At 30.7% G+C, this 72,089-nt stretch overlaps 7 protein-coding genes across 9 annotated transcripts in view; 4 read left to right on the top strand and 3 right to left on the bottom strand.

The window, feature by feature from the left end:
* Window positions 1-2,592: 2,592 nt before the first annotated feature.
* LOC124940413 (protein tesmin/TSO1-like CXC 2) lies at window positions 2,593-6,886 on the bottom strand. 2 transcript variants are annotated; one of them, XM_047480931.1, is made up of 11 exons: window positions 6,620-6,886; window positions 5,996-6,156; window positions 5,411-5,927; window positions 4,523-5,010; window positions 4,382-4,453; window positions 4,126-4,294; window positions 3,965-4,060; window positions 3,813-3,879; window positions 3,557-3,716; window positions 3,092-3,473; window positions 2,593-2,894 (listed from the first exon to the last, which is right to left on the bottom strand). In XM_047480931.1, the coding sequence occupies exons 1-10, from the start codon at window positions 6,734-6,736 to the stop codon at window positions 3,098-3,100; spliced, it is 2,223 nt and encodes a 740-aa protein (XP_047336887.1). In that variant the 5' UTR covers window positions 6,737-6,886; the 3' UTR covers window positions 2,593-2,894; window positions 3,092-3,097. The 2 variants fall into 2 exon arrangements, with proteins under 2 accessions (XP_047336887.1, XP_047336886.1); XM_047480930.1 differs by lacking the exon at window positions 2,593-2,894 and having other exon boundaries at window positions 2,961-3,473.
* A 16,815-nt stretch (window positions 6,887-23,701) lies between these two features.
* Window positions 23,702-26,228, top strand: LOC124940440 (pentatricopeptide repeat-containing protein At3g22690). The gene has a single exon (XM_047480959.1). The coding sequence runs from the start codon at window positions 23,785-23,787 to the stop codon at window positions 26,191-26,193; it is 2,409 nt and encodes an 802-aa protein (XP_047336915.1). The 5' UTR covers window positions 23,702-23,784; the 3' UTR covers window positions 26,194-26,228.
* A 283-nt stretch (window positions 26,229-26,511) lies between these two features.
* LOC124940268 (putative lipid-transfer protein DIR1) lies at window positions 26,512-27,279 on the top strand. The gene is made up of 2 exons (XM_047480769.1): window positions 26,512-26,894; window positions 26,992-27,279. The coding sequence occupies exons 1-2, from the start codon at window positions 26,546-26,548 to the stop codon at window positions 27,006-27,008; spliced, it is 366 nt and encodes a 121-aa protein (XP_047336725.1). The 5' UTR covers window positions 26,512-26,545; the 3' UTR covers window positions 27,009-27,279.
* A 1,602-nt stretch (window positions 27,280-28,881) lies between these two features.
* Window positions 28,882-30,961, bottom strand: LOC124939333. Its single transcript, XM_047479815.1, has 3 exons — window positions 30,925-30,961; window positions 29,526-29,909; window positions 28,882-29,471 (listed from the first exon to the last, which is right to left on the bottom strand). The coding sequence occupies exons 1-3, from the start codon at window positions 30,959-30,961 to the stop codon at window positions 28,882-28,884; spliced, it is 1,011 nt and encodes a 336-aa protein (XP_047335771.1).
* A 7,204-nt stretch (window positions 30,962-38,165) lies between these two features.
* Window positions 38,166-40,435, top strand: LOC124940682 (pentatricopeptide repeat-containing protein At4g14050, mitochondrial). 2 transcript variants are annotated; one of them, XM_047481215.1, is made up of 2 exons: window positions 38,444-38,642; window positions 38,722-40,435. In XM_047481215.1, the coding sequence occupies exons 1-2, from the start codon at window positions 38,577-38,579 to the stop codon at window positions 40,258-40,260; spliced, it is 1,605 nt and encodes a 534-aa protein (XP_047337171.1). In that variant the 5' UTR covers window positions 38,444-38,576; the 3' UTR covers window positions 40,261-40,435. The 2 variants fall into 2 exon arrangements, with proteins under 2 accessions (XP_047337170.1, XP_047337171.1); XM_047481214.1 differs by having other exon boundaries at window positions 38,166-40,435.
* Window positions 40,436-44,422: 3,987 nt separating this feature from the next.
* On the top strand, window positions 44,423-52,886 carry LOC124937897 (probable cytosolic oligopeptidase A). The gene is made up of 17 exons (XM_047478227.1): window positions 44,423-44,848; window positions 44,929-45,096; window positions 45,168-45,291; window positions 45,363-45,439; window positions 46,153-46,296; window positions 46,388-46,618; window positions 47,071-47,161; window positions 47,974-48,095; window positions 49,153-49,260; window positions 49,344-49,589; window positions 50,475-50,620; window positions 51,265-51,382; window positions 51,629-51,788; window positions 51,894-51,925; window positions 52,012-52,077; window positions 52,267-52,338; window positions 52,564-52,886. Exons 1-17 carry the CDS (start codon window positions 44,423-44,425, stop codon window positions 52,648-52,650), a joined length of 2,418 nt encoding a protein of 805 aa, XP_047334183.1. The 3' UTR covers window positions 52,651-52,886.
* Window positions 52,887-70,144: 17,258 nt separating this feature from the next.
* The window catches only part of LOC124940616 (putative F-box protein At3g16210), a 3,175-nt gene continuing 1,230 nt past the window's right edge, over window positions 70,145-72,089 (bottom strand). The window contains exon 2 of the mRNA XM_047481138.1: window positions 70,145-70,359. Coding sequence (XP_047337094.1) covers window positions 70,302-70,359 — 58 coding nt within the window. The 3' untranslated portion in view covers window positions 70,145-70,301. The remainder of the gene's footprint in view (window positions 70,360-72,089) is intronic.

Genomic DNA, 72,089 nt, shown 5'->3' with positions numbered 1-72,089 from the left:
CGTGTACCCTAGGAGACAGTCATCTGTGATAAGCTTCAGCATAAAGGGAGACGATAAACTGTTTTAAGGGAAATGTGTTAAGCACACGCCTCGAATCAACATTTATATTCTGGTGATTTCGTTCTCTGTATGTTCTAGTTTATTTAATTTATTTGTAACATCATTTATATTTATATTTATATATATATATATATATATATATATTTCTGTTATTTAAAGACAATATATCTAACACTAATTCCTCCTCTCTTTTTTTAATTCAGGACATGTTTGGGTCAAAATTTTAGTTCTTGTGTGACTTATAGAACCTATACGAGAATTAAAAATTTAAATTATACTAGAGTGTCAAACATTGTTTATATGACGAATGAGGCTCATTGGTAGGATTTTTTGGGGTTGATGATGCGCAAAACCTAAGCATGATAAGCTAGTCTGAAGATGAAAAAAAAAGTGAATTTGTGTTTCGCACAAGTGTCACCACAACAACACTGACGATAATGTGTTATTTGTCTATATTCAAAAGTGTTCAAAATTTTATGTTTTGTTGAATCTCTTAACGTATCTTTAAAATAGTGTCACTTAGCATGAAGTTTAGTGTCGGTAGGAACGAAAATTTTGTGGTGGATGATCCCAAGTTTTAATAATAATATCTCCTAATAAGAAGGAGACCGTTAATTGGAGCCAAAAAGAAAATAAAATGATTTGGTGAGTATGAACATAAAAAATTAATGTTGTTCAATAAAGAAAATGAATGATTATAGCTGTTATGTTACCGACACATATCTTTCTCTTTCTCTAACTCAATTATTGATGGCCAGCAAAAGAAAGAAAAAATAAAAATAAAATAAAGGTAGAAAGAAGAAGAAGAAAAACATAAAACAAATAAGGTTAGACTAAACTAAACTAACACCCCATTGATCATTAATGAAAGTGCCCCCATTTTCTCACCAACCATACAATCTTGTCTACATAAACAATATCATCATCTTATAGAGACTACAAAGAAAGAGAAAAAAGAAAGAACCTTTTTTTTTTCTAAGGGTGATTAGTGTGTGTTTGTGGAACAATGAACAATGATCAATAATCAATGGGCGGTCCCTCCAAGTCCCAACTCAAAAGGAAGATAGATCGATGGGGCATCCCAAAAAGTCCAATGATGTTTTTGTTCTGTTCTGGACTTACCACTAAGCTCTTTATATATATATATATATATATATATATATATATATATATATATATATATATATATATATATATATATATATATATATATATATATATATATATATCAGAAAAGACATATTTATTGAGCTAACAAGAGAGAAAGTATATATCTAAGGATCATATATCATATTGTGTTTTTCCTTGATTTCTTATGTTTATTCTTATAAAATTGTTTGGTTTGTTATAATAAATGTGAAGGGTGTCTTCATGTGTCATTTTTATATACATTAACTTTGAAAAGATATTAAAAAATCGACTGTTTAAGTAGTTATTTAGTTTTCTTACTTTTTTGTTAACAAATCGATAAATAGGTGAAAATTTCGACATAATTAGTTGTTCACATTCTTTTTGCAATACAATTGATATTTTAGACAAAATGCTAAAAATAACTTATATATTAATACTATGAAAATACTTTGAGTCAAAAGATATTGCAAATTTATAGTAAAGTTGTAACCTAAAAATGATTTGGTTTTTTATAGTCTCTCATGGATAATATGGAGGGAAGAATAAAATAACTGTTTTACATTGAAGTTGTAGAAAAATCGAAAAAAGTTGATAGAGGATTTACTTGATCTAATGTAAAATATAGATTTTTATATTTATTTTGCTTATTTTAAATACTGAGTTTGTTTTTAGTAACAATAGGTTCCGTTTCTCTTTTAGAGTGCAATTAATTCCCACAGGTTAAGCACATAACCCGCCAATACACTTAATCATTTAACTAGGCGCATAACTTGTCGTCTAACGGGCTCAAACCCAAGACCTCAAAGAGACTGGAGATATCCGCGTTATGTTACCGCTAAGAAATTAGAAAGTAGTACGATCCCATGTCCTGACTTAATAGAAATTAAACTCTGATATTTGGTTTTTTATGAATAACTTTTATCCCTTAAATTATATTATCTTATTATTATTATTTGTTGATGATAATATACTTTTAAAAAATGTTATTTACTTTGCCAAAAAGATAGATACCATAAAGGGTAAAAAAATATAGGTGAAAAAAGGCCTATGGGGCTAGCTGGGTTCAATCATTCATGGGTAGATAGTGACCCTACATGGCTTACATGGCCCATGAGTCTCCCATGTGCAACTCCTATGCCATTTTCTGTCTTTATCTGCCTTATTAGATGCTCAAGTCTTCACTCTCTTTTTACATTTTATTTATTTATTTGTTTAAATCATGAACATGGGACATATATATATATATATACAAAATCCAAAGACACCAATTAGTTCTAAGCATTTTGAACTAGATCTTGCTTTCTTTTTTTCTAATAAATAAATTGCAATTTTCTCTTGTCTTCTTCTCAACTTTTCTTTTTCTTTCCTTAGCCCATTATACAATGTCCATATTAAAAGCCCAATGATTCTTTTCATGCTTCATCTTAACCATCATATAGTTTGTATTTCAATTGTAACCATTTTGAAATAGACTCTCACAAGAATTTCAAAATGATAACAATCATAACAAAGTAAATAAATAAATTAAACAAACAAACACAACATCTAAATGAGAAGATGAGCATAAATCTAGACTCGAGTTGGATCTTAGTGTCTCATTTCTTCGACGAACTCCTTATTCTTGATCCCGACATCTCATTTTATCGTACAATCTCATTCTTGATTGAACTCCACCACCTTTTATGTACTGTCCTTCGATTCCACTATTGGACAAAATAAAATAAAGTGTTTTGAAGAAACTATTGAAGTAATCATCACCATATTTTAACAAAGGAATTCATTAATTTATCACAACCTCAAACTCTTTATGATACAACATAACATCCTCAAATACATAAAAAGATCTTATAGATAATTGATAATACAGAAGCTTATATATTACAAAGAAGGAAGATGGTACCTTTGATTAATGCTTGGGAGTTAGAGAAGGAAATGAAGGAATGGATTGCAGAATCAGTTTCCTGCTGCCATTGTTATTGCTTCTCATCATCCCACAGTGAGGAGTAGAGATTCTCTTACTATTGGGTGAAGAACCGCTAACTGGAGACCTACTATTGTTGTTGTTCCCTTGCAGAATTTCAGGGATCTCGTCGCTTTCTTCCTCAACCGTCTGTAACATTTTAGCCTGATGAGGTGCTGCTGCTGCTGCTGGTGGTGGTGGCAAGAAATTCGGCTTTCCAAACCTTGCATGTCCATATAAACCCGAAGATGTTGAACCAATCGATAGTGCTGATGACCGAGGAGGTCTATTTTTCGACGAAAATGGAAGTTGCATGGATGCTCTGACCATTAATTGACAAAATTAGACCAATGTAGTTCATTCAAATTGGTTACCAGCATGAAAAAGTTATGACAGTTATTATACCTTAAACACCTTAATGGGGTAGCAGGAAAGGCATCTGCAGAATTATTCTCGACATTGTCAAGTATTGGAGTTTTTTCCAAGCTTCTGTCGCTAATCTTGACGCATGTTTCAGTTTCATCTTCCTCCATTTCAACAGATTCTGGTCCTATTATGGTTGACCCTGAATTACAAAAACAGAGAAATGCAGAGCATTAAAATGTATACATAAAGATTGAATCTTGGATAAAAGAATTGAAGTATTGGAAGCTTATCTCACCATCTTTTCTGCCAAATGCATTCTTACATCCTTCGCATCTGCAATTAATTGAGCAGCCAACCCCTCCCTTCAAAATGAAAGAAAACATAATAACAAGGTCAGACAAAATAATATGTTATTAAAAAACACCACTTATGAGCACGAGGAAGAACCTGATAGCATTCACAGTATTTCTTTAAGCAACCAGATTTCTTGCAATTACACCCTCTTTTATGCCTGGCTGATCCTGGGGTTGTGCTGGATTCATCCTGTTTGTTGCAAACAATGGTTAAAATGTATGGATTGGAATTGAATGTCTCTAATATTTGCTTACCCCATTATCAGATGCAGAAATGACTTTAGGAGCAAAGGCCAGAGGATTTCTAGTCTCTATCAGCTTGCGAGTTGCAAGGACCTTATCTTCATGTATCGGCTTGTTGAAGCATTCTTGACAAGAGCATGGCTCAACACAATAAACACCAGCAGCAAAACATTCACAATATCTGAAGTGAAAAATATTTCATAATCGGTCAAATTCATTGATATTAATTTCAAACCATAAAAACAAATATCCATGAAAAGAAGCTTACAGTTTTAAGCATTTTGATTTCTTACAATTGCACCTTTTGCAACCCTCAATCTCTCCACTTTCCGATTTACGCCTGCAATTGTAGAAAAATTAGTAAGCTAGAGTAAAAATTATTTGACTGACCAAAGGGAAATTTATTCACCTCTTCTTTTTCGGACTATTTTGGCTGAGCTCTTCACCACTTACATACATTGATGCTTGAGAAGCATCTTCAGCTACCAAAACTCCATTATCGAAAGATTCAATATTTCTTTCATCAGAGACCACAACTAAAGATAACTCTTGCCTGGTAGGCAAAGAAGGAAATGAACCTACAGAGCTGTGGTCATTTATTAACTGCCTCGCAGAACCCCCCAGATTTTCACGGCTAACTTCATTATAGTCTTTTGTAGTTTTTGCTAGAGCGTTTAAATGTAAACCTATACCAGAAAGAATGCAACGCGAAGATTCATTTCCTGACTTTACAGGAATAATTTGCTTAGCATTATCTTTGGACAAAATGTTAGCTTCTGATTGTGCTATCTTCGAGGACCCAGAAGATGAAGCACCACTCAATTGCTTCATACGTGCTCCTGACATTTCAAAAACAAGGCAGCGTCTTCTCATGCTACTTTGAAGATGTGACAAGGCCTGAAAGAAGAAGATAAAGTCAATTTTCTCAAGTAAAATAGATCATTAGAAGCAATCATTTTTATCCAAATTTTGATTTACAATAAAACTAGTATTCAATTACACTAATTATCAACAAAAATACTAAATCTTCCTTTATAAGAAAATTCAATCCCAAAATTCACTTTTTTTCCAAGATTTCAAACCAAACATGCAAGAGCTGGCCCAAAGTAAAATACCCTTACTTTATCTTTTATAACATTTCAAAATATTAAATACAAATAAGACTTTAGTCATTTATCCCAAATAATCCATTTTTCCATCAAACAAACTCTTTAAGATTCTGACATTTCCAGTAAAATAAAATTGGAAGAGAGATTTGAAGTCTGTTCAAGTTGGATTTAAGGAAATGAAGACTTACATTAGGGTCAATTTGTTCATTTGGTTGGGTAGACATACTTTCATTTTCAGCATCATCTGTTTCCTTAAACTGAACATCTTCCTCTTGTGAAGGAATGTCTAGTTCAAGTTGCTGGAACGAATCAAGTGACTCAAGGAAAGAACCATTTAAAGTCTGTGTCTCATCAGGTGAATCAAACATCAATAGATCAGTTGAATCGGAAATCAAGCCCTCCCAATCATTGTTATGCTGCATGTGTTCCTGCTCTTCTGAATTCAACCCATCAGACACATCTGCAGTAAATGGAACAATTGACATTTCCATCTCACTATCAGTTTGAGCCAGATCAGGTGTAGAACTGCGATTAGGACTAGCACATTCATAGTCCAACGATTCGAATGCCTCAACAGAGTTTTTCGAGCAATCGGTGTTCAGCTCAATAGAGATAGGAGGAGCAACAATAACATCATCACTCGAATCAACTTCATTCCCTTTCAAAGAAGAAAACTCTGGTTTCGATGGATCGGTCAATTGATTCCTGAGTACACAACATACTTTTAAGCAAACAACATAATTGTGTTAAAAAAACAAAATTACCCGATTTACCTTCTGTTAAGAATTGATTCTCTAATGGAACTGATGTGAGGTGAAGTGAAAATAGAAGGTGGAGATGTAAAATTAAAAGAGTTGAACGATTGACTAATAAGAGTTGGACGAAATGTCTTGATGGGTGAAAGATTGTTGATGTAATTAAACACAGGCGAATCCTGCATGAGAAAGTGAAGTCTAGTTAAGATCTGATAATCTAGTCACCATGCAAATACTTATTACATACCAAGAACTTAAGTTACCAACTAAAGCATTTAAGACTGAGTAAGTAAGTAAGTAAAAATATGACAGATCGCGTACATGCAAACGAAGAAATCTTTGACTTTTTGTGTTGAAAGCTGAAATTCTCAACTAATTGAAGAGAAAAACAGATAATCTCATCACACGATTCATAAATACATCAGAGATTAGCAAAATCCGTGAAATTAGACACAAAATGGACGCATTCTAGATGTTTTAACACCAAAGATTTCATCGAAAGTGACGAATTGAAAACGAAAACAAGAAGAAAGTCAAAAACGACGAACATGTAACCAGATACGCTAGTAATTTCACTGTTGTACCAATCAAACAATGAACAATGTGATATCTCAAAGAAATCGAAGTTCAAACAAGAATCACCTCGAATTTAGAGATCGGTGTACCGATCTGCTTCCTCTCCGGCGTATCCATAACATGAACTTCTCTTCCAACGTCCTTCTTCTTCATCTCTTTCCTTTCGCCATCTCCTCCTTCCATCGTTTCTCTCCAATGCAGCAGCTCACTGCTTGCTACACTTCAATGGCGTCTTTCTCTCTCTATATCTATCTCATTTTCTCTCTCTTCTGTGAGATTCAAGAAGAAGCGGGAAGATGGAATGAAGTGAGATAATTTTCTCGTGCTGATAAAAGCCTCGGCCCTACCGCCTTTCTCTCTCACACAGTTCACACACACACAGCTGTTACGCTTAAAGTAACGTACACTCGCCCCTCTTTACCGCTAAATCCTCATTTACGAATTATTACACAATTATTATTTTTTATTTTGTTTTTTTAAATAATAATAATTTAAAGGATCACAAATTAAATAAAAACTGATTAATTTGATTAGCTTAATATAATCCATATATTAATTATGATTAAATTAACTGTATTATATATGTTGTTGGATTATGTAAATTTGAGTAATTTATGGTCAACCACGATTTTCGATGGTAATTGGTAATATTTTTTGTAACCCATTCTTTTGTATTGATTTTACCTCATCTTTTGTCCATTCCATAATACAAAGAAAATCAAATAGGAATCTTTTTTACTTATTTATTTTTTCATTTTTTGTTTTTCCTTTTACACTATAGACATAAAAAAGAAATTTATTTGTTTTTAATTAAGAAACTAACCTAATTGATTGACTTTTAGTCTTTTTTTTTTTTTAGACACAACTCAAATTATTTTTACTCCAATTTGTTTTTTTTTATAAAAAAAAATAATTAAATTGAACCCATTAAAAAATAATATTTAGAAATTTAATTGTAATAGATGATTTTTATTGTGCTAAAAATATGTGGCATTATATGATCATAGTTTTGATTCTTGGTTTTTGTTAAAAATACAAAATATAATGAGTAAATTTGTTTTTATTTGTTTGAAATAATGAGTACATTCATTGCAAGATACTTCATTTTCTAATTCACCAAATGACTTTAGAACGTTAATGTTAATATTTTGATCGGTTTTAATTTCATTCTTAGAAAACTTAACAAGTCAGTCACGTTGAACATATTAATAAACTAAAATGGTCAATTAATTTTTTATTCAACTCCACATGAAAAACAAATCGAGATAACTAAAAAAATTACCAAATAATAAAACACGAGTTCGATATAGTTTTAACAAAATTAATCATATTTTACTTTCTTTTTTTTTAATTAATATTCAGAAAGAAAGAAAATGAAAAGGAGAAAGTGAGATTAATTGAGGAGCTTATTTTCGGAAAAAAAAAAAAAAGCTTATGTATTTATTTCTTTTCATCTATGGACTATTACAAAATTAAGAAAATCAATCAATTAATAAAAATTAATTATCATCAATGATTTTCTTGTCAAACTATTAATATATGTCTTTTTATTTAATGAGAATGTTAAATTATTGTCAAACTAAAATATTAGTTAAATAAAAACAAGTTGTTATCCGTCATTATATGGGAGCGTCTTTTTAAGAGAAACAATTATTTAAAAGATATTTATTATAAAATTTGATTTATTATCATATGACTAGCTAGTAGCTTTTAATATTTATAAAAACAAATTAGGTTAATAAAACATTATTTTTAACTGTTACTTAAAAATAGAAACAAACTAGCGCAAAAAAATGTATTATTTAGATTATGACAATTGACTGTATTAGTAAAGTGGGGTCAACATAGTTATATAGGAAAAGACTTTAGTATAGTTTTGGCGCCCGTTTTTCTTTCAAATGTACCGGCAACTAGCTTAATAATTTAGGTCCTCAACTTTTTCCTAAATTGTTAATTTGTCTCTTAAGTTTACACAAAAAGTCAATTTGGTAGATGGCTACTTCAAATTATTATCTCAAAATAATATTCATTACAGATATAAATTTTAGTAACACTTTATTCATTAACAATATTGAGTTTGTTAGTTTTTTAGGCTTTATTATCGTAAAAATGAGATTAACCTCAAATCTCATATAGGTGTTCTTTTGTATGCGTGAAATATAATTTATCTTCATAAATCTGTTTTTTATTTCTAATTGCATCCTTATCTTTTCGATGAATGAATCAATTTTCTTTAAGAGTGAAACAAAATTTATAATCAATATCATGATAAGCTTGCACGATTATCTAAAATAGCATTATCTCAAGATGTTCTGCAGATGTGATTATTAAACCCTAATTTTATTCTTCGTAAACATCACGAGATATTATCTAAAATAATATTATCTCAAAATTATCTATGGTGCGAATATGGATGCTCCCAATATGTGATTGTTTGGCCGAGGCGGATGAAAACCTTATTCTCGACAAAAAATTGATATTCTTCTTATGAGATATTATCTAAAATAATATTATCTCAAGATTATTTATGGTGTGAATATGGATGCTCCCAATATGTGATTGTTGTGCCGAAGCGGATGAAGACCTAGTTCTAGACAAAGACCTGATCTTCTTAATACACATCATGATATATTTATGCCATAATATGGTGTTCTTGAATCATAACTGGTCTTCAAAAATATTATCAAGGCCTATAATCATAAATAAATAATTGCCCCTAATGTACTAAAACAAATAACTATGAAACAAGGGAACCAAAAAAGAAATGATATAAATTAAGCTATGATTTTATATTTAAACTTATTTAATTACTATCATTTATCAGCTTTTATAAGAATAATAACTTTAACATATGATTAATTTCTCATTAAAAGTCGGTCCCATCAATCCATAGCCATAGACAAAGTCCACTCTCACATGGTTCTTCCCCATAAACAAATTAGCCTGTACAAGATCTTCTACAAGATTTTAATTAGCTTTCTATTGAACAAACAGTTGATTAATTTTTATTTAATTATTCATTACCTTTTAATTTTCTAATTATAGTGTTAATTTTTACCTTTAATTATATTTTATATAGTTGTTCTTTTATTTAATATTATATAAACAATTTGCACTTATCCTCATGATCATTGGGTAGCCAAGACAGACCAAACAAAAGTACTTTAAAGCATTAAAATGGTAAAAAGAAGAATAATAAAAAGCAATAAAAATAAAGAATTAGGAATTAAACACACAAGCAAGGTATCAACAATAGTGGATTAGTCAACTTTTACCGTGGACCGCTCTATTGTAGAAATTATCATGCTCCATGTTATAATGGTTTGTATAAAAGTTTAAAGATTGATATAATAGAATTTGGTTATGAGATTTGTTTCCAAATTAAAGCGGTTTATGATTCAAACATTAAGACAGCCAAAATTGATAATTTATTTAAAATCATTGGTTATATGTAAATTCGATAAATCGTAGCAATTTATTTGTAAAACAATAATAATCAAATGACGATGTTTGATGTTTAGTTCTTATCAACCGTATAATCATCAATTTTATCCATTTAAATATTAAAACTACCCCTCTCTAAGTCACTTTATTATATCTTTCTCTAATTCATAATTCTCTTACATTCACTGTATCTTCTCAACTCAAGGGTAATTAGTCTTACAATTTTAAAAATCAATTTTTTTCTAATTTTTATTAAAAAAATGAATTTTTAAGAGAAAACTCAACTAAAACCCAAAAACCCACTTCATCAAACAAGCCAAAGCAAGTGAGAGATATAAAATCAATTAAATGAATTTATTTACTTAAATAAAAATTTTAAAAATTTATAAATATAAATTTACTATTGTAAAATCTATCCAATTATAATATTTAAATAATTTATAAACTTATAAAGTCTTAATCTTATAAATTTAAAATGATAAAAGTTTACCAATTAAACTTATTTAAAACAAAAAAAAAAATATAAATTTTTAAGATTTAACACGATATTTACGATATTTTAGTTGATTTGCATTATATACATTTATCATTAGGATTTGAATGAAAATAATATTTTTTAAATTTTAATTTAATATTATTTCAAGATTGAATTGTTTACTAAACAACTTTTATATGTCAAACTTTAAAAGAACATATTTTACAAAAATTAAAGAAAATTTAATTATTAATATATATTTGTATATACGGTTCCTTTATGTGTCAATAAATTAACATACTTTGTCCATCGTCATAAACAAGAATCATGTGATATGGTTAATCATGGTGTTCTAGCATGCGTGATATGGCACGACGACACGTGACATGTAAAATTAGGAGTGCATATTTATTTTTATTTTTATTTTTTTTGCTTCCTCCCATGATAAAACTATATATATAATAAGTCTCATAAGAAAAGGCTTGTGTTATCCTTACCCTATCAATACTTTGTGGAGGAGGTCCCATTCCTATTTTATCCATTTAAAACAAATCATCTATAATTTAATATATACATATATTCAAATATTAAAATAAGTATTTGATTGAATTGGGTTATTTAATTTTCAAAAAAATAGTTATTTCAATTACAATTTTTACGATTTGATTCACTACAAATACGTTAAGTCGAAGTTTTAGATCACAATGGTTAGAGTACTCAGATATATCTTTCTAAATTAAAAATAATTTGAATATTTTTTTTTGTCAAACAATTAAATTACTCTTATTATTTATTTATTTAATAATAAAATAATAATATTATAATATTTTAATTTGTTATTTTGTTTAACAATGTAACATAAAATTAATGATTTGATGCTAAATTTTGAACAATAAACTGAGAATTGAATCCCTAAATTTTGATTTTTTACTCACCAATGTAAGATCTTTTAACATTTAAACATAATTAACCTGAACAAAGTTGAAGGAAAAAATGCATAAATTGATAAATATTTTAAATAAATGAAATAATGACATATGAAGAGATAATTTATAACAGAAAATTAGCTAGCTAATAAGGTCAAAAGATTTGTGTTTATTTATTGTTGGTTTGGAATAAGTTAAAGTGCAATAATTAATGTTTTAATTTAAAATAAAAATAAAAAATAAAGATAAATAGTTGTAGTCAATGGTATTAGGTTGGTAATAGTTAGACTTTAGCCGGTGTCGTTACATGCGAATAAGTAATATTATTATTATAATATATGATTCTATATATTCTAAGTTTCTCACTACAAAGTCCGCGCTTAAATCAATATTTAAAAGTTGTTTCACAATCACTTTTTATTTTTTACTAGTACTGTTTTTACATTATTTTTTATATATTGAATATTAAAAAGAAAAGAAAAAAGAAAGACTTATTTAGTTTAATTTCTTATGGTAGAAACTTAACCCAAAGGGATGATGGATTGTATATTAAACTCATAATTCACCGTAATGATATTTTTTTATAATCCCATAATTCATTATGTATAACAATTATTATAGTTACTTATTCAAAGTACTTTTCAATTATTGACATTGGTTTTAAAAATTATACTTATTTAAAAAAAAATGGGACAACGAGTTAAGTATACATAGTCCACAAACGCATTTAACCATTTAATCAAGCGTAAAATTTGTCGTCTGACGGGTTCGAATTAAGGACCTCAGATGGACTGAGAATATTCACCTCTTTTAACTGATAGACTAGAATAGAGGATAAAAAGTGATCACAAGGGGGTTAAGCACATAACCCGCAAACACAATTAACCATTTAATCAGACGCAGACCTTGTCACATGACGAGGTCGAACCTAGGACCTCTTAAGGAGACTGAGGATATTAATCTCTTTTTGCCGCTAGACTAAAAGATGTGATAAAAAAAAATATTTACTTGTACTTATGGGGAACATTTATTTTTATTTAGTAAAAAAAAATATTTTTTATTAATAGTTGTACAAACTTGTTAAATGAGTTGTGTCCAATATTGTTCAAGAAAGTTTACATTATGCTAATGAAAAAAAAAGTGATATAGATTTTTTAGACATGGACTTGTTGTGGTATTTTAATATTGTAAACCATGTGAGGGCAAATGGCCATGATGATGATATTTTATAAAGTATCAAGTGCCTAATATTAATTATCTTGATCTGTGAATTATGATGCATTTGGTATCAATGGTTGACTTGCTTGAATATATTGTTCATGGTATTTAATAAGTATGTTAAAATTAACTTGTTTGACATTTGTAATTTTTAAGAGGATTTTTCCTCAAAAGGGACCTTGGAGTGGTTCATGTAAGTAAAGAGTAGTTGAAATGTGTTGGAGCCATGAAAACGATGTAATATTCTTGACAAGTTCTAAAAAACGAAAGTTGAACTGATCTTAGAGTATAATTAACAAGTTTAAGAGATATTATTCAAAAAAATCTTAATAGATCAATATCTTTTAGACCAAAAGAATGTAGTTTTTGTCTTTTTCTTTCTCATATATGTTTTTTCTTATTTCTTTTTATAATAAGATCTTATCCTGTTTTGTGACAAAAACATGTCTCATTAAAATATTTATCTTTCCATAATTTTAGGAGCTCTAGAAATTTAACATTATTTTTTGGGTAATTTCTTCTTTAAATGAACATCTTAATATCTTAATTAATTTGGATGTAGATGAATACATTTATGATAACTTATATCTAGAAAGTTATTAATTTGAGTCTTTATATTTGCACCATTTTCAGAAAAACAATTATTCTAGTTAACCTATCTTTCTCTAATTAATATTTTCTTGAAAAGTATAAACTTTTTTTATTCAAACATCTAACATAAATAACACTCTATCTCATGAAAAAATGGAACCAAATTAATAGGAGCGAGTTCAACCATATATATATATATATTATATAACATATACATTCCTAACCACCTATATCCCAAAACAAAATTTGTGTTATATGATTTTTGTACTTAAAAGTTATTTTCATAATTTTCACCATACTTTTGGTAAATTATGTTAGCATCTAGTGACATCTTAAACATTTTTATTGGAAAATAATGTCATTAAATACATTAATTATGATCTACTAGACCTACCTATATGCATGGTACATAAGGTGTGAGAACAATATGGACACTTGGTAGCATTATAGTTGTTCTAAATTGTTTTCATGTGTCTTCTTCATGAAGGAACTTTCTATCAACTAATTAATTAGTTATTACATATTTTCGAGAAATGGTTGAATATTCATATTTCCCAAGAAGAAACATCCTTATTAATTAGTATGCTCCAAGTAATTATTAATTTGCACAAATAATGTGAGGAAAAGTCTAATTATATAATAAATCCATATCATATCTTATTTAAACAAATAGCTTAGGAAAAGTCACTTCTAATTAATGTGAGACTTTGAGGAATTATGACCTATGTTTTATTATTAATTTATTACCCTTAATATTTGTTTATTATTATTATTATTATTATTATTATTATTATTATTATTATTATATATATATAATTTTTTTTAAATGATACATGTATATTAAAAATGATAAAATATCGTTTAAACATAACGACAAAGAATGACATAAAAACAACAACGTAACTCAATAGGTTAACGAGCTTGTAAGTTCTCGAGACCGATTAACTCTCAGACCGACTTTTTTAAAACGAATCTCAGAAAACGTTGTAATAATATCATTATTAATGATACATATCGGACGACTACGGTCGTTAAAAGTTCTACAATTTCTCTTCAACCAGATAGTTCACCAAAAAGTAATTGAAATGGTAACTAAAATATATTATAAGTCTGTCATACCAGTCATATCAATACAAACTTCACATAAACTACCTAAAGCAAGGGCGAATCCAGAAAAAAAAAATTCACTGGGCTGAAAAAGTTATAAGTATCTATCTATATAGATCTATATATATATAATGATGCTTAATTATATATATATATATAAATATAAATAATGATGCTTAATTTTGAAAGTGTCCGGATTGCCGGGTCGAGAGCTGTCGAGAGTAAATGGATATTTGGGTCGGATTCTGGGTTGACCCGCCCATAAATTGAAAACGGTTAAAAATAAAATTAAAAATGCTATAAGTATGTTTCGAACTCGCAATCTAACAAAACAAGTATATCTTTTTAACCAACTAGGCTAATAACATTTTATATTTTAAATTAAACACCAAATTTGATGAGTAAAGGACGTTGTAACAATATATTTTTATCCGCATGCATCGCATGAGTATCTTCCTAGTTATACTAATACCCGTAGGTGAACATATTAATCAAACAACTCCCAAAATACCCTTACTAAAATAAAATAAATATATGAAACCTAATAAAATATAAGAATATTCGATTTAAAAAAAAATATATGTTAAGAAAATGTGAGAAGTTAAATTAATTAGGTTTTAAATAATAAAAAACTAACTATATAAATAAACATAAATATAAAAGTGTAATTTAATGGATTTTAGCCTAATTTTGTAAGAATGTTAGAAAAAGAAAACAAAAATTAGTAATTTAATGGATTTTATCCTAATTTTGTAAGAATGTAAGAAAAAGAAAACAAAAAATATAAATAAGAACAAAAATACAAAATTGTGATAAAGACATATAATCAAATTATATGTTCGAGATTACGATTATAAATATTAATACATATAAATCGTTTGAGAAGAATATATAATATATCAAATTATTTATTTAAATACCAAAACAAATCAATATAACTGTTTTAACTTGTTTATTAATATTAGTTTATATTTTTTATTTAAATAATTTAAAATTAAAAAATATAAAAAAAATTATGTTACCATTATATTTATATAAATTATTATTTTAATATTTATATTTTACTCTTTTAAGTAATTTGTATTACTAATTATATTAAAATTAATAAAAAATAATATATAATTATTATATAAATGTTTAAAATAAATAATAATATATAATTATTATATAAATATACTTTTAAAATAAATAGTATTATATTATATATAATTCTTTATACTTTAACTTATTTAAATAAATATTATTTATTTATTAAAATAAATATGAATAAAATTTATTTTAATAAAATTAGTTTACAAACAAATGAGGTTAGATCTCCTGACCTCTTATATAAAATTCAGCTTCAAAACCAACTGAACAAGAACATATATGATAAAAATATTTATATATATATATAATATTATAAACATTTACACTGGGCTATAACCCAACGTGGCTCCGCCGTTGACCTAAAGACTTGTGTATCACCCAATGAATCTCAGTAATATTCACAAAAGACTTCATATACTAGTCACTCTCGAAAATGTAAAAGTGAGTGATTTTCTGATTCAACATCCGCGTAACACATACGACTAACCATAATATAATATTTTTTCATGCATATATCATCCGTAAGAATTCCACCATGAATATGCCTCATCCAAAAAATGAGATATTGGATATAATTTTTTATCCCAAAGTTTCTCCTAACAAAAATTACATTAAATAATCTAAGCGAAAAAGTTGTATCAATGTCCCACATGAAAACTATTAATGTTTTGTCTATGCATAATGTCTTGTTCAGACGGGAACACTTGGTTGTATAGATATTGACAAATTCTCCATAATGTTCATTTTATTTATATATCTAATTCAGTTAACGAAATCAATAGACAATAATCAAACATATTCTTAACTGTGACATTTATATATATAACAATTGAAATAAGCTCAAAATACATTGTTATACCAAATATCGTCCCAAAAATTGATAAAAATAATTCCAACAATAATCTAAATTGCTCTTAAAAACTTTTCTATATAAAATAAATTTCCTTTCCAAATTGTTATATATATATATATAGAAAACTGAACTTTAATTTGAATAATGAAAAATGATGGCAGTTGACATGAAATAATAATTACCTCTCTTAATATTGTTGACTGTTGACAATTCTTATATAAAGGAGATATTTCATTAAAATAATAATAATATGAGATGGATGTAAGAAAAGTAGAAGGGTTGGAGTTATGATCCAAATGGGAAAGTGTGATATGTAGTCCAAATTAAGCTAGAAATTACTGAAGAAGGCAGTTTGATTTTTGTTTTGGTGTTGATGGTCGTTAATGGTTGGAAATGGGGTGGTGAGTTTTGTCTGATTATGATTATGGCATCGGAATTAGGGCTGATGTATATACTAAGGGGGAGGCTGACAAAAAAAAATCTGAATATTATTGTTTACTTAGTTAATTAAAAGGTGATTATCCAAATTCCAAACATAAGAATCTGATGAAACAAACATGTCCCCTCTAGCACCATTTCTATTGTCATGATTATTGTCTTTTATTTTGTCCATATTCATCAAAGCACCTTCCTTCCTTACCTGCATTTGCATGCCTTCTTCTAAGCTCTTCCATTGTGGGGTCTCTTTCATGCACCATCATCATCTCTTCAATATATGTTTTTTTTTACAATATACATATTTCTGATATATTTTCTTGTCTTGCTATAATATCAGGTCTGGTTCGGATTCGGCTTATTTTAATAACCTGGTCATTTAAATAACCCGGTCATTTAAATAACCCGGCGATAATAATTTTCATGCGAATATATTTTTGGTAAAAAAATTAAAAAGATATTAATATATAATGATAAAAAAAAAAGAAAATTTTAAAATATATAGAAAATATTTTGGGTGATGAATATAATATGATAGAAATAGGAAGAATGATATGATATTTTTGTGTTACAAGTTATTTAAATATACACGAACTAGGCCTTATCTACTTTTTATTTTATTATTAATATTAATTTTCTTTAATAGTAGCAACACTAGTGAGTGAAAGATTTATTTTGGAGCGAATGAGTTGACACGAAAATATCACATTATAAATTAGTCGTGTAGTAGTTTCCTTATCTTTAATTTTGTTTTGTTGTACATTTTACTCTAAAAATTAACAATTTCTTAAATTATATATTTTATTTTTCCTTTCTTAAATAACAATTAAATTATTTGATATTTTAATTACAAAATAAGAGAATTATTTTTCCTTATATTTTTTTTAATTATTAAAATATCTTAATATTTTAATTATATATATAATTAAATAAAAATAATATATATAACTTTTTAAAATTATTAAAATATTATATATATATATAACAAATTTAAATATATTTTTAATTATAAATATATATTAATATACTTAAATATAAAATTATTATTTTTAAATTATTTATAATAATATTATTTTTAAAATTATATATATTTTTTATATAAATTTATTAGTATATATATTAAGTTTTCTATATACATATATATTTATAATTTAAGAAATGATATAAATATATTTTAATTAAATATATATAATGAAAGAAAATAAAATATTAATTATTTATTTCATATTCTCCCATAACTTATTATATTATTATCTTACAGTAATTTGTTTCATGTTGGTTATTTAAGGGTTATTGAGAAAAAATATTCTTTGGATGACAAATAATTTATTTGGAATTTTTTTTATTAAATTAAATATTATTTTTGGAACATTATAATTATTATTTTTATAATATATATATATATATATATTAAAACGTATATTTATATAATTTGTAATTAAAAAATAATTTTTTTATTTTATTTTTCTTCCTATTACTAATTTAAATATATATATATAAACTTTTGTGGTAATTAAATAATACTAATAAATTTTTTTATATATTAAAATTAGTAAAATGAATAGAGAGAAATAATTAATTTAAAAAAAAAAAAAACTCAATCTCAATAGCTCAAGCATACAAAGAATTTATCCCAGACTCCTATTAAGTGAAGAAAAAACTCATAAACATTTTATTTTTACGGTGATGTCTAAAATGCCAACTCATTCAATATGTTCCAAATATTTTTCCTTTTTTATCACTACTCATTTTTTTTAATTAAATTGTACAAAAAAATTATGAATAACAAATTAATTAGAAGTTTACCCATTTTAATTAACCAACTCACTACCGTGTATTAGACACCAATCTTTTGTAACTTTATCTCATAGTATTTTAATTATATATTATTTATTATATGAATTTCAGATTTATTATTAACATATTTGTAATTAAATATATTCTTATAAATAAAGACATTAAACATAATATTAGTTTAATAATTAGTTTAATAATTTGTTACGACAATTCAAAATCAGAAGAGAGAGAAAAAAACTCTGGAGATTTGATTCGCGATCGGCACATGCTGCACGATCGGCACGGGCGACACGATTGGTATATCGGCACGATAGGCACAGGCAGAAAGGCACGGACGACACGATATTGTCCTGCACCGCAAGTCATCAAATCGACATCGAAATTTCCATTAATCAAAGGAAGCGCCATCGGCACAAGCGGCACGACACGATTGGCACAGGTGACACAATAGGCACAAGCGGCACGGGACGATCGACACAGGAATCCCGGTATTGTCTTGCGTCGTTCATTAAGTGTTGATAGTCTAGGGTTTCTTGTACATTTGTAAGCGCCGTTAGATTTTGCCCTCGATTGCGGTTTACTTTTGATCATCTATTAGGGTTTCTGCAATTAATTTGTTCTATTACTCTGTCTCTGCCATTAGTAATAACAACAGGATACCAAAAGTAATAAATCAAAAGAAGTTAGGGATTTTGTGCTGGAAGGAATTAAGGAAGCAACAGTCAAAGAATTTGAAAGAATTTCTGAAGAAATTATCAAAGAACAGTAGGATACTAACACAATTAAGCAATCTACTCCAACTACTGTTGGGAAAATTCCTATTGAAAATAATGCAGGAAAACAAGGGGATAATGAAGGAGCTTGGAAGATACGCTATAATGAAAGAATTAATTTTTTTGGGCTCAAGAATTAGATTACAAAGCTCTTTTTGAATGCCAAAGGGGGAGAAATTGTCATCAATAAGGAGAAAGCACAACAGATTACAATTCAACTCAACACCCACTATATTCAAGACTAGAATCTTTTAAAAAAAGAAAAATATAAAGAAATTGTTCAATGGCCAGTTGATACAATGAAGGAACTAATGAAGGCTCCCAAATCTAAGTCATATATATCAGAAGTAACTCGACATGGAAAACTAATGAAGTCTGGAAGAACAACAATGCAAAAAAGTCAGAAGATCATTCTTATAAAGGGAAAATCTACTTGGCAATACACAGACAAAAGTGGATGTACTGAATTCTCCATTTGAATTTAAATTGCCTACTGAAGTAGAGAAAAACTATATAAAGGAATGGGAAAATGTAGTTGTGGGAAACTACATAGGGAAAAACAGAGTATCCTTCCCAATTACTAAAGATGCATTATTGAAGCAATGGGAAGGAAAAGGGCTGGAGAAGATTTCAGCAGATGTCCATGATTTATATTTTCTTAAATTCAAAAAGTGATCTAATATAGAGGAAATTCTAGAAAATGGGCATACATATATAGGATTCAATTGTATGAAGTTAGAAAAATGGTCCGAAGACTTGAACCTATTGAGTAAGCCAAAAGAAACTGCACATATATGGTTCAAGCTCTGGAATATACCTGCACATATGTACAATTCTGAAGCCCTTAGTCATTTTGTAGGTTTATTGGGTAAACCATTATACATGGATCTAATTGCTGAAGGAGGAGAGCACCTAACATTTGCTAGAATTAGCATTGAGGTGCATCCTAGAAGCACACTACATGGAAAAGTATGACAGTAGTAGACAGAAAAGGAAAACCTACTGTCATGGAAATCACTTATGAGTGGAGGCCAGACAGATGCTCTTTCTGCAATACTTTCCAACATTCACTACAACAAAAATGACTTTCGGCGACGCTTAAAAAGACTTCTGCCAACCTTTAAAGGCGTCGCTAAAAACATTACCGACACTTATTCTTGCGTCGCCAGAAGCAGGGTGGGCGCAAGTTTTTACCACGCTTATTTAAGCGTCGGTACAAGCGTTGCCAAAAGTTTTAACAACGCTTATTTAAGCGTTGGCAAAATTAAAAAACGTCGCTAAAAGTCTATTTTTATTTTTAAACTATTTTTTTAAAATTTGTTTTTTTCTATTTTCATTTTAGATGTTATTTTTTTATCTCTATTTCCCTTCATCTCTCAAGTACCTATGAACATAACCCTAAACTCTTAGGGTGAACCCATAGTCCAGCACATTATTACCTTAAAAACACTTCATAAATTAATGAACTCTCTCATATTTTATATACCAAAAACTTCTTCTTTTTCTCCAATGTGGGATAAATGTCATATTAACACTTCAGAAACTACTAAACTCTCTCATATTTTACTTTTAATTAAATTTAAATAATAATTAAATAAAAGACATATATTAATAATACTATAAAAAGTTTAAAAATTATGTTATATAAAAAATATTAATTAAATTTTAATGTTAACAAAATTTTAAGTCAAATTTAATTTTAAAAAAATTTAAAAAATTAAAATAAAATATTTACAAAGTTTAAAAATAAAACATAAAAATTATTAAAATTTAGAATATTAAAATTATAAGGTTTTAACAAAGTTACAAAGTTGGTATATAAAAAAAATAAAGGTGGTGGTATAGATATAAAGGTTGGCAAAAGTTTTTTTCTTTTAATTTTTACTCACGCTTAATATGGGTTGGCATATAAGGGTCGTTGAAAATATGTTTTGTTGTAGTGATTCAAGCCCAAAATATGATTTGGCTAAGGAAGAAAATCAAAAAATTTATAATGGTCAGAAAATAAAGATGCAGGAAAACCGATACAAATGTGCCTATTTTTAAAGAGCAAAATGTGGTTAAAAAATAGGAAACAAAAGATTAAAAAAATTATGTACAAGAAGAAAGCAATATGAAGAAGGAGGTGGATCATACACCTAATCATGTTGAAGAGATAGTTGATGATTCTCAATCAAATCAAGTTGAAGTGGTTGCTGATGAAAACATAGAGGAAGATACTCAGGTTAATCAAGAGGAAGAAGAGAATGTCAATGTTGATACAAAGGAATCTAAAGTTGTTGAGGATTCCAAAGATGAAGTTGAAGGAATTAAAGACAGTGATCTCGAAATTCAAGTTGAGAACAACAAAGTGAAAAACTCAGAAATTCTGAAGAATAATTATTTCTATAAATAAGAACAAGTTCATATAAAGAAAGAAATCAAGATAAGAATATGCAGTATTCATCAACATCTTCAGTTCATCCCCCGTTCATTGCAAAAGGAAGGGGAAGGGGAATAAGAAGGACAAGGGGAAGAGGAAGACAATATGTTGAAACATCAGGTTGGTATGGAAATAAAAATCATAATTGGGATAATTATGATTTGATATAGTTTGTAATCTTTGTTTGTAATCTCTATTTCCTGTATGTTTGATTGCTACTAATTAGGTTCTTTAGGGTCGTTTAATTGTCATCTTATAATCTTAACTAAAACTTGTCTAGTTTTGATTTTTGACCCTCCCACTTTTAGAATTTTAATGAAATGGTTTTAACCATTTTTTAAAAAAATAATTTGTTATAAAAAATAATTAAATTAATAGTTTTTCAAAATAGGAGTCAGAAGGGAAATTGGGGAGGGATTGGGAGAATAAATGACATGAATTACTCATTGACCGAAAAAAAAAGTGGATGGAGAGAAAATAGAGAGTTTTTTTTTTAGCTAATCATATTGCGTCATATATTCTTTTTCACGTTTCTTTTTTTTCAAATTCTACACTATCATTTCTCTTCCAAAGATATAAACACTGATCATGAAATCTGATTATCTGATTATATTTTATATATATATATATATTTTTATTTTCTCTATTACAATCATTTTATTATGCAAATTTTCAGCATTGTCTATACCAATTACTGCAATAAATATAGTTTCAAACAAAAACAAGAAAAGATCCATGTATTTAGGAGGTCCTACAATATCGTAGAACAATATTTTACTAAATTGATGAATCTAAAAAGATAGTGTACATTATATATGATTATATTCACATTAATTTCGGATATAATAATATAGAATGAGTTGTATCATATTTTATTAAATATCAATAGAATTGACGATTTTTTGAAAATGTAAACATTGTTAGTCATGTTTTTTTATATTTTGTGTTTATTATTTTCTCTATAATAAATTTAATTTGAAACAAATTAATGATAAATTCATAAAAGTAAGAGGTCCTAATGTTAAGTGTCTCAAATTAAAAATACAAGATGTTGAAAACGAACTAACCAACATTAAATCCATATTCACATCATTCATTGTTGTCGACAATAGAAAAAGAAAATTAAACACTTAATAATTAATAAAGTAACCGCAATTGATTTTTTATTTTATATATATTTTTAGTAAAACAAATAATTATTCAAGATAATATCCAAAATGTGAAAACAACCTAGCAAAAAGATAAAAAGCAATATTTGAAATACAAAGGACATCTTGAATTAATTGACACAAAAATACAAAAGTGTAGTGGTGTTCATAAACAGAAGAATATGAGTTTTCCCGTCCCGACCGAAAGAATATAAAGATCCCTGGTCTAGTCTTTCTACCCAAGACCTCAAAACTCATTTTCTTGTTTGACAAAGGTTTTGAATGCGTCACATAAGATAACTAGATTCCCATGAAGACTGACAAGAGATTCTGGAGACGAGATGGAAGGCTACAAAGGCTTGTTCTCTCCTGGTTGGATTAGAGGCGAAAACTGACCAAATTCATCATTCAATGGCTTTGAATATCAAAGCAGGCTAATCCAACGAGTGGCCCGGTCTATTCCAGTTTCGATCCCTCTAGCTCATGCCCGGACCCTTAGGATGAGGCGAGTTAAGCAACGGGAATAGACCCTTAAATATTTTTTTCTAAATAATTCATCCATAATTTGATTATGTGACCTTAAAATAATAGTGACATATTTAATCAATTAACTCATATTAGTTTTTGGTTAATTTGAAAATAAAACTATTATATATTTTTAATAAACATACAAAAAAAAAAATCTTTCTTTTTTGGATTAGGGCTCCCAAACTTTTGGCCCTAAGAATAGAGATGAAAAATAAACTTATTTAGTCTATACTTATAAATTGAGAGGTTAATAGACATTATTATAACTTCAGATGCTTATTTGATATCTAACTATATATTCAGGGGGTCAGTTTAACATTCTTTTCTATCGTATTAACTATTCAATCGGACTTTCAAAACGTACCGTTTGACAGCAGCGACGGCGATAATCGCCGGTCATCGTCGCCGACGAAAGACGCGACAAAATGGCTGATCTCACTCTTTCTCCTTTAATCTCTAAAACCATCATTCCCTTTCATAAAGCTGAATTTCGTTCTCCTCAAAGTAAACCCAGTAACGCTTCTCAGAGAATTTGCAGAAACTTAAATGAACTGAAACAGATGCATGCTCAATCGATGAAGAAAGGTATCAATCAAAAACCCTCTTTTCTGACTAAATTAATTGCTCTTTGCGCTGAAATAAACACTCCTGAAAGCTTAGAATACGCAACAAATGCATTTGAACTTTCCGACAATCAGATGAACTCTGTTTATGCTTTCAATTCGTTGATTAGGGCTTACTCTTCTTCTGGACATAACGATAAGGGTATACTCCTTTACGTCCGGTTGATGAATGAAAATCTAAAACCTGACCATTACACATTTCCATTTGTTTTGAGCGCTTGCGCGAAAAGGAAGGATCTTGCCGAGGGTTTGCAAATTCATGGGTCTTTGATAAAGATGAGTTTGGAACATGATATGTTTATACAGAATTCATTGATACATTTATACTTTGAATGTGGAGAGATTGAGTATGGACATAAGGTGTTTGATAAAATGTCTGAGAGGAATGTTGTGTCATGGACTAGCTTAATTTGTGGTTTGGCTAGAAGGGGTCTTGAAACAGAGGCAATTTCACTGTTTTTTGAAATGGTGCAAACTGGTATTTCTCCTAATCAAGTTACAATGGTAGCTGTAGTTTCTGCTTGTTCAAAATTGATGGATTTGAATGTAGCCAACAGAATTTCTGCTTATATTTGTGATTCGAAACTCGAAACCAATACCATTTTGGTGAATGCATTAGTCGATATGTTCTTGAAATGTGGAGATATCGATCAAGCAAAGAGGTATTTTGATGAATCCCTTGATAAAAATTTAGTTCTATATAATACCATGTTGTCTAATTATATCCATCAAGGATTAGAACTAGAAGCTATTGGTATTTTAGATGAAATGTTGATAAAGGGACATCGTCCCGATAGGATTACAATGCTGTCGGCCGTTTATGCTTCTTCTCGGTTAGGTTATTTGTCGTTCGGAAGACAATGCCATGGGTACGTAGTGAGAAATGGTTTAGACGAATCAGATAGTGTTAGTAATGCAATTATCGATATGTACATTAAGTGTTGTAAACTAGATTCCGCTAGTAATGTTTTCGATCGGATGCCGAACAAATCCCTTGTTTCTTGGAACATTATCATCCGCGGTTTAGTCGACGAAGGATTGTTCGAGGAAGCGGTTGGATTTTTTCGTGGGATGCAAATGGAAGGGTTGAAACCGGACAAGGTAACAATGGCTAGTGTCGCATTGGCTTGTGGTTGGTTAGGTTCACTCGACACGGCTAAGTGGATTTACGGTTTCGTTATAAAGAACGCGATTGAATGCGATGTGAAGCTATCGACTTCTCTCGTGAACATGTTTGCAAAGTGCGGTGATCCGAGGAATGCCATGCGTGTATTCGATCGGATGGTGGAGAAGGACACATCAGCGTGGACTGCAGCCATCGGGGCGATGGCGATGGAAGGAAATGGGGCCCGGGCTTTGGAGTTGTTCGATGAGATGACGAAAGAAGGGTTTGAACCGGATGGAGTCACATTCGTGGAAGTGCTAACCGCATGTAGCCATGCCGGTTTAGTTAACGAAGGGAGACAAGTTTTTAGGTTGATTGATTTACCTAACGTGTTCCATTATGGGTGTATGGTCGATTTGCTTGGTCGAGCGGGGTTTCTCGAGGGAGCCCTTGATGTAATAAAGAACATGCCGGTCAAACCGAATATTGTGGTATGGAGGGCTCTGTTGGCTGCGTGTAGGACGCATAAAAACGACGCAATCGCGGCCTACGCGGTCGAGAGAATGAATGAACGAGATAACAAAGATAACGAAAGCGGTGGGCACGTTTTGCTTTCAAATACGTACGCTGCGGTTGGAAAATGGGACGATGTGGCTAGAGTTCGTTTGGAGATGAAAGAAAAGGGGATAAGGAAAGCAGTTGGGAAGAGCTCAATTGAGATTGGTGGAGTGAATCACGAGTTTAGTTCGGGGAACGATTCACACCCGGAAATGGGAAATATCGTCTTGATGTTGGAGGAGATGAACAAGAGGCTTGAAGATGCGGGTTGTTTACCCGACTTGACGAATGTTATTGTTGATGTGGATGAGGACGAGAAAGCGTTTTTGCTTAGTAGGCATAGTGAAAAATTGGCGATAGCTTTTGGATTAGTTAGCACAATTGAGGGAGCGGTTCTTCGTGTTGTAAAGAATCTCCGTATATGTTCGGATTGCCATTCTTTCACTAAGATGGTGTCGAAGATATATGATAGGGAGATTGTTATTCGCGACAATTATAGGTTTCATTTTTTCAAGGATGGGTCGTGTTCTTGTAACGACTATTGGTAATCATATCATATATATTTTTTAGAAATGTGACTTACCATCGTATCATTAAAAATGTCCCAAAATAGGACGACATAATAGTTTTTTGTTGGGTAAAACAAAATTTACCTCAAATTTTCAAACAAATTAAACATTATGATGACACTTCGGACTTCAAACTATGTATGCGTTAGGTGAGATTAAGCTTTTTCTAGAATATGCCAATATGGCGAGTTTTCATTGGCTTTATGGAAGCCACATAATCTCCACATTGAGTAAATGAAAGTGCCTTGTCCACTTTCTTTTCCTTTTCCCTTGTATAAATTCATACAAGTTTATGAACAAAATAAGTAAGTAATAAGTGAAGACAAAAGCAATGGCATCTCCACGACAGAACAATATTTATAATGTCATGGTGTGGTTCTTGTTCTTGGCCGGGCTGGCATTGGTCTTCGAGGGAGCCCACGGGGCTGGAGGAGGGTGCGGTCAAACCGAAATGGAAATCTTGAAGCTCATTCCTTGTTTGTCCGCTACTAAGGATTCAACTGTCGCTCCTTCTAGCAATTGTTGCAATGAGGTCAAGGTTTTGGGCCAGAACCCGAGTTGCCTATGCGCCGTGTTACTCTCAAACATTGCTAAAAGCGCGGGAGTAAAACCCGAGATTGCCATCACTATTCCCAAACGGTGCAACCTTCTTAACCGCCCTGTTGGTTTCAAGTGTGGAGGTACATTTGATACCGATTATCGATCTTAATTCTTTTTATTAGATTAATAGTAAAAATGTCTTGACAAATATTTTGGAACATATGTTTTAAATTGCAGAGTTTACTTTGCCATGAGGATTTAGCATTGAAGAATGAAGATCCATCACCCTGAGAATTGCCAATGTGTTATGTTTTATTTGCAGCATTAATAAATCAATATATATCATATAGATATATATGCATGTAATATTTCCAATAAAACCTTCTATGGTTGTCATCATGAATATATAAGGGCTGAATTTCTAAGTTTGGAAAAAAAATGTTGATAAATGTAATTTGTGAACATGTCTATTATGAATTTATGATTTAAAAAAAAGTGAAAAATCTAATTAATCAGCTCTCAAAATTATTGATTTTCGTGTAAAAAGTATCTCCAATTATAATTATTATCCAAAATAAAATACAAGTTAGAAAATGAGTAAAAGTCCTGCCTTGTGGACAAAATAAAATTTTCCAAAGAAAAATAATTAAATAGGAAAATTTGCAAAACTGAAATATATATATCAAATTAAAGTTATAAAAACTTTATAATACAAATTATGACTTTATTATAATTAATTTAAAAAACAAACCGAGTTATTAGATACTAGTATGTATTTCGTGCATTTGCACGATTAATAATATAAAAAATCGTGAAAAAATATTACGTTAAAATTTTTATGGACGGGTCAACCCAAAATCCGACCCAAATATCCATTTACTCTCATATATATTCAAATTAACCACAGCTCTCGACCCGACAATCCGAACACTTTAAAAATTAAGCATCATTATATATATATATATATTATATTTATGTTGAACAAAAATGAATGTTATGCGAGAAATATGATAAAATTTTAATTTTCAATCAAATCAGGTAGTGTAGTTTTAATTGAATATTTATTTAGTATATATTTGAATAATTATTCTACATAAAATATATCAATTTATACAAATTTGAGACTTTCTAACCATTTTAGACATAAACAACAAATTTCTAAATCATGAATATATTTAAAAAATGACCTCAACTTAAGGGATAAATTTAGTACTATTTCAATAAAATTATGTTTTTTATATAATATATATTTTAATATATTCAAATTAATATTATAATAAAGAATAAATTTAACTTTTTCAGAAATATGAAAAATAAATAAATTTATTAGTGATTTATATATTTAATTATATTTATTAAAGTTTGTGATGAAATCGCCTTATCCCCGATCAACTGAGATAACTTGGAAAAATCGCCTAAAATAAGATTATTCGGATAAAAAAACGCATGACAGATTATAATTGTCATATTTAATTACTATGTATACATAACTCGTAATTAATTTATTAATTTTTAATTAAATTCATAGTTATAATTATAGTTTATTTCATTATAAGTATCATATATGTAAATTAATTAATTAAAAATGAATTCTTAAATCATTTTGAGTAATATGACAACTGTGACTAATTAGATTTTTTTTCTTAATTATTGAATTCTTAAATCATTTTGAGTAATATGACAACTGTGACTAATTAGAAAATTTTCCTTTAGGGTCGAATCTTTTCTCCCATAAGACCATCTCTAATCCTCACTCCCATTTTTATCTCCAAAATGCAGTAAACATCACATCAAACAGTAATTCATCTCCAACCCAAAAACTCATTTCCAAACTCAAAATAATATTCTCAGAATATTCTTTTTTACAACAACTTTTTAACTTTACTAATATTATCTATATATTTATCAACTTTATAAATTTAACCCCAATCTTTTCTCATTTGTTTATGAATTTTTTTTATAAATTAATAATTCATACACATAAATATAATTTAATAATATTTTAAACAAACAAAAATTATATTAAATTAAATATTATTAAAAAAGAACTTACACAAGTACAAATAATAAAAATGATATCAATTCTCGGAATTGGTGTACTCCTCCCACAGATGATCAATTAATGCATTACGATATGTGAGCTTCTCTGTTTCTAATTTTTCCATATCGAGAAATGAAATCTTGAAATCGAGTATTTTCATCTATCACCATTTCGACCTCCGGTGAAAGCGTTTCCGTTTCAATTTGAATAGGTGCAGTAAGGTCACGTTCATCCTCAACAATCATATTATGCAAAATTATGCACGTAGTCATTATATCATGCATCACTTCTTTTCTCCAATATCGTACCGGTCCTGCTACAATGGCACAACGTGATTGAAGAACTCCAAATGCACGTTCAACGTCTTTTCTACATGCTTCTTGTTTCATTGCAAAATATTTTTTCTTCGGACCACGAGGCTCATGAATTGTTTGCACAATAGTAGACCATTTTGGATATATGCCATCAGCTAAATAATAGCCCGTGTTATATTCTTTTCCTTGGATTACATAATGAACTGGAGGAGAAATACCTTGAGTTAGATCTGAGAACAGATGAGATGACTCTAACACATTTATATCGTTGTTGGTGCCTGGTAAACCAAAATATGCGTGCCATATCCAAAGATCATAATCTGCTACAGCTTCGAGATTGATTGTAGGTTTTCCACTACGGCCTGTATATTGTCCAGCCCACGCGGTTGGACAATTTTTCCACTTTCAATGCATACAATCTAAACTGCCTAACATTCCAGGAAATCCCCGTTTCTGGCCAACATAAAGAAGTCTAGAAATATCATTTGATGTTGGCCTTCTGAGATACTGCTCGCTAAATATCTCAACCATAGCTCGACAGAACCTTTTCATGCTTTCAATTGCAGTGGACTCTCCAATTCTAATATACTCATTTGTGGCATCTGCTGGAACACCATATGCCAACATACGAAAAGCAGCAGTTATTTTTTGTATTGGAGATAATCCAAGTTTGCCTGTGTTGTCCCATCGTTGTTGGAAGTAGCGATCATGATCTTTGACTGCATCAACAATTCGAATGAACAATGAGCGAGACATTCGATATCTCCGACGAAACATGGTCTCATTGTACACTGGATTATCTGAACAAGCACGAATAATGGAAAAAGAGCTCAAAATCAAGATCAACCAGATCCATTCGCGACGGGTACATTTTCAGGATATTTCAATAATCTTGGAGGAAGTGATGCTAATTTATCCGATTATTTATTATTGTATTATTTATGTTGTAATTTTAATTATTGTATTATTTATGTTGTAATTTTAATTATTGTATTATTTATGTTGTAATTTTAATTATTGTAATTTTTATTTTTAAGTATTGTTTTAGTAATTTAAGTGTGTGTTTTAAATTTTATAAGATATAACGAATTATTATTATTTTATATTTTTTGAAAATTGTTAATTTTTTTATCAATATTATTTATAATTATAAATTTATAATATAAATAAAAAAAATTATTAAATACTTAAATAAATTATAAATAAATACAAAAAGATTATAAATATATATAATTAAATAAATGTTTAATATAAAAGAAAACTTAAAGAAAATTTTAATTAAAATAAAAAAGTACAAGGACCTTTTCACATATTTTGGATAATTGCAGGCATGAACAGTCTTCCGCCATATATGGCGTCTTCTTCCTCTAGATATGCCGGAACTTCATTTTGGCGGAGGATTTGGAGGCCGGTTGGAGGAGAATGGGCTACTGCAAACCCAGTTTGCAGTAGGGTTGGAGATGCCCTAAGATATTTTCGTTACTCGTCTCCTCCTTCAAAACTCTTGCGAGACAAGTACATTAAGGCCGAATTATTTTTGTTAAATTAAATAGTACAAATTATAAAAGTATTTGTACAAATGTTGATAAGTGAAAAAAGATAATTAAATTACGGGATAAAGAAACTTATAATGTTTTTTAAAAAATAAACACTTTACTCTTGTGTTTAAAAAATACCTAAAAATGTAGGTAGGTATGTTTACATCAGGTCAAATTTTCGGTGACCAACGTAAATAATATAGTCAACAATGACCATATGAAAAATCACTCCGCAAGATCCGTTAACTCCCATCAACGTCATCAAATTCTTTCGTACAATCAGCTATTTCAATATTCAGAACCTCGTGCTCCATTATTGCATAACCAATAACAACATGATAGTCAATTACTGAATAATTAAGCAAATTCAAAACAATTTTGAATAGCTCTATCCATTGAAATGATCTAAATCTAATGGTTCATTCCTCGCAATACCCATTTGATATTAGTTATAAATAATAAAATTTTATGTTCTAGAACTGTGTTTAATAACGATTTCAGAAAGTAAATACATTAACAATATGTGGTCAGATTACTGCTTGAGAAATATGGTTGATGTCGCTTGTTTCTTGATTTGAGAAAATGAGGTTGTAATTGAGGTTTCTAAAAGTTTATGGTTAGGGAGGTTAGAGAAGATGTAAATTTAGGGGTGGCCAAAAAATCCGATCCAAAAGATCCGATTCGTTGATCCGGCCGATTTGATCCGAAAAAATCCGTATCCGATGGATCGGATTCGGATATTGATCCGATATTTTTACCGGATTTCTGGATCTGATACGGATCGGGCAAAAAAAAAATCGGATACCCGAAGCCGATCCGGTAATTTTTAAAATTTATTAAATAAATAAACCCAAATAAAAATATTATTAATTAAATACAAACCCAACCAAAATCTCTCTCTTTCAATCTTTTCCTTCCCTTTCTCTTTACAAATTCAAATAAAAATATTATTAAACAATTACAAACCAAACAAAAATATATCTCTTCCGAAATAAAAATACATAATCTCTCTCTTCTTTCTATTTTCTCATTTTTCTTTACATACCCAAATAAAAATATATCTCTTCCAATTGTTTTTTCTTCCGTTTCCGTTAGATTTGTTTGTGAATTTTTTTCTCAAATCGTCATTATTCATAACTGAGATCCTTAATAGAACAATTTCAATTTTCTAAAATGTGAAAAAAAATTGAAATATGAACAAATCGGATCAACGGGTATCCGACTGACCGATCCGATCTGATCCGGTGTTTCGAATCAGATAGTGGTCAGATACCGGATCGGATACGGATCGGATACGAATCGCAATTTTTGAATAAAACGGAGGCGGATATCCGATCCGAAATGTCAGATCGGATCGGTAGGTTTGTCCACCCCTAGATGTGACACAAAAAAAAAGAATGAAAAAAGAATAATAAAAAATATTAAAGAATTATTTATTTTGAAATAAAAAATATTTTATAATTTTTTTAATCACTCGACTTAAAATTGTTGCATCGTATCAATAGGTCAGTTACCAAAAATTTGATTGATACTTTTTGAGATATTTTATAAACACAAAATAAAATGTCTATCTCATAAATAAAATAGTCAAGTATCTTTATACTTAAATTATTTTGTTATAAAATACATTAACCCAAACCTACTTTAATGTTTAATTTAGGTTAGGTTTAGTTTAGAAAATATCAATTTTTTTCAACAATAGCTCATTTTGATGTTTATTATATTATTATTATTATTATTTTAATAGTTAAATATTTATCAATTGAAATTTATAACGTTGACACTTTAGAAAGATTTCGGGGTAATATGTATAAAATTTTCGGTGTATTTATTTAAGTTTTAAATATTTTTATATATGATTTTATTTGAAATTACTCTTTCTACATTTATTTTTGTTTGAAATATCTTCTTATACATTTATTTTTGCTTGAAATAGTGAATATTCAAATGGTACAAAATGAAGAACATAATTCAAAGTATATATATTTCTTATTTTATGGTCAAAATTTGAACATTTTTTATAACTATCGCATAAGGTTTTAACTAAATTGTATTTTTTAAATTTAAATTAAAACTTATTTTGACTAATAAACTGATTTCTTCCTCAAATAAAATTAAATTCATTCTTACTAAAGGGATTATCATCTCTTTGGTGTAATTATGTCTAGTCGTCCGATTCAACTTCTCTTACGGATTTTGCATTTATATATAATATTTATATCTAGTAAATAGTAATGCCTATACTTTTTATAATTTAACTAATTGTCGTACATTTTTCTTTCCTTCATCATCAATAATATTTATAGTTTATATGATTTTTGGAGCACAACACAAATACAAAATATCCAAATAGAATTAAGAAAAATGAAAAATGAATATACCACTTTGCGCATAATTTAAACAAAAATTAACGGGTGTATAAAATTTTAAATGATTTTAAATTTGAAGAGTGACGAGAGGGAATGACGTGTCACCATATCACTGATTGGAAAATGATAAAGTGTGATAAAAGAGAAAAAAAATTGTTATTTTTTCCAAATTCCCTCCCATAATCATTTCTCTTTAAATTTATAGGAATTTTTTTTTAAAAATTGTATAAAAATCAATTTAAAACATAATTATGTATATAATATTTTTAAAAACAAATTTAACACTATTTTCTTGGGAAATTTGATGAAATGGCCTCCATAATAGCCTTAATTCCAAAAAAGGCCCGCGGTAGATAAAATTTATAAAATGGGCTTTTTTGCCCTGTGAAATGACTCCCATGCCCCGATAACGGATTTATTACTAATATGCGATCATTACAAGTGCGAGAATTATGTAATGCTCGCACATCATAAGTGGAGCATTACAATTCTCGCACTTGTAATGCTCACATATCATAAGTGGAACATTACAATTCTCGCACCTATAATGATCGCACATCATAAGTGGAGCATTACAATTCTCGCACATCATAAGTGGAACATTACACGATTCTCGCACATCGTGTAATGCTCGCAATCATAGTAGATAAATCCTAATTCTAATTTTGAACCCTAATTTTAAAACGTTCTAAATTATCCCGATTTCTCCACTCTCCACGACTCCACTCTCCAACGTCTCAATCCACACCACTTCAACCTCGGGAATCGTCCGTCCGTCTGTCTCGTTTAATCATCGACCGGTCGGCTGGCCGTCCTTCCGTCCATGTCGTCGTTCCTTTACAGGTCAGTTTAGGGTTTGTGTTTGGGTTTAGGGTTGTGTAATGTTATTATTTAGTCCGCTTTTATGTATAACTCATTGATGGTTAATCCTTAGTTTTAGGGTATTTGTAGAGTTTATGGTTTATCTGTTTATATTGATGGTATAGGGTATGTGTCTAAACATTGTATATTCACGAGCATTGTATATTCTGATGTTTTCTTAGCTTATTCATTGTTGTATATTCACGAACTTTGTATATTCTCATGTTTCTTAGCTAACTTACAATTATTTTATATTCTCAGCTCCGTCCATTCGTTAAGCTAAAGACCCACAACTCTTCGTTCTGAAATGGGTTCTCAAATGTGTACGTTTATTTTATGTGAACCAATAACAGAACATTACAATACGCGTATAATCGTTGAACTGTTTTCAATTGCAGCTCAAGTACTTCTTTACCTTGATGGAGAGTGGAAAATTACGGATTGCAGAACTCATTTTGTTCCAAAGTCAACTAGAGGTTTGAATGTTCCCCTAAATTCTACATATGCTGAATTAGTTGATATGATATATTCTGCTACTAATGTTGAGAAATCTAGATATGATTTATTGCTTCAAACCAAGTATAATGCCCCAAGTATGGATGACAAATTTTCCTATATAACTGATATCAAACAAAATATGGATGTGAACTTCTTTTTAGTTGAAACCTCGATATCACTCCACCATCGCACTGCACTGTGTGTATCTTTAGTAGAAAAATCACTACCTAGTAACCCAACGCCCCCAACTCAAGAAAGTGTAGTGGTTCTAGCAATTGATGATTCTGACGTATTCCCGAAGTTTCAGCAGTATGAGGTTGTGTTTGAAACTCTAAATGACATAGAAGAAGACTCATGTTTGCGTCTGAATGAGGGGGTTGATGATTGGGTTCGTAGTACATAAACAAACAATGATTGGGTTCCTAGTACACAACCAAACAATAGTGATTGGGTTCCTAGTACACAACCAAACGGTAGTAATTGGGTTCATAGTACACAACCAAACAATGTTTGGGTTGCTCGTACCCAACCAAGCTCTAGTGATTGGGTTGCTAGTAACATACCAAGTAGTGAAAATCTGATACATGAGGCATTAACTTGGAAATCAGATTGGAAGTCAGTACGTTGTTTGAGAATAAAAAAGAACTTCAACTGAGGGTACATACATATGCAATGACTAATCATTTTGAATTTAAAATGGAGAAGTCAAAAAAAGAACTTTGGTGTGTAAAATGTTTGGATAAGAATTGCAAGTGGAGATTGCGTGATGTGAAAGGAAAATTCTCGGAGATGTTTGAGATTCAGAAATTTATAAAAGATCATACATGTTCAATTTTGACGAGGCAAGAGAATCAAAGGCAAACACCATCATTGATTTTTGGGGAATGCATGAAGAGCAAGTACATGGACCATTACCATGACCACATGACCAAGAAAATAATTGAAGACATATAGAGAACTTGTAGAATAAAGATGACTTATAATAAGGCTTGAAGGTCCGGAGAAAAGGCCTTAATAGCGGTGCGAGGAACCGTAGAAGATTCCTATGGCAAATTATCATCATACCTGTACATGTTAGAGAAGAATAATCCGGGTACCATAACAGATATTCAGACGGATGAGGATGGTCATTTCAGGTATATGTTCATGTCCCTAGGCCTCTCAATTAGGGGTTTTAAAACCTCTTGTCGTCCGGTATTATGCGTCGATGTCACTTTTCTTAAGCACAAGGTTGGAGGTCAGCTATTGGTGGCGATAACATTAGATGCGAATGAACAACTATATCTTGTTGCATTCGGCGTTGTTGATTCAGAGAATAACAACTAATGAACTTATTTAATGCAAAAACTTAGAGATGCAATTGGATTAGTTGATGATCTCGTCTTCGTATCCGATAGATACCCAAGCATCACCAATGCCTTGTGCTCAGTTTTTCCAAAAGCATATCACGATGCATGTACATACCACATCAAGATGAATATTATGGCCAAATTTAAAACTGATCACTGCCACATAGAGTTTGCTTTGGCTTCTCATGCATACACAATCTTCACCTTCTTTTGCACATTTACCTTCTTCTCCACCTTCGGCTTCTGCACATTTACCTTCTTCTCCACCTTCGGCTTCTGCACATTTACCTTCTTCTCCACCTTTAGCTTCTGCACATTATTCTTCTCCACCTTCAGCTTCTGCACATTCTTTTGCACATCTACCTTCTTCTCCACCTTTGGTTTCTACACATTTACCTTCTTCTCCACCTTCGGCTTCTGCACATTATTCTTCTTGTCTTCCACAAACAAATTCTCTTCTTTCTCCTCATCCACATTCTTTTGCACATCTTCCTTCTTTTCCACCTTCTCCACCTCCATATTTTTATCCCCGATTTGGCCCTGCACATTGGAAAACATTATACATAAAATGCTATTACATGAACAAGGTGGAGAATTGTACATACACAAAGTGGAGAAATACATACCTCCACCTTTTCACCCAACTTCTCAATCACCAAATCTACATTTCATCCGCCTTCTCAACCAACACATCCTCACCCCCTTCTCCACCTCCATATTCTGATCCTCAATCTGGCCCTGCCCATTGGAAAAGATTATACAAAAATTGATATTATAGAACATGCGAGAATTGTACATACACAAAGTGGAGAAATACATATCTCCACTTTCTCAATCACCAAATCTTCATCAGTCTTCTCAAACAGATCCTCCACCACCTTCTCCACCTCCATATTTTCATCCCCAACCGCAATCTCATCCACATTGTCCATATCAACCACAAGTAAGTAATTATGGACATATTGGATTTCCATGATACATACCATTAAACTCAGGAATTATGGTTGACGTCATCTACAAAAAAGTAACAACAAGTAAGTAAAAAACAAACAACATTGAACAAACAATCAGAATATACAATATTCAATCATATTAATCATCAAAGCTAAAGAAATGACAACTAAAATAGGGCCACATCCAAAAGTAGTTAAATAAATTTCCCCAAAGCTAAAGAAAGAGATCCTACCATGTAACAAGATACATAGAACAAAGAGTCATTCATTGAAGTTAGACATCAACAGACAGTAAGATTTAAAATACATTACAAGTACCTTTATAATAGGGAACTTTTGTTACCATGAACTAAAGAATGACACACATGGAGTGAAGACAATAAGAGTTAATCAACAATAGAAAATGGTTAAGAATCAAATCCACCACAAGTATAGGAAGGGAAAGGGTTAAGCACAATGAATGATATCTTACTGACTTTCCAAACAGAAACCCATGAATGCAAAACTTATCATTAGATGAATACAAGAAAAGAAGAACATCAATCAATATCTGCTAATTTCCAGAAGAAGGGTTATATGGCTAAGAATTTGACTTAGTTGAATCAACAATACTTAGAACAATCAGAAAATCATCAATGTTTCAGCTCACAATATAAAATACTTAATCATCTATCCAATTTGTATGTTCATGTACAAGTTATCATACATACATTCTACATTGGTCTTGAAGAATCATTAATTAGACTGAAAAAGGAACAACAAATTACTGATGTTCACAACAAATAAATTTTAGGTGCAATAACTTCTAGATTTTCTCGCTTGTGGATAGAAAATCAGGTTATTCGACAATGGATAGGCCGTTGTCTATCAAACGTGTGCCTTTATTCGAATGGGAAATCGACTGCAACCAAACCCTAAACCCTAAAAGCTACAAATACCCTAAAGACTAAGGATTATCCATCAATATATAAGCATATGTTATCCATGAATACAAATATTAGACGTTTGATGAAACGTTATACTAAATTCAAACACAAACCCTAAACTGACCTGTAAAGGAACGACGACACGGACGGAAGGACGAACAGACGGACGACCGACCGATGATGAAACGAGACGGACGGACGATTCCCGAGGTTGAAGTGGTGCGGGTGGAGTCGTGGAGAGTCAGTCTTGGAGAGTAGAGAAATCGGGATAATTTTAAACGTTTTAAAATAAGGGTAAAAATTGGGAGAAAATATAATTTATACTATGATGTGCGAGAATTGTAATGCTCCACTTATGATCTGTGAGCATTACATTATTCTCGCACTTGTAATGATCGCACATCAGCGATAAATCCGTTATGGGGGCATCAGAGTCATTTCACAATGTAAAAAGGCCAATTTTACAAACTTTATCCACCGCGAGCCTATTTTAGAATTAAGGCAGGCCATTTCATCAAATTTCCCGTTTTTCTTCACCGATGTGGGACACAATCAGATTCAGCTCAGCACCACCGCGAGCAGCGGCCGAGAGAGAGAGGTCTTCACCGGCGGTGGTGTTGAAATCGCTGATTAAGACTTCTCTCTCTTTCTTTGCTCGAAGGAATCTCGCATCTTTCTTTGCTTTATCATTCTTTCCTTGTCCAATCGATATTATCTTTTAATCGACAGAACCAGCGATACCCTTTCACTTCATTTTTTTTGCAGCCTAGCCAGAAGAAGAAGAAGAATTTATCCTCGTTTTTACATCCCCAAATAGTTAACTAATGCAGTCTACCAACATCCTTCACCATCTTCAACACTGTGCTAGGTACCGAACCCCTCTTCAAGGAAAACAACTCCATGCCCACCTCATCAAATCCGGTCTTTATCAGTGGAGGCATCTTTCGAACAACCTCTTGGATGTCTACGGAAAATGTTCTCTTCTTCAAAGTGCACACCAAGTGTTCGACGAAATGTCCCACCGAGATTTGGCTTCATGGTCCTCTCTTTTTACTGCCTTTAACCAAGCCAATCTCCCAAGCTATACCCTCACTAACTTCCCCTACATGTTTGTGCAGGATGGTTTATTACCTGACCATTTTATCTTCGCCAGTTTAGTCAAGGCATGTGCTGCATTGGGATTCTTAAGACTGGGCAAACAATTTCATGCTGGTTTTATCTTTTCCTCATTTTCTAATGATGATGTTGTCAAATCCTCCCTTGTTCATTTGTATGCTAAATGTGGAGTGCCCGATTTAGCAAGAGTAGTATTTGATTCAATTCTGAAGAAAAATTCGATTTCTTGGACATCAGTAGTCTCTGGTTATGCTAGATTGGGACGAAAGGCTGAAGCTGTTGAGCTTTTGAGAGGTATGCAAGAGAACAATTTATTCACTTGGACAGCTTTAATTTCTGGATTAGTGCAAAGTGGGCATTACATTGATTCGTTTAATTTCTTCATTGAATTGAGAAGGGAAGACATAACTATTGAAGATCCTTTTATCTTTTCAAGCATTGTTGGGGCATGTGCTAATTTTCCAGCCTTGAATCTTGGGAAACAGATCCATTGTTTAGTTCTAGTTCTAGGATTTGAATCTTATTTATTCGTAGGTAACGCTCTTATTGACATGTACGCTAAATGCAGTGACATGCTTGTGGCTAGGAAAATATTCGATAGTATGAGCATAAGAGACATAGTTTCATGGACATCTATCATAGTCGGAATGGCTCAACATGGAAATGCAAAGGAATCGTTGTTTTTATATGATGAAATGGTTTCAGAAGGAATAAAACCTAACGAAGTGACATTCGTAGGATTAATGCATGCTTGTAGTCATGTTGGTTTAGTTGACAAAGGTCGTCACCTTTTTAAATCAATGAGTAAGGATTACGGGCTAACTCCATCTCTACAGCATTATACATGTCTGTTGGATCTCTATAGTCGTTCAGGGCATCTCGAAGAGGCAGAGAATGTTCTCAAATCAATGCCTTTTGAACCTGATGAAGCTGCTTGGGCTGCATTGTTGAGTTCATGTAAGCGACATAGAAATCATGAGATGGCTATTAGAATTGCGGATCATTTGATGAGTTTGGAGCTGAAGGATCCTTCGACGTACATATTGCTATCGAACACTTACGCTAGTAATTCCATGTGGGAAAATGTTTCTAAGATTCGGAATTTGATGATGGTTAAGGATATTACAAAGGAACCGGGTTATAGTTGCATTGATTTGGGATTGGATTTGCAGGTATTTTACGCTGGGGGAACATCTCATCCTTTGAAAGATGAGATCTTTTGTTTGCTTAAGGAATTGGATGAGGAGATGAGGAGAAGAGGTTATGTTCCTGATATAAGTGAGGTTTTACATGATATGGACCAAATTGAGAAAGAAAAACAGCTGTTTTGGCATAGCGAAAGGGTGGCGGTTGCTTATGGATTGCTCAAGGCTGTTCCTGGTACGGTTATAAGGATAGTGAAGAATATTCGAATATGTGGAGATTGTCATACAGTGTTGAAATTCATTTCGGGTATAGTGAATAGGGAGATTATTGTTCGCGACGCTAATAGGTTTCATCATTTTAAGGATGAGAAGTGTTCTTGCGGAAACTTTTGGTAATGGCTTGGTTTTTGGTTCGATTTGGGTATTATAAGATGTGATTGTTGTTGGAAGGGACACCTTTATATGAGTTTTCACTAAATTAATTGAAGTATTCATTGTACACTATTATATGATTTGTTCCTTATTCTAAGATGGGAATAACAACTTTTTTTTAAGTGAATGTGGAGTTATTATATCTAACATTTTATTTTTATTTTTATTTTTAATCATACAACAGTTAATACATTTTTAATGAAAATTGAATTTTTGTTGTTACTCCTAGTCCTTGAACTAATAACTCTTGTGACTTGAGCTAATCACTCTATCACTTAAATTACTATCAAATTAATTTTATCCAAATTAACTTGCATTTTAATAATATTATGTTAGTTGTAATATGATTCCAATTATATTCTCATAATTATACAAATAAAATTTTGAATTAAAACAATTTAATTCTAACTTAAGGTTGTTTGATCTTGGGTTTATTGGATTTTATTTTTCTTGAAAAATTGTATGAAAAAAAGTAAAAAACTTGGTTATTTATATTTTTTAGGATTAATTATAAAAATAGTTTTTATATTTAAAATTCAAATTTAATAGAAGTATAATAAATATAATTTAATCAATAAATAAAGTGATTTGATGATTAAAATATCATAATAATATTTTATTTTTAAATTTAAAAAAAAAATCTAAAACCATTAGGGTGTGTTTGATGATGGGGAATTGGAATTGGAATTGGCATTGGAATTCTAATTCCAATTCCATGAGAATTGGCATTAAATTACAATTCAATTCCTATGTTTGAAAAAATGATAGAATTGTAATTCAATTTCAATTCCTATGTTTGAGAAAATGATAGAATTGTAATTCAATTCTAATTCCAATGTTTGTAAAATAAAATATCGGTTCAAAATGTTAACTTTTAAAATATGTTTTGACGTTTTGGCACGTTTAATACGTTTTTGACATTTTTTCACATTTTCACACGTTTTTCACATGTTTTAACACGTTTTTCATATTTTCACACATTTTTCATGTTTTTTACACGTTTCAACACGTTTTCACACATTTTTCACGTTTTCACATGTTTTTCACGTTTTTCACACGTTTTTCACGTTTTCACGCGTTTTTTACACGTTTTCACACGTTTTCACGTTTTTTACACGTTTTAATACGTTTTCACGTTTTCCACACATTACAACACGTTTTTCACGTTTTTCACACATTATTCACACGTTTTTCACGTTTTCACACGTTTTAACACGTTTTACACGTTTTTCACGTTTTTCACGTTTTTCACACGTTTTAACACGTTTTTCACGTTTTCACGTTTTAACACGTTTTTCACACATTTTCACACGTTTTTCACGTTTTCACACGTTTTAACACGTTTTTCACGTTTTTCACGTTTTTCATGTTTTTCACGTTTTTCAAACGTTTTTCACGTTTTTCACATTTTCACACGTTTTTTACACATATTCACACGTTTTCACGCTTTTTATACGTTTTAATATGTTTTCACGTTTTTCACACATTACAACACGTTTTTCACGTTTTTCACACGTTTTCACACATTATTCACACGTTTTTCACGTTTTCACACGTTTTAACACGTTTTTCACGTTTTACACGTTTTTCACGTTTTTCACACGTTTTAACACGTTTTTCACGTTCTCAAACGTTTTCACGTTTTTTACACATTTTAACACGTTTTCCACGTTTTTCACACGTTTTTCACGATTTTCACACATATTTCACACGTTTTCACACGTTTTTCACGATTTTCACACATATTTCACACGTTTTCACACGTTTTTCACGTTTTGATGTTTTCACACGTTTTAACACGTTTTTCACGTTTTTCACGTTTTTCACGTTTTTCACGTGTTAAACATGTTAATACGTGTTAAACGTGTTAAATGTGTTAAAAATGTGTCAAACGTGTCAAAAACGTAAAAAACATGTGAAACGTGTCAACGTGTTAAAAACGTTTTAAACGTGTTCAAAACATGAAAACGTGTCAAAAACGTGTTAAACGTTCCAAACATGTGAAAAACGTGTTAAACATGCCAAAACGTGAAAAACGTGTTAAACGTGTCAAAAATGTGGTAAACGTGTCAAAAACGTAAAAAAGCGTTAAATGTGTTAAAAACGTGAAAACATGTTAAACGTGTCAAAAATGTAAAAAAATGTGTTAAATGTGTCAAAAATGTGAAAACGTGTTAAACGTGTCAAAAACGTGTTAAACATGTGAAAAACTTGTTAAATGTGCCAAAACGTGTTAAACGTGTCAAAAATGTGGTAAACATGTCAAAAACGTAAAAAATGTGTTAAATGTGTCAAAAATGTGAAAACGTGTTAAACGTGTCAAAAATGTAGTAAACGTGTCAAAAACGTAAAAAAAAACGTGTTAAATGTGTCAAAAACGTGAAAACGCGTTAAACATGTCAAAAACGTAACAAAACGTGTTACATGTGTTAAAAACGTGAAAACGTGTTAAACGCGTCAACAACGTGTTAAATATGTGAAAAACTTGTTAAACGTGCCAAAACGTGCAAAATGTGCCAAAACATAAAAAACGTGTCTAATGTGTCAAAACGTGTTAAACGTGTTAAAAACTTGAAAATCATGTTAAACGTGTCAAAAACGTGTTAAACGTGTCAAAGACATGAAAAACGTGTTAAATGTGTCAAAAACGTGTTAAACATGTCAAGGACGTGAAAAACGTGTTAAATGTGTCAAAACGTGTTAAACGTGACAAAAATGTGTTAAACGTGACAAAAACGTGTTAAACGTGCCAAAAACGTGTTAAACGTGTTAAGAACGTGAAAATCATGTTAAACGTGTTAGACGTGTCAAGAACGTGAAAAATGTGTTAAATGTGTCAAAAACGTGTTAAACGTGCCAAAAACGTATTAAACGTGCCAAAAACGTGTTAAACGTGCCAAAATATGAAAATATGTTAAACGTGTAAAAAACGTGTTAAAAACGTATTTAATGTGTGAAAAACGTGTTAAACATGTCAAAAACATGAAAAACGTGTTAATTTGGAATTACAATTCCGACCTAAAAAGATAGAAATTGAGAATTATCAAATTACACTATATTGAATTCCATTGGAATTCTAATTCCAATTCCAATTCTTAATATTAAAGTGTCTAACAAACATAAGAATTGGAATTGGACCCTCCAATTTCAATGCCAATTCCAGGGCTATCAAACACACCCTTATAGATCAAATTCATTCCGGATTATCGATTACCAATCAAAAAAAACCAAAATTTTTTTCGAAAATCCGTTTTTTCTCACGTGAAGCGTTAATATAAGTGAAAAATGATATGATAATCATTTAAATTGGTTGAAAAAAATGAGAGGAAAGAGATAAATTCTTTTATTTTTTCAGCCAATCAGATTAAAAATAATTTATTTTATAAAATTCTCCTTCAATCATTTCTCATATATATATTTATATTTTATTATTAATTAAATCATCATTTTACCATACTCATTATTTCAATTTATTAAAAAAAAAAGTGATTTATTTATAATAATTTTGATAAATTTGTTTAATATTAAAAAAAATTATTTATAAGAAAATATTTTATTTATAAAAAATATTAAGTTAATTGCATCAAAATAAAAAATATTTATTACATAAATTTTCTTGTATTTATTTATAAAAAAAGTTGATTTATTTATTTATTTATATTTATGTTAATTTAACTCAACTAATATAATTTATATTTAATATATAATATTTTATTTTTTAAATATTGAAACTTTTAAAAAGAGTAAAAGCTACATTTTCTTAACTTTGTTTTTAAAATTAAATGAAACCATATTAACCCTAAATAATTCAAATGTTAAGATTTTAGTCTAATATTTCAACAATCTTAAAGTTAAAATGAAAACATTATTAATTTATTATACTAGATTCTATTAATCTTTGAGACTACATTCTAAAAATATAAATAAAAAATTGAAACCATGTTTCCAAATGAATAAAATTAAATAAAAAAGTGACAAAATTTGTTTTATGTTGTAAGTTTCAAATAAATAAATATAAAGGACTTAAAGTAAATTTTACTAAAAATCAAAGTGTACATTCATACAAATGATAAAATCAATATTAATATAAACTTCTTCTAGATATAGTAGAGTGAGGAAATCAAAAATGGGACAAAATTGTAATTTTGAGTTCTCATCATACAAAGCTCGTTTGTTTTGTACAATCATCTTAATCATGGCTACCCGTTTTTCTCTCTCTCGTTCAATACAATTGCAACCCATTTGCTCGCCACGCTCATTTTCATATCCCCGGAATAACCCTCAACATCTTCTTAAATCCCCTAACTGTCCCCTCTGGTCATCTTCTTTCTCAATCTGCCTTCGTTTTCGTCTTCATCACGTCAATCGCGGCCGTCGCCATTCTCTTCCTACTCGATTCTCTTCCGTCCGATCTACATCCACGCTTTCTGGATTCTCGATAATGTCGTCGATCGAGACAAATCCTTTGTTGAAGGACTTCGATTTTCCACCATTCGATGCTATACAGGCCGAACACGTCCGTCCTGGAATCCAATCCTTGTTGAAAGATCTGGTATGATCTTACTTTCTTTTCTATGTAAGTGAATGTGTATGGATTTGGTGGATGATGAATAATGTTTTGTTTTTTTCAAGGAAAATGAGTTGGATGAACTTGAGAGGACTGTGGAACCGTCGTGGACTAAGCTTGTGGTGCCGCTAGAGAAGATTGTTGATCGATTGACTGTTATTTGGGGAGCGGTTAATCATTTAAAGGCGGTTAAAGATACACCTGAACTCCGTTCTGCTATTGAGGAAGTTCAGGTATTCTCTTCTTTCTTTGAATGTGATGAATGATTTGATGTTATTAAAACTTTCATTATCTTGTTTTGTAGCCTGAGAAAGTTAAATTTGAACTTAAATTGGGGCAGAGCAAACCTCTTTTTAAGGCGTTTCAATCTATAAGAGAATCTTCAGATTGGGAGAAACTAAGTGATGCTCGTAAACGTATAGTCGAAGGTATAATCCAACTTTTTATATCATTGAGGGGAACACATGAGTTTAATTTTCGGTTTATTGTATCTTCACAGCTCAAATAAAGGAGGCAGTTCTTAATGGTGTTTCTCTTGAAGATGATAAAAGAGAAGAGTTTAACAAAATTGAACAGGTAAACTAGGCTTCTAATATGATTTCCATATGCATTCTTATATGCTTGTTGCATAAACAAGAATGTTGTGTTTTTTCTTTTAGAGAGTAGAATTTCCAAGAGATGTTAACTTTGATTTTGCAAGATAGAATAAGCAAGGATCATACCATAACTTTGCTAGGATATGCCAAAAAGCTCATATTTAAGTAGAGATTCCAATAGCCTATAGCCAATGTATGATTGTTGTGATGGAAGAGTTATAAACTATCTATATGTAATTCATATTTCCTATAATTTGTTAAATACATGAAAATCAAGACTAAAAGACCTCAATCTACATACTTTGATGATAAGTTTCCAAATCTTGGTCTTGAACACATTTTTTTACCTAAAAATGACTAATAATTGCATTATTGATGGACACGAGTCTATACATTAGGTATGCTTTTGGCAATAGGTTCAACTTCAGAAAAGCCTACTTTGATGAAGTTGTTGAAGCTGTCCATCTACAACCTGTTATATGTATTAATCAACCACTTAAAACTATAAAGAGAGAACAAACACCTTATGTTCGTCCCTTTAAAGTTGTTTATTGACAAACGTAGTTTGTGATTGGATAACTTTGCCAACTTTAGAAAACAACTTCACATACCTTGTGACTTTTGTAATATCAACATGTTTTCATTCCAATTTATATTGCAATGTCTTGATTTTAATTGACATATTGTTTTCAGGAGCTAGCAAAGCTGTCTCATAAATTTGATGAAAATGTTTTGGATGCTACAAAGAAGTTTGAGAAATTAATAAGTGATAAGAAGGAGATTGAAGGGTTGCCAGCTACAGCTCTTGGATTGGCTGCACAAACTGCAGTATCAAAGGTTTTGGACATCATTGATTTAAAAGAAAATATCTTATGCATTTGGCTTTCCTTTATCTTTGTGGTTCACAAATCTTTATTGATTGCATCAGGGTCATGAAAATGCTACAGCTGAAGATGGACCTTGGGTGATAACACTAGATGCTCCAAGTTATATGTCTGTTATGCAGCATGCCAAAAACCGATCTTTGAGGGAGGAAGTTTATCGTGCTTATATCAGCCGTGCTTCTAGCGAAGATCTAGACAATATTGTAATTATTGATGAAATTCTGAAGCTTAGGTTGCAAAAAGCTAAGATTCTTGGTTACAATAATTATGCCGAGGTAAGACATAAAATGAAATCGAAGTCCAAACTGGAAAATGATTTACATATATTTTTTGGAAAAGGTCAACTTTTATATTAATAAAGAACGCAAGAAGCGTTCAGAGATTAAAATGTTTTTTCATTGGACTATGTTGCAATATAAGGAGCCAACTTCTGTGGAAAGAGCTCAAGATATGTTGGCTGGATTTTTCTTTTCTTTTCTTTTTCTGTTTTAGTTATCATATTCTCCATCCTTGGAGTTTATGTAGTGTGATGTCCAGGCTTTTTCCCTTTACCTTTTTTTCTCCTTTCTCATTTCCTTTTAATTATGTTGTATCGCAAGAAGTTGCATCTGCGACATGTTGCAGTTCACGAAAACTTTATCAATACAAACTTTAACTTTAGAAAATATAGTTATGCTGAGGTAAGATAACATCATTCCATCTAAAGTCTAAACTGTTCTATTATCAGGTAAGCATGGCCACCAAAATGGCAACTGTGGAGAAAGCATTAGAATTATTAGAACAGCTTCGAAGTGCTTCTTGGGATGCTGCTGTTAAAGGTATTCTCTGATAAAATTACAAATACCTGACTGCTCAGTTGAACTGATTTGTTTTCTAGGAGGAAAATAGTGCAATTTTCTTATTCTCATCTGAGCTATAAGGTTATGATATAACCTTTCATTGCCCCATTTAGTTGATTGTCTGGTTATCTATGTTTTTTCCTGGGTCATCTGTTTGATGATATAATTTGATAAAATTTGTGAAAGAGTTTGATTTCAGAACCAACTCATCCGTCCATCTTCGTCTTTTATCTTCAGATCTTATCTGCCGGCTAGCACCCAATAAGTTAGCTGTAAATCACCCCATCATTACTTAATGTCAATCATGCTTATCTCCTATAACTGCGAATTGAAATGTAAATTTATATTTAGTCTGAATTTATGTTATTTGTCATGTGGTCTGGTTTATCATTTGGTTATGATGTTTTGGTTCTTCATGTGAATTTTTTCTTTCATCTTTTGAATCTTAGGAAAGGGAGGAATCTTAATACTCAGGTTTATCATTCTTAATGTTTATGGCTTTTCCTTACACTTGTTAAATTCTTTCTACTTAAATTGTAGTTGTTGTTCAAGGAAGAATCTTCCGTCTATCTATCTATGACATCTGTCTAGGATGACTAATTGTTGTGAACTTGGTTGTACTCTATTCTTTGGCGTGCACTTTTTATAAACCATGTTACCATGTTCAGAGTTTTGATTTATGTACCTCTGATTTTGGATTACATATTAATTCATGGCCAAATATTATGCAATTAGCTTTTCAAGATTACCCCACAATTACGAATCTAATTCCGTACATTTCAATTTTGAAGATATGGAAGACCTCAAATTGTTTTGCAAAGCTCAAGGTGCTCCTGAAGCTGATGACTTGAATCACTGGGATGCTACCTTCTGGAGTGAGAGACTTCGTGAATCAAAATATGAATTAAATGAGGTTTCTCCATTTTCTTCTCTTCCACTTGGTGGCATACTGTATAAATTGAATATTTAGGGATTTGGCATGTTTCATCTCTTATTAGAACCTCTTTACTGTTTCTACTTGGGCTCTTTTGATTGTCATATTGAGACTGTTGACTACCCTGTAAATAGAACATATTTCTCTAATCTAATACTTTGTTTGCTTTGGATAATCGAGCTCACTGTTGTTGGAAAACATGTAAATGATCTTGTATAGTATCCATGTGTGCTTGAAATGAAAGTATTGTTAGAATGAATTGGATTTGGCCCATAATCTAGTTCTCTCTAAAACCACTTCTTCAATATGACGCCGTTTTTATGTTTAATTTGATCCATTATGTATCTTGCAGTCCACATTTACCCAAAGTTATTATATTTATGAACATGGTTGCAATTCGCAAAATTTAGTTATTAATTGTATCTATTTCATGTTGAGCCGAGATCTCCATCAAAACCATGAGTTATTGTTTCACTACAAGTTCAATTTCTTTTGCATGTTACTATCTAAGTTTAATGTGCATTCTTACTTTATAAACATCTTATAGTTTCCTTTCTATTTGCTGCTTGACCAAACAACCAAGGCCTATTAGTTTGGTTTTTACCTTTAACCTGTAATTTCTCCATTGCTTATGCAATTTACCCAAAGTTGATAGCTTATTGCTTTCCTTGTCTTAGTTATCCTTGCATCCTGTACCTTCCATCACATTTCTATGTGATCGCTTTTATAGGAAATCATCCCAATTCATGTGTGTATAATACTATAATTATACTACCCAATTTAACTTTGACCAAATCCTTGGAAGTACTACACTTTCACAAATAATGATACACAATTACCTCCCTTCACCAAAACTAATGATGCAAACATTGTTCTATTTAAGATAGTAAAGGACATTGGTCCCAAAAAATTAGATAGTCCCTTGTTAAACCGTGTAAAAACCAAATAGCTATCTTGAACTGGGTCACAGTGAATGATGTCTATGTTCTGCCTTTTCTCTTGTAGCCAACTAACAATTTTACTCTAAATTATGCAGGAAGAATTACGACCCTATTTCTCCTTACCAAAAGTTATGGAGGGCTTGTTTAACCTAGCCAAAACCTTATTTGGGATTAATATTGAGCCAGCTGATGGTTTAGCCCCTGTAACCCCCCTTCTCTCTCTCCCTTCATTCTCACTCTCATTTTGTGCATCTTTCACTTGCTAACTGGCTTCGTTACTTTCCAGGTTTGGAACAAGGATGTACAGTTCTACCGCATCAAAGATTCTGCAGGAAGCCCTGTGTCATACTTCTATTTTGATCCATATTCTCGCCCATCTGAAAAACGTGGAGGAGCATGGATGGATGAGGTTTTGGCTCGAAGTCTTGTATTTTCTCGTGATGGTGTCACTCCTAGGCTTCCTGTTGCCCACATGGTGTGCAATCAAATGCCACCAGTTGGGGACAAACCAAGCTTGATGACATTTCGTGAGGTAACACTGATCTCTTTCTCATATAGGTCCCATGAACATTAATGGTATCAAAACAATTAGAAACTCTATATTATAATTCCTTTTTGCAATAATGTTAACATGTTTTAATAGAAATGATTTGAATAAGGCTCTCACATTTATCAACTTCATAATAATATAAAAGCTGAACTGAAGTTTTAACAAAGGGAAATTTTGGTCTAAATTGTTGTACCTACAGTACAGTAAATACCTAATCATTATGGGATGACGGAGTTAAACTGGAAGTGATTAGGTACTTGAAACTGAAGTAACCTAAGTAGTTTAGCCACTTGATGGTCTTCTATCTCAAGTTGAGCTTTCCGTTGACATTGCCAATGATTTATTTGATTATGGTTACAAATTCGTACGCGATGGTTCGATTTTGCTTTTTGTATGTGCATGATTGTCATTGTACAAAGAGATATTAACCCATACAAACAAGTAGAGAACTGGAAGAACATAACATTTCCAGACTGTAAATAACTGGACAAAAGAAAGCAGATTGTTTAAGACTGAACACTTCAGGTCTTCTCCGAGAAAGATGATCAGTCATTATTTAGTAGCACTGAAGAATTTTAATATCCCATCACCAAATCAAAGTGCACAAAACTGGATTTCCTTTTCCAACTATTTCTCTCTTTGTGGTTGATAATCAGTCATCCTTAAAAGATTAGCTTCATTCACTTTGCTTTAGTCTAATCTAGCATATATTTTTTGGAAAAGTCTGTAAAAAAAAACGACTAGGAAGGTTTTTTTGACCAAAGCACTGATGAACATATTTGGGAAAAAATTGTCCTGGATGCTGGGACTTCTTTGTTGCTTCAGCATTGATTTAGTTTTCACTTAACCACCTTGCTTCAAATGCAGGTGGAGACTGTCTTCCATGAATTTGGCCATGCACTCCAGCATATGCTAACAAGGCAAGATGAAGGTCTAGTTGCAGGAATTAGAGGAATAGAGTGGGATGCTGTTGAATTACCTTCGCAGTTCATGGAAAATTGGTGTTACCACAGGTATTGTGTGGAGAGTTCACATGTTTTTTCAAGAATCAGAAAAATTTACTGTTTTATATTGTTTTAACATAACCAACTTGTCTCTGAAACAACATGAATATTGAACTGCGACAACCCCCTTGAATCTAGGGAACAATTACACGTAAATGAGCACCCTGATCCAATAATTATGATTTAAGTTTGTTCTATAAAAAAAAGTAACTTAAACTCTTTTAATTCTCACTTGGTAATATCCACTACATTTCATCTGAACAGTTTAACCAAATAATGAGAAAGCAAAGTATCAGTAAAAATTGAAAGAAATGGTGTTAATGAGATAATATCAACTTATGCCAGAATAAATTTCTGTATAAATCTTTTTATTGCTAAAATGAGCTTTGAAGTGGATATGCAATGAATTAAATCTCCGCATTTTTTAAATTTGGACTGTCTTTGGAAATTCCTGGTGTACATGTTATATCTGTTATGTTATTTTTTCTTAGGTAGTTTATTATGATTTGTATCTCAAAGTGCTTCTGTGTGTTGATAACAAGCCAAAGTTGTTCAGTTCATGAACCGATGTTGAATGTACTATATGAAGATCAGAGGGTATATAACTTGATTGTTCAACTAATTGTTTTATTAATCTTATTTCTGTTATCCAGGGATACACTGATGGGTATAGCTAAGCACTATGAAAGTGGGGAGACACTTCCACATGATATATATTTGAAACTTCTTGCTGCAAGAACATACCGTGCAGGTTCCTTAAGCCTTCGTCAGGTAGTTTTGAAGTCTATGTTTCTCTAATCTTTTTCATGCATTCTAATAGTTTGGAACAAATTCCAAGTTTCATACTGTGATATCTTGGAATTTTTGTTGTGCTTGCCCCTAACATTATCTGGTTACGGTATGCATGGCAGGGGTAGTAAGACAAATATGGATTAAAATAATTATGTTATAATAAGTAGACAAGTATTCTTTGTTTGGACATATGATTAAAAAACAATTTAATGATAAATTTTGCAGTTACGATTTGCAAGTGTTGACCTGGAATTACATTCAAAGTATGTTCCTGGTGGATCAGAAACAGTATATGATGTTGACCAGAGGGTTAGCAAGAAAACACAGATTCTTCCTCCATTGCCGGAGGATAAGTTTCTTTGTAGTTTCAGTCACATATTTGCAGGTTTGATCTTTTGATACATAATTCCCAATTCAACATGAATGGTAATAATAATGGACTAATATTATACTGGCCCTCCTTTTCCATGGGGTTGGTCTTTTTCTTCAGGTGGATATGCTGCTGGATACTATAGCTACAAGGTATTTTCTTTCTGTTTGATTCCTTATTTGGCCTAAAGATATTATTATGATATTTGATGAAACTGAAGTCCTTATGTATTTTGCAGTGGGCTGAGGTGTTGTCTGCTGATGCTTTCTCAGCGTTTGAGGATGCTGGACTAGATGACGAGAAGGTATGTATGAATGGGAATTATTTGAAATGTTCTTATATTTGCATACAAAAAGATTGAAAGATCCAAAATTATTTAACTTTAAAAATCCTAGTTAAGATCTCTTTAGTGTTCAAGTATTTTTATTCATGTCTAGGGTGCCTTAATTAGTAAAACCTAGATTAAATTTGCGATATTTGTAACATTTAACAGGCTGTCAAAGATACTGGAAACAAATTCCGTGAAACAATACTTGCACTTGGAGGTGGGAAGGCGCCATTACAGGTTAGAAAATATCATCTTCTCCGGAGTCAACTAAACTAAACCAAATCAAAGTTTTGGTTTTTTTCAAATACAATATTATATTTGATGTGAAAAATCAAATATTAATCTTTTATGCGATTTCTTTGAATGAGTTTAGGGTTTAGGGCTCTTGTTGATGATAAATATTAATCTTTATGCGATTTCTTTGAAGCATATTAATAAATATATCGAGATTCATATGGACAGGTTTTTGTGGAATTCCGAGGACGCGAGCCAACTCCGGAGGCACTGCTGAGGCACAATGGTTTATTGCCTGTGACGGCATCAGCCTAAGATAAGAGGATTTTAAAGTGCATATTTATTTGCTCTCTTATATAGTTCAAAGTTTTAAGCATTCAATGAGATTGTAGTTCAATACAAGATAGGGTTGGAATTTTATAAAAGTTTTTAATTATCTTTTTTAGCCCTCATAAATGTGTACGTTTCATGTTTTTATTGTGGATGATCATTGATGAGTTGTTTTCTTGGTCAATTGAAATAACAGACTATGAAAAATATATTTCTTTTTTTAAATTTTGTTTGATAAAAAATATTTATTTGGTTATTTAATTGTTGCAGGTTATATGTCCTATTTCAAGGAACAATATGAGACAAATATAGACAAATCATTAATTAATGTTAATTGAAAATAAATAATTTTTTAAATAATATATAAAAAAAGTAAAACCATGATTATATATATATATTAAAAAACATTTACACTAGGCTATAAACTCCGCTTACTATGTAGCTCCGCCAGTTCGTTTTATGTTCATTGGGAGAAGAAGATCCATCAAAAGATGTTGGTTAGGGAACTGATGTTTAATTTAAATTTTATTGTCTTAAATTTTTTTTGAGAATTAATAATTATATATATTATAATTAATAAAAATATGTATTCTAGATAAATATATAACAATAATATCTCATATAACAAATATTTCATGATATATATAAAAAATATTAATATAATAAATTTTAAGTGAAAAAAGATAAAATAATAATTAACAACTATAAAAACATACTAATCTTCACAATATTTTTTGTCAAATCTTTCAATTACGTCATCGTAATAATGCATTAAGTAAAATTATTTAACTAGATCTATACTTCAAAAAAGAAAAAAAAATACATGATGATAGGATCGAGTGATATGTTTTTCCGTAATTTTGAAGCTTGATTTGATAATATTGATGATTTATGATCTTAGGTCTCTACAATAAAAAAAAATATAATGATAAATATTTTAAAGTGCTAAAAGATTAAGAAATAAACATAAGAATAAGAAAAAATTAAATAAATAAGTGCATCAATAACATCATTTCCTCATAAGATGATTTTTACGATCTTTGTAAGCTTGAAGATTGATAGAAAATGACGGTCGCAATGGTAGGAATTTAGGGTTAGAAAATTATTAGAATAGAAATAGAAATAATGTTGCAATAGTAGGATTTATGGTTAGAATATTAAGAGTACAGTATCATGTTAGAGAAGGACGAAAATATTAGAATAGAAAATAGCGTGAAATATAGTTAATATTTATATATAATATAAAATAAGATATAAATAATTAATATATTATAACGGAAATAAATAAAAAAAAGAGTTAAAAAGGTTATATATATATATATATATATATTATATAATATATATTTAATATAAAAAAATAAAAATATAATATAGGATTGAACGAGGGGTTGTCAAAATGTCAAGAGCAAACTCTGATCGTGGAGCAGACTCTCCTTGGTGAGATTAATACCTTGAACGAGAAACTCGAGGTAATGAACTCCAAGTTACAAACCATTAAAGATGACGTGACATTACTCAAGAAGGCGGTTGCGCAAGAGTGCGGACGTGCACCTATAAGAGTCCCTAATCCGACAAGGATAGACGTTCCAAGACCTAAAGCGTAATTAGGAGAGAAGAATGCAAAAGAGATTGACAACTTCTTATGAGGTCTAGATCAATACTTCAAAGCACTCGACCTAGTGGAAGAGGCGAGGAAGATAGATACTACCACAACATACCTATAAGACACCGCAATGCTGTGGTGGAGGCGAAGAAGTAGTGACCTAAAAAGAGATATATGTTCTATCAATATCTGGATAAATTCAAGGAGGAACTCAAGAGATAGTTCTATCCTGAAAACACCATTCAGGAAGCAATGGCCAAGTTGCGGTGGCTCTCATAAAAGGGGAGTATAAAGGAGTATGTCAAGGAGTTCACCGCTACTCTCCTTGAGATCCCTAACTACTCAGACGACGAAGCCTTGTTCGCCTTGACTAATTGTCTACAAATGTGGGCAAAACTGGAGTTCGAACGACGTGGTGTCCAAGATCTAAACACCTCTAATGTCGTGGCTGAATCTTTTATCGAAATGAGAAGGCAAGAGAAATCAAAGTCGACCTATGATAGGAATGAAATTGGGGAAAATGGTGGAGACCATTTATACAACAAGGGAGACCCAATTAAGTTTACCAAGCCCATTGGTAGAGGAGATCGGGACGAGAAAAAATAGAGAGAAACCTATGATAAAGTGCTTTTTCTGCGAAGGGCCGCACAAAGTAAGAGAGTGCCTTATGAAGAACAATCAACATTGATGGAGGAGTAAGTGTAGAAAAGATGTATGATTGAAAAGGAATAATTGTATATATGAATGAGAAATGTACAGGTTATTTATATTACAATTTGTTATATGTAAAGTCTAAATATGTGGAGCAATTAGCTGTGCAATCACTAAGATTATGGAGGAATATATTGTGACTTGATTGCATCTTTGACTTGCAGATTTTGTGGAACAATTAGTTGTGCAATCACTAAGATTATGGAGGAATATATTGTGACTTGATTGCATCTTTGACTTGCAGATTTTGTGGAGTAAAATTGTCTGGTTCCTTAACATTCCCCCTCAAGATGGACCTTCCATTGAAGAGGCCAATCTTGGATAATAGGAACTCAAAACGCGGGCGAGGGAGAGGTTTGGTGAGGCCGTCGGCGAGCTGATCATGTCCACTGATGTGTTGTACCCGAAGTGTTCCAGCTTGGACTTGTTCACGAACAAAATGAAAGGCGAGAGCAACATGCTTCATTCGAGAGTGAAAAATCGGATTGGCGGAGTAATTTGTAGCACTTAAGTTATCACAATATATAACAGGTGTAGAAGGTAAGTGGATGTCGAGTTCTTGTAGAAGGGATTTTATTCAATTGAGTTCGGAAGTGGTGTCAGCAATGGCACGAAATTCAGCTTCGGTTGAGGATCGGGCTATCGTTTTTTGTTTGCGAGATGTCCAGGAGATAGCATTTTTGCCGAGATATATGATATAACCTGTAGTGGAGATGAAGTTATCAACATCGCTTGCCCAATCTGTGTCACTAAAGGCATGTAGTGATGACAGAGTATTGCGATGTAATTGCAAACCAAGGTGAGAAGTCCCGTGAAGGTAGCGGAGTAGCTTCTTGAGAGCTGTCCAGTGAGCTTCTTGCGGGTGTTGCATGAACTGGGCTAACTTGTTGACAGAGTAAGCAATGTCAGGACGTGTGAGGTATAAGTATTGGAGGCTTCCAACAGCAGAATGATAAGTAGTAGGATCACATGGAGGTGTGGAGGTATTTTGTAGCAGTTGAGGGTGAGCAAGCATAAGGGTAGTTGATGGTTTGCAGTCAAGCATGTCATGATGTTAAAGGAGGTCGTGTATGTACTTTCTTTGGGAGAGAAGGAGACCAGAAGTGTTGTGTTGTACTTCCACCCCTAAGAAGAAGGAAAGTTGCCCCAAGTCCTTGAGAGAAAAGCGTTTGGCAAAGTTGGAAATAAAGACCGAGACAAAATCAGGTGAAGGACCAGTTACGATAATGTCATCGATATAAACAAGTGCATATATGAGATCGCCATTTTTTTTGTAAATGAAGAGAGAGGGGTCGGCGAGAGATGCTGTAAAACCGAATTGTAGTAGATAGGACGTGAGGGCTGTAAACCATGCGCGTGGAGTCTGTTTTAACCCGTATATGGCTTTGTTTAAACGACACACATAAGAAGGGTTGTTAGCGTCGATGAAGCCAGATGGTTGCTGCATGAAGACTGTCTCTTGGAGATCACCTTGGAGAAAGGCGTTGTTGATGTCGAGTTGGCGTAATATCCAGTTGTGTTGGAGAGCAATTGAGAGGGTGAGTCGAATCGTGACTGGTTTGATAACCGGACTGAAGGTGGCAGAGTAGTCAAGACCAGCTTGTTGATGAAAACTTTTTGCGACAAGCCGAGCTTTGTATTTGTGAATCGTGTTATCAGGATTATATTTGATTCTGAAGACCCATTTACAACCAATGACATTTCGAACTTCACTAGGTGGTGCGAGAGTCCATGTATTATGTTTCCGTAGAGCATTGTATTCAGCAAGCATAGCATCACGCCAATGAGGGATGGAGAGTGCTTGTTTGGGGGTGGTTGGTAGTGACGTGGGTGAGGAGATAGTGGTAAGTTGGGCATACTTTGGGTTAGGTTTGGTTATGTTTTTTGTGAGATGAGTTACAGGACGAGGGAGAATGGGCGGAGGGGGGGGGGGGGGGGGGGATGTGGTGGCGTAGGAGGTGTGTTTTGTGGGGGTGTGGCAGTGGTGGACGGTGTTGTAGGGTTATGTGATGAATGTGGTGGCGTAGGAGGTGTGTTCTGTGGGGGTGTGGCAGTGGTGGATGGTGTTGTAGGGTTATGTGATGAAATAGGTATGAGAGGAGTGGGAAACCATTCGTGAGGTGAGGGAAGCGAAGTTGAATTTTGTTGGTTTGATAGACGGTGAAATGGAAAATCATGCTCAATGAAAGTGACATGACGAGAAGTGTAGATTTTGTTTGTGGTAAGATTTAGGCATAGAAAAGCGCTTTGAGTTAGGGAACGACCAAGATAAATGCATGGTTGAGATCGATGATCTAGTTTATTGAAAGCATAAGGTCGTAGTAATGGGTAGCATAGACAGCCAAAGGAGTGTAATTGAGAATAGATAGGTTTGACATTTAGGAGTCGATAGTAGGGAGAGTCATTTTGTAAGGTTGGTGTAGGTAATCGATTTATGAGATACACAACGGTGGAGAATGCATGTGTCCAGTAAGTGACAGGTAGATTGGCATGAAATAGGAGAGAGAGACCAGTTTCGACAATGTGACGATGACGGCGTTCTGCATAGCCGTTGTGTTCAGGGGTATGGGGAGGTGTAGTAAGATGTGAGATGCCATTAGCGCGTAAGGTGGGAGCCAATTTGATGAACTCGCCTCCATTGTCAGAGAATAGGGTTATGATCGTTCTTTTGAAATAGTTTTCAACTAATTTTTTGAAGTCAAGAAAGACTGTGAGAGAGTCGGATTTATTTTTGAGAGGGTAAAACCATACATATTTAGTGTAATGGTCCACAAAGATTAGATAATATTTGTAGTTGTCATGTGAGAGGTGGGGTGAGGTCCAAACATCTGAAAATAATAAATCAAGGGGAGCTGTAGACGTAAGAGTGGATTGAGAGAAAGGAAGTTTGTGTGCTTTATTAATCTTGCAAGAATTGCAGTAATCAAGGGATGAAATTGAACCTAAATTACATAAATTTGAAATATAAGAAAAAATTTTAAATGACGGATGGCCAAGACGGTGATGCCATAGGAGAGCAGACGTGGTGGATAGCTTTGAAGTAGATGATGTGAGAGATATTTGAAGGGCACATTTGTAGGAAGAAGACCAGGTGTACATGCCATGATTAAAAGTTCCTTGGAGTAGGATGGTGTTCGTGGAGATAGTCTTGAAACGAAAGGAAGAAGAGGTAAACTCAATTTGTGCATTATTATCAAGGCAAAACTTGGAGACATAAATAATGTTTTGTACAATTTTTGGAACATAAAGAACATTTTGAAAGAGTAAAGATTTGTTTTGAGAGGTGATAGTGAATGAACCTGTGTGAGAGATTGGAAGAGATGAGCCATCACCGATGATAACATCATCGTTGCCTGTATAAGGAGTGTGAAGGGATAGATTATCGAGATCATGTGTGACATGGTGAGTAGCACCGCTATCTATAATCCAGTCACATGGAGGGGCGTGAGATGAATAGGCAGTATTGGCTTGAGGATGAGTGTAGCGAGATTGACGTACAAAGGGTTTGAGTGTAAAGTTAGGATGGACGCGAGAGAAGTGGCAACAGACGGAGATGGTGTGACCAGTGTAGCCACAATATTGACAGACATCAGGTGATTTGGTGTTGGATGAGGGGGAGGGGTTGGGGTAGTGTGGTGAGGACTGTCGGCTGTTGTCTTTAAAGTATTGGGGTCGGAAGTAATTGTTTGGGACGGAGAAGGCGTTTGATGACATTGTAGGATCTAGACTTCTGATACCATGTAGAAAAGATGTATGATTGAAAAGGAATAATTGTATATATGAATGAGAAATGTACAGGTTATTTATATTACAATTTGTTATATGTAAAGTCTAAATATGTGGAGAAATTAGATGTGCAATCACTAAGATTATGGAAGAATATATTGTGACTTGATTGCATCTTTGACTTGCAGATTTTGTGGAGCAATTAGCTGTGCAATCACTAAGATTATGGAGGAATATATTGTGACTTGATTGTTGGAATTAAACTAATTCCATTAATTAAATGGAAATGATATTTGGGCTAATGAAATTCACACCAAATTCAAATGTGAATTAAGTGTGAAATTAATCCAAATGAAATTCACATGAAATTCAAATGTGAATTAAAGTGAAATTAATCCAAATGAAATTCACATGAAATTCAAATGTGAATTAAAGTGAAATTAATCCAAATGAAATTCACATGAAATTCAAATGTGAATTAAGGTGAAATTTCATCCAAATGAAATTCACATCAAATTCATTGTGAATTAAATTTGTTAATTGTTACAATTAACATAAATGTCTTGAATGAGGCAATTAACAAATGATGTTAATTGCCATTGTAACTACAAAATATTTATTGTAGGATGTAACTTGCAAAGATGATGAAAAGGCAAGCAACGATAACCGTTGGATGAATGGATGATGGATTAGTGACCGTTGGATTAAAGAATTGATTATGAGTTTAATTTTCAACTATAAATATCCCTTCACATTGTATTCCTCTCCACACATTATCTTATCACTTCTCTCTCTAGAATTCTAAAGTCTTTCCTTGTTCTTGTGAGTGTTCTTGTGAGTGTTCTTCGAGTTTCTTGACTCGACCATTCTTGTGCAAAACCCGGTGATTGTGATTCAGGTACTTTTGTCTAGTTCGCTGTTGTAGTGGTTTTCTGTGCTAAATCATTGCAGGTTCCGTTGTACCCTGGGAAGCAGCCACCGACGAAACTCTCCAGCACAAACGGGAGACGGTGAAACTGTTTTAAGGGAACTGTGATTCCACAGGCCTCGGAGCAAACGAGAAGATTTTTCTTCATTTCTTAAATAATCTGTTGTATTTGTTTTATTATCATTGTATTATTTTTCATATATATCATTTACGTGTAATTTTTTATGAGATAAGATTACCAACATTGATTGCATCTTTGACTTGCAGATTTTGTGGAGTAAGATTGTCTGGTTCCTTAACAGTAAGAACGCCTTAATGATGAGGATCCAAAGTCCGCGAAAGGACGACTGTTCATGGAAACAAAAGTAAGAAACCACATGGTTAAAACTTTGTTGGACACGGGAGCCAACAACAACTTTCTAGAGGTAAAAAGGCGGGAAGACTGAGGATAAGGTACACTAAAGAGAAGGGATGGCTTAAAACAATCAACTCGGCACCAAGTGCAACTTATGGAGTTTCTCGAAATATAAATGTCAACTTTGGAGAGTGGGCTGGCCTCTTGGACTTGTCCATTATTGACATGGATGACTACAAAATGGTTTCGACATAGAGTTCCTAGACAAGGTAAATGCCTTCCTACTCCCTTCTACCACTACTATGTACATTCTAGAGAAAGACAATAATTGCACAATACCTTTAACAAGGGAGGATAAGAGAGAAATTAGACACCACTCTGCCATGCAACTCTCAAAAGGTGTGAAGAAGGCCCACCCATCACCTTTTGTTACCTTAAAAGAAGATGAGAAAACTGCGTCCCAAGAGAAGACACCTCTAGAAGTTACAACTTTCCTAAAGTAAGTTCAGGATGTAATGCCCACTGAATTACCAAAGAAACTCTACCCTAAGAGAGAAGTGAATCACATAAAAGAGTTAATCAAAGGTACTAAACCATTGGCAGCGGTACTTTATCGCATAAAATCTCCCAAATTGGAGGAACTGAAGAGGCAACCGAAGGAGTTACTCTTCAAGAAAAAGAAGTGCGAAATTGCCAAGGCCGCCAAAAAAACGAAGAAATAGGAGGACAAAAAAAGAAGACACTTGGAGTTTGGAGGAGATCGAGTGATAGTAAAACTTCTCCTCCATCAAGAGAGACGATTTTCCAAAGTTCACAAAGGGCTTGTGAGGCGATGCAAATGCCCTTTCTTAGGGAAGTAACGAGTTGGAAAACTAACATACCACTCAAAACATCTCCCGCATTTGGAGATATACCCCATATTTAACATCATCTAGACCTACAAGGAGGACGCGACGATGACATCACCGCGGTGCCCTTATCTTCCTAGCCTAAGGGGATGTTCAATCGTCTACGTAGGACCAACTCAAAGAATCTTCTAGAAACATTGGGAGAAGTCATGCCCTAAAGTAATGTATCATTAATGTGATAGTTGGGTAGTAGGTCCATTAATGGGATAATTGACTAGTATATACCATTAATGAGGTAGTTGACTAGTATATCATTAATGAGTTACTTGGCTAGTATGTAATCAATTTAGTAGTTGGGGGTGAGTTCTATGAATACCTCAAAAATATTACTTTGTAAATCATCAAGTATTCAAGTGCTATAATATTATTATTTGTAAGAGTTTACCCTCTCTAGAATTCTTGTGTCAATTCTAATAAGCATCGAGTTGTTGCTTCGAGTAAGGCTAACTAGTTTCTCGTTCTTGCGAAGATCGTAACTAGTGTTGTACGAATGTTTGGTAGAAAGACCGAGCCCATGAGAGTTGATATCAGAGCATAATGACAAAGAAATAAATGAAAGTGCAAGTGTCGTGTGAATGGAGTAGAGAAGCTTCCCCACGGGATCAGAGAAGTCTTAGGAACTCTCACAAGGTTCAAGTGGGAGGATCCAAAACTACCAAAGGAAGGAAAAGATCAAGATATACTATCGTTGACATTATCGTCAGGTTGGAGAATGTAAAACTCACCATGATTTACGGACAAGATAACGTTGGAGACTTAGAGGAACGCATTACTATATTAAAATTATTAGTTCAATCAATTTTTATTCATTATAACACTCATTTCATTAATTAAAATATTATTTATTATTTTATCTTTATATATTAATATCTTTTAAGTATTTTTATCAAAATAATCTTTAACTCTTTATAATTATCACCCATCATTACATTTTAAATATTCAAAATTAAAAAAATTCTAATCCAAACAAAAGGTGAAACTAATTAATGTACATGCAAAATATCTTAAACAAGTTTAAAATAAATAAGTATTTTATTGACAAGATTATATCCATAGAAAACATTCTTTCATTAATACGACTTACAATTACATTCTCATGGATTTATACAAAAACAAATTAAAATCCTCAATTATGATTCTCCATCTAATCAAATCCTCAAATCTTCTTTAATGGAAATTTTAAAAATTAGGAATCATATAAAATCCATGAATATATATATATATATATATATATATATATATATATATATATAATATGATTCAATAGTATAAAAAAACATTGAAAAAGAAAAGAAAAAAAAAACTACATATTGAATTGTACACAACAAATTTGTAGAGCTGTCCAATTACATTCAATCAATTGATGAATGAGTCACATAATATAATTTTCCATTTAAACAAGACAAATTAAAATGTAACAAAAATAATTACTTGAATATATATTTCTTATTCCTTTATGTTTCATTTTCGTAGTTATAAATATACAAGCTTACTCTCATAATATCTATATTGAAAATTTCTATCAAATTATTAAATAATAAAACATATAAAAATGCCTAATAGAGCATTTGAAATACTAAATTAAAATATTTACAAATAAAATGGATATGAAAAAGAAAACAATCTTGCCTATTTGAAGTAAATTAGTAAATAAAGATGGTTATATAGAAAGGAGCTTGTTTGATGAGGGTTATTTGAGGTATTTTTAGTGGATTTTTGTTTATATAAAAAAGGTTATTTAAAACATTAATTAATTAAATTATTATAATGTTTTTTTTATTATTTAAAATTTAAATTTATAAAATAAAAGAAATTTATTAATTAAAAAGATATATTATGGAATGATTATATTTTGAGTAAAAATTCAAAATAAAAAACAAATCAAACGAGTTCTAAGAGATTAAAAGATGTTATAAAGAAGTAATATTTTAAATAAGAAAGACTTCAAAAATATGAAATATAGAGTTATTTGTAAGTTTTATAGTTAATTCTTAAAATAAAATATTTTTAAATATTTTAGAATGTTTCGAAATTCTAAATTATTTTATTTTATTACATTATATATATTATTATTTTATAATATAACTAAAATAAGATTCTATTTTTTCTCTTTCATATATTAAAATATATGATATAATTATTTATTATCAATATAATTATATATATATATATATATATATATATATATATATATATATATCTTAAAGTTTTAACAATCAATTTTATATGTATTTAATTATTTAGATCAACTTATATTTGATAATAAAACAATGATTAACTATATATATTAATATTTTTATTTTAAAAATTAAAGTTTATTCCTTGTAATTAATTGACTAGATAATATCCTTTCTTAAAAATTCACTTCTCATATATATATTGAAATACTTAATGGTTAAATAAATAATTCAAAATGAATTGATTTTTTTTTTTTCAAATAAATAAATATACATCACTATCAAAATGATCTTTGAGCAAATTTGATTTTCATTATTTTTGGCCTCATTTTCTAAATTGGCATCTACTTACTTTGTGTTCACGGATGAAATTCATAATTAAGTAATATAAATTGAAAATAAATAAAACTACATACAAATTTGCAATAATTATGACTAAAATTAAAATGGAATTGATCATAAAATTGTAAAATAAAATATTAAACATAAAAAAATCAATTAGCTTATGAAATTATAAAGAGAATATATCTACATAAAACTTAAAATTGACTTATAAATCCATAAAAACAAATAAATCCCAAAAATAATATAGCATAAAAACTAAACTCACGCAAACATAAAAATCAAAATTATCTTTATCATCCATAAAAGAAAATAAATTCAAAATAACATAGATATGAAATAGATATGAAACTAAACTCACATAATAGAGCAATCATCGTTGTTCCCGTTGCTGTTCCCGTCGTTGTTTACGTTGCTATTATAATCTCCATGAGAACCCATGTTATTGTTTGGTGGCATATCATTCAATTCATATCCCGACCCCGACCCCGACCCCGACCCCGACCCCGACCCCGACCCCGACCCCGACCCCGACCCCGACCCCGACCCAGATCCAGATCCATAATTATAATTTGGTCCGGCCGGATACTCTATTTGGGGTGGCCAAAAAGAATTGGGTTGAGTCTGAGGCTCAATTGGTGTAAAGTAACGATTTGGTCCGGACGGATACTCTATTTGGGGTGACCAAAAAGAATTGGGTGGAGTCTGAGGCTCAATTGGTCTAAAGTAATCAGTGGAGTATTGAGTCGGGTTGTAGTCGGGAAAAGGGGCGGGTTGAGGTGAATCTTGTGGCGGTAAATTCAAATCTATAGAATAATTTGAAGTAGGACCAGCAAAATCAGAATTTGTATATTCACTATGAGAAGGAGATCCATCAGAATTATTGCCCGTATTCGGTTTAGGGTTGTGCGACTTCAATTTATCGTATGACACTATCTTTGCCTCTATATTCATATTCTTGGACATATATTTCTTCAGTTTCTTAGGTTTCATTGTCGTAGTTATAACTATAGAGTCATCGTCTCCCAAAATATCTACGTTGAAAATCTCTACAAAATCATCGAGAAATAAAATATTATTATCCTATTTAATTAACTCATATAATTTTTGTTATGAAGTTACCTTCTTGATAGCAAACTTGAATCGCATTTCCAAACATGTTTGAGTTTAATAATAACCTATTTTATAAATTACAATAAATACCTATTTTATAAATTACAATAAATACTAAATTAAATAATTTCAATGTAGAATGAATATTAAAAAGAAAATAATCTCGTTAAGAAAACTCAAAAATATTAATAGTTATCTTACCTGAAAAGTAGAAGGTTGTGACATTGCAAAATTGAGAAATTAGAAAAAAAAAAACATGTGTATATATATACTAGAAATGCATATTTTATAGGGAAAGTGTGATATTTTGAAATATGGAAAATTCTATAAATATAATATATATATATATATATATATATATATATATATATATATATTTTAAAAGATTTTATAGTTATTTAAAAAAATAAAAATCTTGTAAATATTATAGAATTTTGCAACTTCTAAATTATTTTATTAGGTTATATATATAAAAATTTATATTAATATTTTATAAAATCTAATTTGTCTTTTTTATATATTAAAATATTTATATTATTTATTATCTATATAGTTATAAATATATAATTTAAATATTATAGTTTTAAGAATCAAATTATATATACTTTAAAATATAATTTTTTAATTTCAAATATAAATTATGTAATTTTTTATTGGTGCAACACAAATTATAATATTAGTATTATCAAAAAAAAATGTATAACTTATTTGTTACAACAATTATTTCGTGAAACTAATTAACATATATGCAAAAATATCTTAAATAAATTTCAATTATTCAATTATGCTTAACTATAGATATCATACAAGTATTTTATTAGCCGAAGATAAACCTCCGCAATTGAAAGTTTTAAAATTGGAATTCATATTTTTCATTATTTGGGCGTGAAGATAAAATATATATGCATACTTAGGAAAAACACAATAAGGATTCTCACTATTTTCCAAGTGCTACTATATTGTAGTATTAATTTGTTAATAACAATGATAATCATATATTGATTAATTAAAGTTTATTGATATATTTTGTATTTAAAATTATTTGGGATACTTTTAGAATAGGTGAGTTTTTTTTTTTTATTTATTTATTTTTTTTATAGTGGGATTTGTAACACTTCATTTGCTATAATACTTATATTTTCACTATATATTTATTAAATATTTCAAGTAACATATTTATTTAATCATTATATGTATATATTATCAATTTATAAATTGTTGTTAATATATATATATATATATATATATATATATATATTAAATATTTAAAGAAAAAATATTTATTTTGTAATACTATGTATCTCTAATTAATTTTTTATTATTTTGATTAATTTATCATAATATTTAAAATCTGTAAAAATGAAGAATTTTATATTTATGAAATATTTTGTTTAATATATTGCATTATATATTGCCATAATTTATTTTAAGTAATTGTTTTTAAAATTAATTATTACATTTAAAATAATGACAATCTAGAAAGATGAATTATAAAATTAAATTATGTTTTTGATATTTATTTAAATTATAGAAAACATTTACTAAAATTATTATTTTTTAATTTTTATAACTTCATTTATACTTATTAATGCATCTTGAAGATTTTTAAATAGTATAATTAGAAAGGTTAAAATTAGATATTAAAATAGCACGATATATTAAAATTAACTGTAATTAATTTTTATTAATTTTTTTAAGCTTGAAATAATAATTTTTTTAGTAAGTAAGTTATTAGTTTTTATAATAATATTTATTTATTTTCTACTAACAACTTTTTATTTTGCAAAAAGAAATATTTGATGAAGAAAATTTAATCAAATATATTTATTTTAATAAAAAAGTTTTATTTTACATTCACTTTATATTAAAAATAAAATTAATCTAATTCAATCATAAGTTTTATATTAAATATTAATAAAATTACTCTCAACTTTTAATTCATTAATTTTCAAAAATTATTATAATTTTTAAAAGTGATAATTATAAAATAAAAATTTCAACGATATTTCTTTTATAATATTTTATATTAGTAAAATGTGTTTTACTGTATTTAATAGTAATAAATTATTATTTTTTTCTGAAATTTAAATTTATTGAATATTGTGCATGTCTAGATGAACCAGTAATACAAACCTGTCCTAAATTGGGTTTTTTAATTTATTTTGGCTCAATGTAAAAAAAAACTATATAAAATATGAATAAATTTAAATGATATTTTAAATAAAAGAGTAAAGTAATTAAGAAGATTGAAATGATGAAAAAAATGTGTGAGAAAAATAATTTAATAAAAAAAAAAAAAAACAAATAGAATATGCTCAAAGTCAAACTAGTTGGTAATAAACCACTCTACATGTAGGGGAAATTTGATTAAATAACTTCAAAGATGAGGTTATTTGATCGGGTGGTGACTTACTATTTTTTTTTGTGCTCGTGGTCTTTTTATTTTTTTTGGACGATATTGCCCTTGTAGCGAAACGCTAAGTCCCTTAGCGTTTCGCTAAGTGAATTAGGGTTAGTATAAATACTCTAATATTTTCATTTCTTTAGTTTTTTTTCTCTCTTTTCTCCTGTTCTCTCTTTCACGGCGGCCGGCGGCGACGACGGCGACGGAGGTTGCAGGCGACAGTTCAGTTCATACAGATCTATAAAAATTTACAAGATCTAACATAATCCATTTATGTTTTTATCTATACATATTTACAAGATCTATATAGAACTAACCCTAAATCTATTTTGCATGCAGGTCTCCGATTTTAGGGTTTAGTGTATGCAGGTCTCCGATTCTAAGGATTTGAAGGTCGAGGAAGATGTTCATTTCAAAATCTAATTCGAGTTATGTTCATGTTTACATTTTCTTCATTTCAAAAATCTTTTCATATTTCGTTGTGGTTCATTTTGGTCATATTTGTGGATTCTTATTTGTTATTTGGTTCATATTGGTTCATGTTTGAGCATTTCGTTAGGTTATTATTTGTTATTGGTTGATATTTGCAGAAAATCTCTGATTAGATCGTATGTGTTTCCGTTTCAGATCTGCTAAACGTTTCGCTACGGACTTACCGTTTCGCTACAGACTTACCGTTTTATATTTGAGCATTTCGCTAAGTGCTTAGCGTTTCGCTAAGTGCGTTTCGCTAAGTCCATTTCGCTAAGTGCATTTCGCTAAGTGCATTTCGCTAAGTGTATTTCGCTAAGTGCATTTCGCTAAGTGCATTTCGCTAAGTGCATTTCGCTAAGTGTATTTCGCTAAGTGCTTATTTATTTTGATTAATAAATAAATAATGTAATGCTTATTTATTTTGCTAATGATGTTTAAAGGATGAATATTGTGCTAATTTAAAATATATTTTAAATAATTTGGTGCAAAAATTTAGAAGAGATAAATCTAGGAAGTTATCGTCAAATATTCAAAGAAATTGGTGTAAATGCGAATACTTAAAATGCATGTCAATGTTCACGATAGAACTTATACTTAGGTTTATAAGACGATGTCACATAAAATGGGGTGACTTTATAACCCTTTGCAAGGAACTGAGGCGAATTAAAGGTTAGTTGATTTCTTGTCCTTCCTTTACTCTCTTCCAAAACTATAATCTTATTAGCTTTAGTTTGTTGATAATAAAAAAATAAACTTTTTTTCAGTGGCTTGTTTGAAAGGAGAACAAAGAGTACGAAGGCCATGGTGGGCACTTCCTTGTTTGGCGGTTGTTTTCGTCAAGTCTGCGAAGAGTAACCGGCAAGCCAGAGTTGTGTCGCTGAAGCTTGAACCTTAATAGATTTTGCTCTTTTCTATGTATGTAATAATATGTATGTATGTATGTGTGTAATTCTCACTTGTTTCATGACTTTAATCATCTAAAATTCATCTTTTGGTTCTTCAATGGAGAACTTATGTGAATTTCTTTCCTATTTTTATTAGTTTGTTTGGTTTTATGTTTGATTTTATCAGTGTTTTTCTGTTTTAAATGCATGTATACAACTTTGTAATGAAAGGAGTGCATTATAATCAGGATATATATGATATATCTAACCAATAATAGTCTACTTTCTTTATATGAATCTTTATTGGACTCTTTCTTATGGATTATTATTTTCATCTTGATTATGATAAATGGGTAAATTTTTTTAAAAAAAAAAATTATGTTTGTCAAAAATTAATGTATAAATTAAATTACACTTTAAAGTAATTTTTGCACCAAATAATTTAAAATATATTTTAAATTAACACTATTCATCCTTCAAACATCATTAGCAAAATAAATAAGCATTACATTACTTATTTATTAATCAAAATAAATAAGCACTTAGCGAAACGCTAAGCACTTAGCGAAATGCACTTAGCGAAATACACTTAGCGAAATGCACTTAGCGAAATGCACTTAGCGAAATGCACTTAACGAAATGCACTTAGCGAAATGCACTTAGGGAAATGCACTTAACGAAATGCACTAAGCGAAACGCACTTAGCGAAACGCACTTAGCGAAACGCACTTAGCGAAACGCTAATCACTTAGCGAAACGCTAAGCAGATCTGAAACGGAAACACATACGATCTAATCAGAGATTTTCTGCAAATATCAACCAATAACAAATAATAATCTAACGAAATGCTCAAACATGAACCAATATGAACCAAATAACAAATAAGAATCCACAAATATGACCAAATATGAACCACAACGAAATATGAAAAGATTTTTGAAATGAAGAAAATGTAAACATGAACATAACTCGAATTAGATTTTGAAATGAACATCTTCCTCGACCTTCAAATCCTTAGAATCGGAGACCTGCATACACTAAACCCTAGAATCGGAGACCTGCATGCAAAATAGATTTAGGATTAGTTCTATATAGATCTTGTAAATATGTATAGATAAAAACATAAATGGATTAGGTTAGATCTTGTAAATCTGTATAGATCTGTATGAACTGAACCGCCACCTGCAACCTCCGTCGCCGTCGTCGCCGGCCGTGAAAGAGAGAACAGGAGAAGAGAGAAAAAAAAAACTAAGGAAATAAAAATATTAGAGTATTTATACTAACCCTAATCCACTTAGCGAAACGTTAAGGGACTTAACGTTTCGCTACAAGGGCAATATCGTCCAAAAAAATAAAAAGACCACGAGCGCACAAAAATTAGTAAGTTACCACCAGATCAAATAACCTCATCTTTGAGGTTATTTAATCAAATTTCCCACATGTAGAGAGAGACTTAAAAGATCTTCTAATAAAATAAATATTTTTTAAAAGAATGTAATAAATTTTTATTTTAATCAAAAAATTATTTATTTAGTTATTTATTAAATAAAATAAATAGATATAGGTTTAATTTATTAAGTTTTAACTTAAAAAATATTTTAATAATTTATTCTACAAATATATAATTTAATAATTTATTCTAAAAAATCTTAAATAACCCATTATTTTGTCCAACAATATATTTTTAAAACCCACAAATCCTAAATAGTCAACATAAAATTAAACAAGCTCTTATAAATGGTATTCCAAATGGCTTGCTTAAATCAGTAAAATCAAAATTTGACAAAAAAAAAACAATATGAAAGTATTAGGGTTTATCATACAATAATAATAGAATCACCAACCACACAAATAACTCCTCAAACTAATCAATCCATCATTGCCAAATAGTAAAAAAAAATTTGTAACAAACAAAGAGCAACTGAGCATATGTTCAACAAAATAAAATAAAATAGAAAGCTAAGAAAATAAAGTTAAGCACATGATAGAAAAATGTAGTACCATATTTCAGTTATTGTCGGTTGGTGAAATTACTAAAAATTGTCACCATTTCTTCTTCGTAATTTTTGCTGCAAAAAAAAGTACTTCACTCATTATTGGTGTTGAAAACAATCAACAACAATGGAACAACAATGGAAGATAAAGACTTAATGTAATTAGAAGATGTAAACATAGTGACATTGAAAGAATAAGATAATATTAGGAGAATATTATATTTGAAGTATTCTATCATTTATTCAAAAAAACATTTGTTCTGTTAGTTTGAATGATGGAAGGAAGATTCAAATAGTGTAAAACTATATATTGAAATGACGAACAGAAATTTTCTAACATGTTTTCAGTTAAAAATGAATGAATGTACACTAAAGGTTAAGAATGAAGAATTGGGTTACAAGTTGATAAATCCGTCAACAAATGAAATCTTCTATCTCGAGAAGTTATCTTTTATTAAAAAGACTAATTGGGATTGAGAGAGGAAAGGAGTTGAAGACTTGAGATCACATTTATTTGTTCAATCAATTAAATCCCAAGGCAGTGCATCTTGACATCCTGGGTTCAAGCCAATTATGCCGCATGTATAGCATCTGGTTAACCCGCCCCGCCGCAGAGATTAGTCACACTTTTTAGGAGGAGCGTTCTTAAAAATTAAATATTATAAGCACATTGAACACTAAACTAGATAAAATAAATTTCTAAACATAGTCCTTCTTAAAAGGTCATTATGTATTCTTTTTCCTATTCTATTATATTTATATGTTCTAGTGACAATAAGTCTTCATCTTTTATTATAGACAAGATAATTAACTTCCATTATTATCATATCTCTTCATATTTAACGAACGAGAAAACTATAGATCTTTTAGTTTACAATATTAGAGTTTTTCTTGAAATTACGAAACAATCTTTGTAGGGAAATTTATGACTAATAGTATTTTATTTTTGCAAGTTCACTAGTTTCAATTTTAAGCTTTTTAAAATTGCAAATATATAATCTTTTATTTCTTTTAGCCAACAATCTTTCCAAGGTAGTGCATATTGACATCCTATACAAGAAGACTCTAATAAATAATCTGATTGCATTCAAAGTTAGGGATTCTCTAACTTTTACAAATAATATTCATAACACAGATTGAGATTGAATTGTTCTCTTGTGAGCCACAATCATTCAAATAAATTTTATAACAGAATGTTGGTTAAAATCAATAAAAGATGAATTATTTACTATTGTAAAAATCTTAAAATTGGAACTATTGAACTCTAAAAAAATATAAAAAAAAAATAATACTGGAAATTTACATGTTTGATAAATTCAAAGAAAAACTTTAGCATCTTAAATTAAGAGATCAAAATAGTAAAATATGAAGACAAATGATAATAATGGAAGTTGATTATTTTGTATTTAATAAAAGATGAAGACTTATTGTCACTGGAACATAAAAATATAGTGGGATTGGAAGAAGAAGACATATTGACCTTCTAAAAAAGAAGGTAGTTTAAAAATTTATTTTAACTATTATAGTGTTAAATATAACTATAATATTTATCTTTTGAGAATGCCTATAGAGTGTGAGTAATTCTCGCAAGTTAAACAAATAACCCGCTAACCTACTTAATTATTTAATTAGGTGCATTTAATTAGGTGTAGAACTTGAACCTTAAAGAGGGGTGGGAAATTCAATCGTAGCAGCTAGGCTATAAGAGGGATGACATGATTATAATATTGTATCCAATATAAAGAGAGACAACAACATATTAGATTCAAATCTTCTTCTATGGACAATTTCTTATATATAAGAGA

This window comes from Impatiens glandulifera, chromosome 5 (assembly GCF_907164915.1).
Source record: "Impatiens glandulifera chromosome 5, dImpGla2.1, whole genome shotgun sequence".
Classification (NCBI taxonomy): domain Eukaryota; kingdom Viridiplantae; phylum Streptophyta; class Magnoliopsida; order Ericales; family Balsaminaceae; genus Impatiens; species Impatiens glandulifera.
This window is presented reverse-complemented; position numbering and strand designations above follow the sequence as displayed.

Bases quoted from the DNA above. Each gene is read 5' to 3' on its own strand.
- LOC124940413 (XM_047480931.1), bottom strand. From the start codon at position 6,736: ATGGAAGGAGGAGATGGCGAAAGGAAAGAGATGAAGAAGAAGGACGTT. The intron at 4,061-4,125 runs GTAAGCAAATAT...TGCAACAAACAG, and splicing joins TTTCTGCATCTGATAATGGG to GATGAATCCAGCACAACCCC. The intron at 3,474-3,556 runs GTATAATAACTG...ATTAATGGTCAG, and splicing joins ACCCCATTAAGGTGTTTAAG to AGCATCCATGCAACTTCCAT.
- LOC124940440 (XM_047480959.1), top strand. From the start codon at position 23,785: ATGGCTGATCTCACTCTTTCTCCTTTAATCTCTAAAACCATCATTCCC.
- LOC124940268 (XM_047480769.1), top strand. From the start codon at position 26,546: ATGGCATCTCCACGACAGAACAATATTTATAATGTCATGGTGTGGTTC.
- LOC124939333 (XM_047479815.1), bottom strand. From the start codon at position 30,961: ATGGAGCACGAGGTTCTGAATATTGAAATAGCTGATT. The intron at 29,910-30,924 runs GTACGAAAGAAT...GTGCTTGTTCAG, and splicing joins GAATATTGAAATAGCTGATT to ATAATCCAGTGTACAATGAG. The intron at 29,472-29,525 runs GTATGCATTGAA...GACAATATACAG, and splicing joins AATGTTAGGCAGTTTAGATT to GCCGTAGTGGAAAACCTACA.
- LOC124940682 (XM_047481214.1), top strand. From the start codon at position 38,428: ATGCAGTCTACCAACATCCTTCACCATCTTCAACACTGTGCTAGGTAC.
- LOC124937897 (XM_047478227.1), top strand. From the start codon at position 44,423: ATGGGACAAAATTGTAATTTTGAGTTCTCATCATACAAAGCTCGTTTG. The intron at 45,292-45,362 runs GTATAATCCAAC...GTATCTTCACAG, and splicing joins TCGTAAACGTATAGTCGAAG to CTCAAATAAAGGAGGCAGTT. The intron at 52,339-52,563 runs GTTAGAAAATAT...TCATATGGACAG, and splicing joins GTGGGAAGGCGCCATTACAG to GTTTTTGTGGAATTCCGAGG.